A 65,224-nucleotide genomic window follows, 5' to 3' on the forward strand; every position below is an offset into this window, starting at 1 on the left:
GCCAATATTTATTTAACTAAACAGCCCCTCAAACCATGGTTAACTAAAAAGTCATTCCCTGAATCAGTACCAATTCGGCAAAGCATCCGAAAATAGTGCTAGAAAAATCGTTCTAGTTGGGAAAAATATATTTTCTTACCATAAAAATCATGGAGAAACGGAGCTCCTCTTTTCTTAATCGTTACAAACAAAAGTATTATAAAAAAGTAAGAGTAGCTCAAAATTCATTGTAGTTCGATTTTATGTTTGCTTCAATTTTGTATACATAAGTTTTCTGCTACCATTAAAGATCAAGCTTTATATGATATCGGAGGGTGAAAGTAACACTAATGAATTTTATAACCACTTTGACAGATTGGAATTATGAAAATGGTATATAAGTGGAGATCACTTTTCAATGTCACGGGAGGTAATAAGCATGAAAAAAATGAAGGGCTAATTGAGATGTGATCTTTATTTCGTACATATTATTTCATGAATTAGTTAATAAAAAAGTTTCAGTTGTGTCGAACTTCTAATATGTGCGCGTGATATGAAAGATCATCGCCTAAATTGATGCTGCCTATCAGGAAAGGATAAGTCAGATAATTAGGGGGTGTTAATTAACCATGGTTTGAGAGGCTGTTTTAGTTAAATAAATGTTGACCATTTGATCTAAGAAGGGACAGGTATCATAAAATTAAAGTTACACAGGAAGAACTTAATGGATGGTGTACAAGAGGTGAGCCGGATCCGGTACACTACTATGATGAGTGAGTGTAAAATAGAGTGGTGACCAAAAAATAAATTGTGTAAAAAAGAGATTATATGAATCTAAAATCACATAGAGTAGTTTAGTTGTCTCATGAAATTTACAACCTCTAAAAAACCGTGAAATCATACTCGAAAAGACAAAGACCGAAGAGAATTACAATGAACTACGCATGGAAAATAAATTTTATGCTATCACGTAACCAATATTTCGACAACCCAAATACCCAATAGTTATTGAATTTGTGATTTTACTAAGTGGCATGACTGAGCTAACAAAATAAAAATAATATTCAACTTGGTAACAATCATTTGTCAAAAATAATGAATTACTAAAAGTTACCAATTACACAAATTATTAATTTTACGCTTATCCTATTTCTCTTTATCTTAAGACGAATAATGTTCCTTACACTTGAAATATTTTTAAGACGCGTATTTTCCTGGCTGGAAACAATTAATTCGTGTGAATTACATGACCAACAATTGTAAAGGGCAGGATGATTCATTCATAGTAATTAAGTTACAAAATACACATCGATACATTGATAATGAGATTGATAAAAGCTCTGCCCATTAAAATCCTATACCACTTAAAAAGTGCTCTGGATAAGCTGCGAAAAGAAATCAGAAAATTATAAGGAAACAAACTGAGACCACCCACTTTTCTGGATTATATATCATTAATTTGGTAGGATTAATTAACTACCTTACAATCCTTTCTGACCTCCTGACCTCCATTTATGCTACTCATTTTGATCATGGAATTAGCAAAAGCTTTAAAGAAAGCTTCTTTTGAGCTAGCAAAGTCAGAAACCAGAGTTTTAGTCTTGGGAATACTGAGCAAAGCTTGGTCTGAAGAGAAAAGGCTCTTGTTCTGTAGAATTAACTTGTAATATGAATTATCAAACGTTGTTGAGGAAGTATCCATGGCAGTTCCAGCATTCTTAGCCCTGTTTTTAAGTGGACAAATTCCCTTTAAGGTTGATGCCAAGGATGGATGTAATGTTGGGTCAACATCGTTGGTGGCATCGAAGTTGTGTATCCTGTTACTGAAGGATGAACAATGAGAGAAACCTAAAGTATGTCCACCTGAAGATTTGGAAACACATTGTTTGTCAATTATTAGCTAAAATATAAGACAGATATATTCTGCTGCGACAAGTTAAAATACATATTGATCGATAGTGAAGTGTATATAAGTTATATTTATTATGTAATCTTGTGTAAAATGACCTGAGAGAGCAACAAGGTCTTCCAGTGATAATCCTCTTTGAGAGAAGCTTTGTTGAAGTTGAGATATGTTAAAAGTGGGAGCTGGCAATTGTCTAGTTTCACTAGCTTTTGATGTTCTTCCATCTTTTCTTCCTTTAGGCACGTCCCAGAAAGGTCCACCAGACTGCACATAATAACATTACAACGTAATTAGTTGGTGGAAAATAATGTAGAAAAAGAATTCCAAAATGAACAATAGATATAATTAAATAAAAAAATGTGTGGTTCATGGCCTTACTAACACTTATTATTAAAAAGAATTTCATGTGCTTGACCCAAGAAAAAAAAATATAGTCAGGCAACTAAATACAATGTACTATCTCTAATGACTTAAACTTTTGATGAGATAATCAGACTTTGTTTTTATGTTTTGCTTGAGCAATGTTTACTTACAATGACAACTGCATCTCTGGCAGCAAAAGCTAAGATATCAGCACAGGAGACTGTTTCTGGGCAAACGGCTTCAACAGCTTTCTTTGCATTATCAATGACATAGAATGCATGCAAAGAAACATTTGGAGGACCATCTTTTTCTGCAGTGTTCTTTCCCTTCGAGTTCAGTAGCACCGAAGCATCGCACCCCTGTGGGAAATATATATTTTAAAAAAAAAAAAAAAAATCAGAACGACTAGTAAAAAATATTATCAGGCCTCTTCTCAAAAAAGGTGAAAATGAAAATGCAAAAAGAAAATACCCTTATGAAACAGTCGTGGAAGTGCATCCTAAGAAGGGCAGCAGGGACAGTTTTGTCTTTCTTTGATGCTTCAATAACAACCTGTGTGACAATATCTTCAACAAGAGGGCATGAGTTCTCATAGTAATTTGAACTAAGTGCATTTCCATGAGAGTAAATTAAGGACAAAACTAGTAATGAGCTAAACAAGAATCTAGAGGAGAATGACATGGCTTCTAGCTAGCTGAATCCTGTAAAGAATTTAATTCCAAAGTGGTAACAATCAGATGACTTGTGCTGAAGATTAAGAAAATTAACAAGGATATATATAGGGACAGATTTGTAGAATGATTGTTGGAGTTGGAAATTGGAAATGTTAGCTCTAACAGTGAATTTGGTAACATGCATATTCCTTTTCATAATTGAGTGTTTTTGAAGCATACTAAAACATTGATTGTCCTTTCTTTTCTTCATTTTAAACATTGCCGTCAGTGCCTAATTTTTATGTTCATTAAAAAAATGGATGAGAATTTTCTTGAACTTCAGTAATCTTATAAATTATATTTCAGGAGAAAAGAACGTTAAGAAGAAAATAAAGAGTAATTCTTGGAGCTTCCTATATAAGAGCTCTTTTCTAAGGAAAAAAAAAACTATTTTCCCTTAAATAATAGACATTACTGGTAAAGTAGTTGAGATTGAAACATCAGAACCGTTTTCCATGTTATTCTGGCTTGTTATTTAAGACTGATTTTGGTTAGTTACCATAATTTGGCGAAAGGATGAGTCAGGAATATAGCATTAGTGATGTGATTGGTAGTTAGGAATGCAAGCTGGCTTTTCAGAAATAGTATTAGCAACTCTCCTATTATTTCTTAGCAGATTTAACTCATATACAGATAGATATACATTGAGAATAAATAAATTTATACTATTCGTTAATTTAAACGATTAAAACATGTTATGTACATTATTTCTTAAGTTGGAGTTACTATTAACAGTTAGCTGTTATAGGTATCTTATCTTGACGGCATTTAAAAAATTATTCACTGTTAGACTCTTTTTTGGCAAGCCTACTAGCCAAGAACTCTTGATTTTGGGTGCACGGGCTTCAAAACCTAATATTATGCCTTGGCTGTTCTAAGAAATGCCCCTGTCCTACATTAGTATTGCTTGTGCTTACTTATAGATGAGCAAGTGGTGCATTTTATACAACTCACTTATGTGTAATCTACAAATTAAAAATATTTCATGACTTTGAACTACTCTTATTATTTCCATAAATTTCAAGTTCCTACTTACTAAAGAAGTCAGTGAATAGATCTTGCATTTTGAAAGTATCCTCCCAAGCTGAATTCGTTTTGACATTTTAATATCTAAAACTACACTTGTATTGTCTAAAAATGTCGGCTATTCTTTAAATTGGGGTCTAAAAACGGCTATTTGTGCACATCAACATGTGATGGATTTTGATGGTCTCAAAGTGGGTGATTGTTAATCAGCAGCTGAGCAATAAGCTAGTAGCTAACTATGGTTAATTTTAATATAATATTAAACTAGAGTTAGAGAGTTAGTTAGTTGATAGTTAAGTAAGTCGGTTAGGTTGTTATAAGTATTAGTCAACTATGTACAGTTGTTTATTTTTTCAGAAATGCATGTAGCTCTTCTCTAATTTCCTCTTCTTCCAGATTCTTCTTCTTAGCTTTGATTTCCATATACATCGCAGCTAACATGGCTTCAGAGCCACCAGTTGAAATCTAAGCTAATTTGCGAGCAAATCTCGTCTTCTCTGTTACTTCAATTCTGCAATGGAGTGCTGAATTGAGCTAGAATAACCTTCGATTGAAGTTAGGGTTTGTTAGCTACTTACTCTGAAGCTATTTATTAGTCAACAATGGCAATTGGAGATGAATACACTACCACAACCTCAACTACTGGTAATTTCACGGCTGGAATTACTACATTTCCCACCATCGATCACAACCATCCTTTGTACCTACAACCAACAGATACACCAGGTAGTTCTTTGATTTCTCTTCAACTTACTGGATCAGACAATTATGCCTTGTGGAGTCGTGCAATGAAAATTGGCTTTCTAGGTAAAAGTAAACTAGGTTTTGTCGATGGTAGATTTCCTAAGTCTAAATTTAAGCTTGAACTTCATGATCTATGGGAGAAAGTTAATGCTATAGTTCTCTCATGGATAATGAATGTTGTGAGACCAGGGTTGTTGAGTAGTATCTTTTATGCATCTAGTGCTCATAAAGTTTGGGAGGATTTGAAAGAGAGGTTTGATAAAGTAAATGGTTCGAGAATACTGTATTTGCACATAGAAGTTCACACACTGACCCAAGGGACTATGACTGTAATTGACTACTTCTCAAGGCTTAGAGAGTTGTGGGATGAGTTTGATGCCCTCATGCTTTGTCCTGGTTGTCCTTGTCCTGAATCTAAACAGTATGCTCAACACTTTGAGTATCAAAGACTTCTTCAATTTCTCGCTGGGTTGAATGAGTCCTACTCTCAATCAAAGAGTCAGATCATGATGATGCCCCCTCTCCCTAGTATAAACAAAGTTTATTCTTTGTTAGTAGATCAGGAAAGTCAAAGAAACCTCACAAGCACAACACAAGTTGCTCGGGTTACTGAGGCTTTGAAGAGTACAGCCCTGTATAGCAGTAAGAACGTGAATAATGCTGGAAATTATAAATCCAAAAATAGCCAAGTTCAGTGTGAATATTGTCACTATAAGGGACATACAAAAAAAAAATTGTTACAAATTGATTGGATATCCTTCTGACTTCAAGGCCAAAAGAAAAGGTGTTAGTCTTGGACAATATGCCTATTATGCAGGCAATGTAGAAATTACATATGCAGAGAGATATAATATGGCTACCAATGTGACACCTACTGTCAATCAACAATCTAGAGAAAGTGGATCATCTAACTCAGGTACAACACAACAAATGAGTCAACCTGCTCTTTTCCAGTAGATGCCACATCCAGTTCTTGTTTTCACTCCTGAGCAATATCAACAAATTGTTCATCTACTTTCTAAAGGGAGTTCAGAAGGATCAAACACATTCAACAAAGTTGTTGCAGCAGGTATTCTAAATCATGTGAATGTTTTTATGTCTCAATGTGTCAATAGAAAGTGGATAGTTGACACCGGGGCTTCAAACCACATGACTTCAAGTTTAGAGATGCTACATACTCACAGACCACTTCCAAATACAGAGGCAAACAAAGTATATTTGCCTGCTGGAAATGTTGTGTCAGTGTCACACACAGGTTGCACTTCTGTATTAAGTAACCAGGAGATCTCTAATCTTCTGTACATTCCTGACTTTAAGTTCAACTTATTGTCAGTCTCAAAACTCACTAAGGAGCTAAAGTGTATGGTTGGATTCTTCCCTGACTTCTGTATTTTTCAGGACCTCTTCAGTGGTCAGGTGAAGGGGATTGGTAGAGAAGAACATGGGTTGTACATTCTGCAAGGAGGCACCTCAAAACAAGATCTATATCAGGCAACAAATAAGTGTGTTAACACAGTAAATACTATGTCAGACTCTTCATGTACTTCTGTTTCTAGCACTTTGTGGCATAGAAGTTTAGGAAATGCTCCTTTAGATATAATAAAAAGAGTAAAAACACTAAGCAAACTCACAACAACTGATTCTCATCATTGCACTGTCTGTCATGTAGCCAAATAAACCAAATTGCCATTCCAACTAAGCAGTACCACTACAAAATCAGTGTTTGAACTAGTTCACTGTGATATATGGGGACCTTATAGAGTGCCCACACATTATGGTAAGAGATATTTTGTCACCATAGTTGATGACTATACAAGGTATACTTGAATATTCTTACTACACTCTAAGTCAGATGTTATTGTAGTTCTAAGAGATTTTCTTAATCAAGCAAAAAATGTCTTCTCTACTGTTGTAAAAGTTCTAAGAACTGATAATGGAAGTGAATTTTTCAGTACTGAGTTTAAGAGTCTGCTATCTATTCTTGGTATTTTACATCAAAGCACATGTGTTTATACACCCCAATAGAATGGGGTGGCAGAAAGGAAACACAGGACCATCTTGGAAATAGCTAGATCACTCAGCTTTCAGGCTGATATACCTTTAAGATTTTGGGAAGAATGTGTTGCTACAGCAGTATACTTACTTAATTGACTGCCTTCTAAAGTTGTTGGATACAAATCACCATTTGAGATACTGTATTTTCACCCTCCTTCATTGTCTCATCTCAGAGTTTTTGGCTGTTTATGTTATGCCACCAGTCCTTAAGTGCTGGATAAGTTCTCACCCAGAGCAATACCTGTCCTCCACTCAAAAGGGGTATTTGTTGTACACTTTACATTCAAGAACATTCATAGTCAACATGAATGTTGTGTTTCAAGGGAATATTTTTCCCTTCAAGCATGCAACATCTACTGGAAGTCCTGTATTCCCTATCCTAGATTTGTTATCTCCTACTCTGAGCAACATCACTTCTCTTTCCCATGCACCACAAGCAACAGAAGTGTCCATTGACACTAGTTCAAATCAGTTTCCTGCAAACTCTTCTCATGGAGCCCCTCACTCTACAACAAACTCAGAAGAAGCTGCTTCTACAACTATTTCTGATGTTGGTCAATTGCTTGATGTCAGTCATAATACATATGTGTTTCCTCAACAAGCTGATGAGCTTCCTGCAGAACACAGAAGATCATCTAGACCAAGAAAGCCACCTCTGTGGCTGCAAGACTATGTCACTACTTCTAAAGGAAATAAATGCACTTATCCTATCTCTTCCTATGTGGACTACTCTCATGTCACTCCATCCTATAAACAAGCTCTTGCAGCCTATTCAGCTCTTTCAGAACCAACTTCCTTCAAAGAAGATGCAGCTGATCCTAAGCGGATAGCAGCAATGAAGATGGAAATTACAGCCTTAGAGGATAATGACACTTGGAGTATTGTAGATTTGCCACCTGGGAAGACTCCTATTAGTTGCATGTGGGTTTACATAATTAAGTACAAAGCATCTGGTGAAGTAGAGAGGTTTAAAGCCAGGCTAGTGGCTAAAGGTTACAGCAAGAAGGAAGGCTTGGATTATGGAGAAACTTTCTCCCATGTGGCCAAGATAGTGGCAGTTAGGCCTGTTATTGCCTTAGCAGCCTCAAGACAGTGGTTGATTTTTCAAATGGATGTCCACAATGCCTTTCTCAATGGAGATCTCACTGAAAAAGTCTATATGCAATTGCTTGAGAGGTTTGCTAGACAGGGGGAGACTCATAGGAAGGTCTGCAAACTACATAAGTCCCTTTATGGGCTTAAGAAGGCACCTAGACAGTCGAATATGAAGCTGACAAAAGCTCTACTCAACATGGGCTTTCAACAAAGTCACTATGATTACTTTTTGTTTACAAAGAAGGCTGGGGATGATATAGTTGTCATATTGGTATATGTTTATGATCTTCTGATCACTGGGAACAATCAACAACTATTATGTAGTACTAGATCAGACCTCAAGAAGAGGTTCAAAATGAAGGATCTAGGAGAACTTAAGTTCTTCTTAGGGATTGAGTTTGCAAGGTCCAAGAGAGGAATCCTTATGTGTCAAAGAAACTATGCCCTAGAGTTAATTTCTGAGTCAGGTTTGAGTGGTGCAAAACCAGCTAGAACACCACTAGAGCTGAATCAGAAGTTAACTTCAGTGGAGTATGATAACTGCTTCAAGAATGACAACACTCAGGTAGATGAATTTCTTAACAATCCTGATGTTTATCAAAGGCTCATTGGAAGATTGTTGTATCTCACTATGACAAGACCTGGTATTGCATTTGTAGTTCAGGTTCTTAGTCAGTATATGCAGTAATGACCCAACCGGTCATTTTGAATTTTAGAACCTTGTTCCCCTAAATAAAACTCTATATATGTGCTTTTATTAATTTATAACTTCCGGGGATGGTTGGTTAGGGATTTGAAAGTGTTCGGGTTGAAATCGGAATAGTTTGTTCCTTAAGTTGGCCTTAAAATGCTAAGTTTGACTTCGGTCAATATTTTTAGAAAACGACCCCGGAATAGAATTGTGATGATTCCAACAGCTTCGTATGGTGATTTTGGACTTGGGAGTGTGTTCAGAATTTTATTTGGAAGTCCGTAGTTAAATTAGGCTTGAAATGGCTAAAATAGGAATTTAAGTTTGGAAGTTTGACCGGGGAGTTGACTTTTTGATATCGGAGTCGGAACCCAGTTCTGAAAATTTTCATAGCTCCGTTATATCATTTATGACTTGTATGCAAAATTTGAGGTCAATCGAACTTTATTTGATAGGTTTTGGCATCGAATGTAGAAGTTGGAAATTTTAAGTTTCATTAAGCTTGAATTAGAGTATGATTCGTGGTTTTAGTGTTGTTTGATGTGATTTGAGGTTTCGACTAAGTTTGTATAATATTTTAGGACTTGTTGGTGTATTTGGTTGAGGTCCCGAGGGACTCGGGTGAGTTTCGGACGGCTAACGGATCAATTTTTGAATTTGGAGTTTGTTGAAATTTGGAGTCTGGTTTCCTTCTACGCGATCGCGTGAGAAGATTCGCGATCGCGTAGGCTTAATTGGGCAGCTGAAAATTTGTTCTATGCGATCGCGTGGGAAAGTTCGTGATCGCGTAGGTTGGGCGAGGTGTGCTATGCGAACGCGTGGCTAAGGTCGCGTTCGCGAAGAGGAACGGAGGGAGGAGCTGGGCCACGCGCTTAATGCTTCGCGATCGCGTGAGAAGGTTCACGATCGCGTAGGTTTGCGGAGTCAGTGCTTCGCGATCGCGTGGGATTTTTCGCGTCTGGGCAGAGAGTTTAATTTCTTAAAATGGGATTTTTACCGATTTGGAGCTCGGATTGAGGCGATTTTTGGGAGATTTTCAGAGAAAACAACGGGGTAAGTGTTCTTAACTCTATATTGGTTAAATTATCCGAATCCATCACTGTTTTTATCATTTGATTGGTGAATTAAGTTGGAAAAGTTTGAAAATCCTCTTGGATAAATTTGAGGATTTGAGGGCCGAATTGTTATCAGAATTTAGTAATTTTGGTATGGGTAGACTCGTGATTGAATGGGCGTTCATATTTCGTAATTTTTGCCGGATTCCGAGATGTGGCCCCCACGGATGATTTTTGAGTTAATTTCGGATTTTTATTGAAAAATGTAGTATTTTCTTATGAAATTGATTCCTATAATTTTTTGTGGCTGTATCGAATTATTTTGGCTAGATTTGAGCCATTTAGAGTTGGATAATCGAGGAAAAGGCCTACTAGTGGATTAAATTGGAGAAGTCGAGGTAAGTCTCTTGCCTAACCTTGTAAGGGGAAAATTACCCCATAGGTGATTTAAATTAATAATTGTTGCTAATTGTGGGGGATACGTACACACAAAGTGACGAGAGTCCGTGCGTAGCTACTATTTATGCTAAATTTCGGGTAGTTTAGGACTCAAATCATGAATTACATGTGTTAACTGTATCCTTTATTTAATTAAAGTATTTAAACTATACTGTGAATTGTTAGGAAAAATAGTAAAAGATTGAAATCTCATATACTTGAATTTTTGTATAAATTAATTAATTGTTAAAAAAAATTGCACACCATCTTGCATTAATCTCATAATATATATATCCTCATTCCGGAGGTACATAAGAAAATGTCATCTTTTCTTGTGGAGCGGGCCGAACGCCTCGGCAGTATAGATGCATCTATGGATCGCGCCGCACGTCCCTCGGCAGTGCACACGACACTCTGGATCGGGCCGTACGACCTTGCCAGAAATCGTGCCTAATAATAATAATTACACGATACCTTAATATTTTAATTGCAGCTTGTGAAGTTAAATAAATGGGAAATTGTCGTATTTGAAGGAAATTAATTATTTCTGCTGGTTAAGGAAAATTATTATAAATTCTATAAATCATATTGATTTTATTTATTATATTTGACCCTTAGTGAGTGTCAAAGTCGACCTCTCGTCACTGCCTCTTCGAGATTAGGCTTGATACTTACTGGGTACATGTTGTTTACGTACTCATGCTACACTTGATGCACTCTTTTTGTGCAGGACCTGAGTCAGGTGATCTAGTTGGACCTATCGGCGCGCATTCACGTTATCTAGAGGCTTAGTGGTGAGCTGCCTTTCTGAGTCGTTCAACAGCAACTAGTGCCTCTTCTTGAAATTTTATCTGTCTATTTTATTTCAGACAGTATTTAAAATTTTTGTGTAATCTACTAGATGCTCATAGACTTGTGACACCAGGTCTTGGCACACATACTAGTAGAATTTTTGGATTTAATTCTGTTCCTGTATTTTTTTTCGAATTTACCAGATCTTTTTATATTGTCTTAATTCTTGCAAGTTGTAAGAGTTTAATTACTCGGTTAATTTTTAAAGAGTTGAATATGTGTTTAAATCACTAGTTGGCTTGCCTAGCTGTAGTGTTGGGCGTCATCACGACCTATAGGTGAAATTGGATCGTGACATATGCATTGTCATAAAAGCTCTCACATGGAAGCAACACTAAGAGTTGTAAAGTACATAAAAGAGGCTCCTGGACTGGGAATGTTCTTGCCTGCAGAATCTGCAAATCAATTAAGTGCCTATTGTGACTCAGACTGGGGCATGTATACAAACTAGGAAATCAGTCACAGGGTATTTGGTAAAGTTTGGAAGTGCATTGATATCCTGGAAATCCAAGAAGCAGAGTACTGTATCCAGAAGTTCTGCAAAAGCTGAGTTTAGGAGCATGTCATCATGTGCAACAGAAATCACCTGGCTAGTAGGACTGTTTAGTGAACTTGGTGTCAAAGTTGAACTCCCTATAACTATGACATGTGATAGTAAAGCAACAATCCAAATTGCAGCAAATCCAATCTTCCATGAGAGGACAAAACACATTGACATAGATGGCCACTTTGTAAGAGAGAAGCTGAGTCAAGGTCTGCTAAAAACTGAGTATGTTAACACTGAAGACCAACTAGCAGATATACTTACCAAAGGTTTGGGAAAATCTCAACATGAGCATTTGCTAAACAAGCTAGGGTTGAGGAACTTGTATCAACCATCATCTTGAGGGGGAGTGTTAATCAGCAGCTGAGCAATAAGCTAGTAGCTAACTGTGGTTAATTTTGATGTAATATTAAACTAGAGTTAGAGAGTTAGTTAGTTGACAGTTAAGTAAGTCAGTTAGGTTGCTATAAGTAGTAGTCGACTCTGTACGGTTGTTCAGTTTTTCATAAATGCATGTAGCTTTTCTCTGATTTCCTCTTCTTCCAGATTCTTCTTCTTAGCTTTGATTTCCATATCCATGGCAGCTAACAGTGATCTTGAATTTTTGCCCCCACTTTTTTAATGGACAAAACTTCAAGTTTAATAAGTGTTACCCTTTTCTTGTCCCATGGGTAATACTTTTTAATTTTTGACCTTGAATTTTTAGTTATAAATATTGGACAAGCAGGGTCAAAAGTTAAAGACCACTCCAAAAAGTGTCATATTTATGCAACTTTTTGGATTTTGATTAAGTTAAGCATTTGGGTTGGGTCGTCTAAGTAATGTCATTGGACTGAATATTGGGCTCTAAATATCCCTCAGCCCGATTAACACTGTCGTCTTATCCTTCTTCTTCCTCCTGTTATACGGTCTGTGATAACATGCGGGGTTTTAGGGTTTAGCTAGAAGAAGAACAAGAACGTGCTCATGGGGTCCAAAATCAAAGATAAGTGCAAAAAGGGAAAAAGGCCAGCCGATACCTCCACCGCTGCCGGAGATGAAAGCGGCGGCGGAAATAGAACTGAGAAAAGAATCATCAATGATTCTCGATTTGCGGCGTTACATTCGGACCCCAGATTTCGCGAGCCGCCGAAGAAAAAGTCGAAAGTGACAATTGATTCTCGGTTTAACCGTATGTTCACAGATAAAAACTTCGCATCATCAAAAGCGCCTACTGATATAAGAGGCAGACCCGTTAAGTCCTCCTCCTCCTCTAGAAAAAACCCTCTAAACCATTATTACCATCTCGAGAAAGAGGGGGAAGAAGAAGAGGGTGAAAAACAGAGGAAGCAGAAAGAGAAATCAAAGGTTACAGAACCTGAAAGCGAAGAAGAAGATGCAGAAGTAAGTGAGAGTGAGAGCGGGTCGAGTGAGGAAGAAATTGAGCAACATAAATTGAAGAAAGTTGGGGCCGAATCATCAGAATCCGAAGAAGAGGAAGATGAGGAGGTGGAAAGTGATGATTCATTGGCAAGTACGGAGGATTCTTCTTCGGATTCTGATTCTGATGATGAAATGGGTGAGGTTTACTCAGAGGAGGAAGATACATTCGTGCAGGTATACATACAATGAAAAGAGAGAATTTTATGTTGGGGTATGGAATTTGGATTTTATGTTGTATTAATGATCTTTTCAAAATTTTCTTTTGGTGGAAGTAGAAAGAGGATGTGCCTGAAATTGACAAGGAAACTAAGAGGCTTGCAATTGTTAACATGGATTGGGGTAGAGTAAAGGTACCTTCTTTGTTTTCCTTTTTTTCAATATGGAAACTTGAATTTTTCCTAGAAAGGTGTCAACTATGGAACTTTTGTTTCTTATATGGTAATTATTATTGCTTTGCATAAAAACATTGTAATTGTAATTGTTTAGACTAATCCTATGATCAAAAAAATTGACCTGCAGCGTGTTGAATTGTTTGGGAGGGGGATTTGTTTGGTACAGTTTTCTTGACCATTTACTAGGTTTGTCTTAATGTGTCATGAAGAGAGTTTGGAATAACAGCTTGTGCATTTCTTGATACTGGAGAATATTGTTAAGAGATTGTGCTGAGCATTCAATTGTGAACCAAAAAAAATAGTTATGAACAGGTGCAGCCGATCAAAAAAAAAAAAGCTATGAACTGGCGCATTGCATAGAAGTATTGATTAGCTTTGAAATTCATTTGTTGGACTTCTGCAAATACGGAGTTGCAGGCAATTTTTTTTATCTTTTCTGGTTGAGCTTACAAAATAAAAGAAATATAGAAGCTAGTCAGAATATGTGGGAGACTGCCTGTGAGTTCATGCATGATGCATCTGTTTAAAATGTATGATAGTGTTAGCTGTTATTCATCCTGAGACCATAAAAGTTATATGTACCCACTGTGGTCATAATGTGGACTGCACCTTGATTTCATCATCGGAAAAATGTGGATTGCACCTCGATTTGAATGTATAAGGGGCCGTTTGGTTTGCAGCATAGATCTCTTACTAATGTGATCTATAGAACCTTTATGGTGTAAATCTCTGTATAACTAATGTATTGTTTATTTTTCAGTATTAAACTCTGCTAGTTGTTGCAGAAATAGAATGTGAAATAATAGTATATTTAGTAGCTATACCTGGATTAGAATATCTAAAGACAAAAGATCGCCTTAAAGTAGGGAATCCCCGTACAATAATTATTATCACTAGACAACAATATCCCTATATTATATTCACCGCATAATAACCCTGTATTATAATCCATGCATAACTAGCCATTAACCAAACTACCCCTTGATGATGTATTTAACTTGTATTTGTGCTATTAAGTTCTCTTCTTAGTTACCTGGTTATTCTATGTAGGCAATTGACTTGTATATGCTATTGAGCTCCTTTCTGCCAAAAGGGGGTCAAATAATATCTGTTGCTGTCTATCCATCTGAGTTTGGACTCAAGCGTATGGAAGAGGAGGCTGTCCATGGTCCAGTTGGCCTATTTGATGATGAAAATGGACAAAATGAAGACAGTGATGATGGTGATGATAATGATGAGATTGACAATGAAAAATTACGTGCTTATGAAATGAGTCGACTCAGGTGACGATATGGTTCTTTTTTTCCTGAGTCATGTATCTTTGAGCGATTCTTGCACTTTTTGCTGACCTAAAGCGAAAACTTATTGATGATCTTTTATGAAATTTTTTCTTCTCCTTTTTCCTTATGCTCCTCTGTTCTGTGATTCATAATTTCTATGTCTTCAATTTTATCTCCCACGGGTCTCTTTTTAAAGTAGCTTCTTTTGTATTATGCAGGTATTATTATGCTGTGGTGGAATGTGATTCAAGCGCTACAGCAGATTACCTTTACAAATCTTGCGACGGGGTTGAGTTCGAAAGAACATCAAACAAATTAGATTTGAGGTTTATTCCAGACTCCATGGAGTTCAAGCATCAACCACGGGACATTGCAACGGAGGTAATTTATGGCGTCACTTTGTAATCACGGTGGTATTTAGTTTTTACGACTATTACTGCCTGGAAACATAAAATCTAATCACATTTGTGTTTGAAGTGTTCCATTGGTTGTTATTGAATATTATTATACTTTTGGCATTCTGAGTTATCTGCTTGTTTACCTTTTCATCAAATGAAAAAATAAGTGATCTAATTGGACCCAAGGGTGGACCTAGTGGTCAATAAAGTGGATGGAGAACCATGAGGTCTCAGGTTCAAATCCCAACAGAGGCGCTAGGTGCTTTCATCTCACCTATCCAAGCCTTGGTGGACAGAGTTACCCGATACCTATGCTAATCAGAGGTAGCAGGTTCCCGTGGAATTAATCAAGGTGCGGGCAAGCTGGCCCGAACACCACAATTATAAAAAGAAAAAAGTGATCTAATTGTGCCTGCATGTTTGCCTTTTATTTCCGAGATCACTCTTCTGTCAAGGAAAATGATGAATATCATGTTTTTCTTCTTTGCCCTGTTTTTCTCTCTGCTCTCTATTCTTGCGTGAGGAGTCAACAACTCCATGTCCCCATGGTTAGAATAGAGAGTCTTTTTCTTCTTTCTCGGTTTCTTTTTGGGATGAGGGGAGGTGTTATTTCACTTTCTGAGAGCTACTGTTCTTTACAAAACTAATATTCTTAAGGCATATGTAATTCTTGTTGCTAAAGAAGGTATTTCTTGAGCAATTTTGTCTTCTCTTTCTGTATGATGATTTAACTGTTCTTTCTTAATATGACATTAGCATTTCTCTTTTGCATCTTTAGAGATTAAGTAAAATTTTCTTGTCTGCTTAACTTTACCTGCTAGAATACTACTCTTAAAACGGGGAAGAAACCAACATGATTGTTTAGGTGATTGATTATTATGTTCTTTTGATACTTAGGCCCCTGCAGATTATGAAGGTCTAGATTTTCACACTCGAGCTCTGCAGCACAGCAATATTGAACTTACATGGGATGAGGATGAGCCACAACGCATCAGGACCTTGAAGAGAAAATTCAATGCTGATCAGGTTAACTCTTATTTGCTGTAGTTTGTGTATGTGTCTTTTAGTTCTATATGTCTGCGAGAAACTTGAACTTTGTCAAACCAGTTTTCTTGCTGAGATGAGCAAGTTCAAGAAGATTGTCAGGCACCTCTTTGTTTGCTTTTCTTTAATTATATAGTGTGCACATGCTTGCTTTTACTTATGGGTGTTGCATGTGCTTATCTGTGTTAGTATTTTGCTATCTATGTCTGCTGATAAGGTTGTGTTGCACTTGCCAATATCAGGGATGTTCTTTTTTGGGCTTTTAAGATTTTAATGTGTTGCTTATTTAAAAAATCCTCATGTTTGTCACCTTGTTTCTTTTCCTCAAGGCGATTGATTGTTCTTTATTACTCGGCAAGTATTGATGTGGTTTCTTTTTTGGCAGCTGGCAGATATGGAGTTGAAAGAATTTTTGGCTTCTGATGAGAGTGAAAGTGATGATAGTGAGGAAGGTGATGACACAGAAGATAAATCTGCCAAAAAGAAGAAAAAACAAGATAGGTACCGTGCACTGCTCCAGTCTGGGGAGGGTTCAGATGGAAATAATGAGGACGATGATCAGGACATGGAGGTCACGTTTAACACTGGCTTGGAGGATCTAAGCAAACGTATCCTAGAAAAGAAGGATAAACAGTCGGAAACTGTATGGGAAGCTGTTCTCAGAAAGAAAAAAGAGAAAAAGAAGGCCAGGAAAGGTAAGTCCAAGGATTCATCAGACGATGAGACCAGCGATAGTGATCAAGAACCTATAGAAGAACCTGAGGACTTCTTCATAGAAGAGCCTTCCAAGGATTCCCAACATCAGAGCACCAGGAAAGGGAAGCAGAGCGTTGAAGCATCAGAAGAAGCTGAAGCAAGTAGAGCAGAGCTTGAGCTATTACTTGCAGATGACAAGGGAGGAGATGCTAACTTGAAGGGTTACAACATGAAACCTAAAAAGGCAAAGGGGAAGAAGGGTAAAGAACTTCCAAATGAGGACAAGTTACCAAGTATCGATTATGAAGATCCACGGTTTTCATCTCTCTTCAAGTCACCACTCTTCGCATTGGACCCCACAGATCCTCAGTTCAAACGGTATATCCCATCTTCTTGTTCGCACCAATTTCTATTCGTGTATCAAAAAACAAAACTGGCCTGGCATTATCCCAACTCCCAAAAAACCCTTCTTGCTTATTTCATTTGCTTACGATATCTATTTTGGTTGTTGCAGGAGTGCAGCTTATGCTCGTCAGCTGGCGCAAAAGCAACACAGGGCCGAAGAAGAAATCGTGAAGACAAAACAACAGCCGGGAATAGCTGCACCGCTGCAGCCATCCAGCACATTAGAGGCAGTAACAAGTGAAAAATTACAGTCGGATGATTTGCCTTCAAGAAAGGAGAAGCACGAGCTATCTTCCTTAGTTAAATCCATTAAGATGAAATCAAAGCAAATATCATTGCCCTCTCAAGTTAAGGTGGTAGGAAAGAATGAAAAAAGTCGAGCAAGGGCAAAGAAGATCAATGAAGAGCGAGGAAAATAAGAGAACGATAAGAATGAAAAAAGACGAGCAAGGGCAAAGAAGAAGGATGAAGAGCGAGGCAAAGAAAGACAGCGAGAAGTAAGAGGTCATATAAATCTTGCTTTAAGACTTCCCATGATAGTAGAAACAAAGTCTGTGAAGGTAAATCGTGGTTCAGTATGGGGTGAATAGTGGACGCAGTGAATCTCAATATGTAACTTATTATATTATCAGAATTGCCCCTATTTGTTACTGTAAGGTCTAAGTTTAAGGTGGTGGGGCAGAATTTTTTTGAATATAATCCGTTATTGTTTTGCGGTGTTACTTTTACACAGTTGGACGTTTTACAATTTACAATTTTTTTGTTTTACAGTGGTCAACTGTAAATTTGATATAATTCTTCTTTGCTCGTCCAAGATTGAAAATGCAATGACTTGCTCCTAAGTATTTTCTTTGACTTGCTTCAAAGGATTCTGATTACTGTGCTAAAGTCTGCTTGAAAAGCAAAGGTAGACTAAACTAACACAAGTACAATTTCATGGATCATTTTTCTCCCAATATAGCAGTGTTGAAGTCAACTTGCACACACATCATCCATTTCATCGGATACACCTGTTAATTCCTCACCAACATTTTGTCGTTTTGTCTATGGTGGGATATAAACCCTAATCTCTCATTTTTTTATTCTCTTCGTTGACTGTTAGGTCATGCACGTGTTTGCTTTAATTTCAAGGGCCATACGTAACCAAAAGAAGAAAATACCCTTTACCGGTGGGTTTCAATGAAAGAAAGATCTTTAAACCTAAAGAAACAAAGAAAGAAATGAGTTATATTTACAGTACATATTTGGTATAAACAGCAATATCAAACATGCTGTACTTAGTCGCTTCAATTCTATGCGATCATTTAACAGAGCTCAATATTATACAAAGGGCAATAAAAAGCCTCATGAAGAAATAATGATCAAATAATAGCTAAAAAGGGAAAACAGAGCCATCATAAGTTGGCAAATGAAATGTGCTGGTGCTTGGTTTGCTGCAGGTTTAGATGATTGAACAGATGGAAACGAAGTAGCGGGTTCATTTCCACTTCCATTTCCCTTGGTGGCCTCTGGCACCACACTGGAGGGCGAAGGCGCTTCAGTAGAATTACGCTTGTTCACTGGCAGAGTTGTCGATTTGTCGTTGGATCCTCTAGAATCATAACCTGCCAAGAAAGGTTTATAGTTAAATTATATGAGCAGGTGTGCACACTAAAGAGGTCATACTCAGGAATGCGAACTCACAATCCGATGGTTTCCAACCCAAAACCATCTTCTCCCGATCGAAAACCACGCGATAGCCTGTCATAAAATTTTCTGCAAAAACATCCGTGTATTAGTTTTCTGTCATGAATTCCAAATAGAGAGACAAAATCCAAGTAAATCAACAAATAGCTCAGACTTTTGACAATGGAACCAGTTTTACTAGTTGGTTTTTACTAATTTACTTTGTCACATTCACATTTCCAATTATACATAAGCTAGAAATATGTAAAAAACTCGATAGGAACCAAAACTTCTAAAAGTTGGTAATTGTGAGATCATTAGCTGGCATGGTGCAAGTTATATTGCAGAATTCCATGGATAGAAACAAAATCTTACGAGCAAGCAACTGATAGATACTTACGTCCAATGATGTTGACATCCCCACTTTTCACAACAGCTAAGCAATATGCGCCAGAACGATCCTGATGATCATCACTGGATATTAGGATATTCTAAAAGAGAACTTTTGTAATATAAAAGGAGCAGAAACCATCTTACCTGGAGCGAGAGCATTATTATCGGATCAAAAAGAAATAATTGGTTGCCGCCTTTCATTGTCAAATTTACATCAGGAACTTCGAAGGTAGTTTGATTTGCACTGCGTATGTAGCATGTTAATCCTGAGAGTTCAAAGGACGTCAAGAAAGTAATAAATGATGAAGATTATAAAAGATGGTTCACCTTAGCCCGTAGCAGTATTCAAAAGGAATTTCGCCATCAGGTTGAATACGTGGCTGTTTTGCTTGAGAATCAAACTGAAAAAAGAAAAAAAATATCTTCAGTTTTACAATACAAAGTTACAAACTCCAACTTAAAATCATACAGTCAGCTTGTCGCTCACGTTCTCTGTAATGACTTTGTAAGCTGGGTCATTCAAGTATGTGAATGAAGTGCCAGAGTCAAAAATGGCTGTGAAATCAACATCAGTGATCTTGTTTCCCACTGTTATTCCTGTCAAGCTGATGTTATAAGTTGGGCTGCAATTCAGGAAAGGGTAAGAGTTAATAAATATTCAGTCGCATTCTCCTAAATCAAGCCAGAAACAGAAGCAACCGATAAACCCAGAATATCAAAGTGACTTGCTTACTGTAGTTGATCAAGATTGAGTGGTGTTTCTCCTTGGGCTGGACTCCCTTTATCTCCAAAGACTATTCTTCCAATACCATCAGGCCCAAAGCACATGGAGAAAGAATTTGCAGCAAGACCTTTACTTGCTAACATGCTCGGAACAGATATATTTTCCAAGCCAAGTCCGAATAGACCATTAGGAGCTGCGCCACTTAAAAATGCACCAGTTTGTCTTATCCCACACCTGAAATTGAACAAGTAGAATATAAAAAATCATGGCGGATAAAGAAATGCATCAGAAGATCCAAAGATAATCTCTTCCAAAGATAAAGAGAAAAAACTAAAGCATACCCACCCCAGAGCAATTGGAGCCTCAACACTTTTTTGTTGAGCATTATCTGTCTCTAAGTGCAAGATGTCTTCCACCAGTACCCCTGATGATGAGGTGTTATTGGAGAGATATGCAACTCCATAAGCACATGCATTTTGTGAAGATAAGCATCGTCTCCTTTGTCCACACAGAGTGCTGTTGCAAGGAACAATCTGACCCGTTGACGACGTATTAGGGCTGTAAATATTGAGATTTATTCGCTGTTTCAAAAGCAAACAAAAGATTACAAGTGTCAAATAATACATGCAGAAACATTAAAAGGAAAAGGCAAAAGAGCAAAGAAAATTTTGTTCTTCAAGGTGAACTCCTGTGGAGTTTTTAATCAAACAGTATTGTATATTCGGTCCTCGTGATCATTCCATGTATTCAGTTAGAGTTCGTGACTTAGTACTACCAGTCTTGGGAGATTGTACATTCATATTTGTTCCGCTGTTAGTTTTGGTTACTTATTTAATTAAAAAAAAAATGGCTCCAAAAATGTAATTGAAATCGGCTTACCTAGTTTTAGAGACTAGGTGCCATCACGACGCCTGTGGTGGGATTTTTGGGTCGTGACAAGTTGAAGTACTTGAGCTAGTAAGAATCTCAAAATTCTTCAAGGACAAACAAGCCACGGAACAATATGGATCAGAAATTTCATTTCAGAGTCAGTATATTACATGCATCAGACTCACTTTGCAAATATTGATTATGTTTAAATCTTCTTTTTTGCGCTAGTTATGTATCTTCCTTAACAGAAAAACAATTTCCTCAATACATTCTCTACCCCATATCTTGTTAACTAAGAGAATATATTATTGTCATAATGACCGAAAAAGACAGTTGAAGAGAAATCCACTGTGTTTCAGATTCAGCCATTGTGTTATCAGCAGGTTCCTTTCTGAAAAAGGTTATCAGAAAGTCTCATAATTACAAAAGGAAGAGAAGTATGCACAACTTCCTTGTAGCAGAAGGCAATATACAGACGAGGATGACGATCAAAAAAAAGAAAAACTCTTTAAACATTTGAAAGTAGAAAGAAAAAGGTACTAGAATGAAGCAAACATACTCGTCCAGAGCGTGTCTCGAGGGCACGCACACAATTGCTGCAATCACAGGGTAGCCAAAACAAGTCACTGCCAGTGTCAAGTGCCACTAGAAATGATAGTCCAGGAGTGCCCACTGTCACATTTGCATAATGCAAACTGCAAATTGCCAAAGAATATTTAGTCACACACCTTAAGAAGAAAAAATCACAACTACAGATACTACAGATTTTGCAACTCTATCTTTATAACACATAAATTACAACATGCTACTGCCAGAAACTTCAGAACAATTCCTTGTCTGGAGAGGAGTTAAGTGGCGGCAGAGGAGAGGAAAATCAGAAAAAAGAACGGAATTTATTTCCGGAGCTTGGAATTCGAAATAGAAGAAAAGTAAAATCAAATTAAGAGTCAGTATTTTATGTAGTAGTTAAATCGACAAAATTCCAGTCCAATCAAACACACAAACAGAATTATAGAACAGAACAGGCCTAAATCATTCTTTTTCTTCTTCATATTTTCTCCACTTGAATCTCGTTAAAAATGGCACATGGAACTTATTTAAGTTAGGTAACCTATTTTTCCTGAACTGCCATCCAACTAAACAGACAAAAACAAACGTAAAGCTCAGTCAACTCTAACATCACACTAAACAGACAAAAGGAAAAGACAGTAAACAAGAATTTCCAAAGACGTACTAGTTCACAATCAGGAATAATAACACAGATACAAAACACACATACAAAAAAAGAAGAAGAATTAACCCAAATAGCCGCCCACCCAACCACTTAAAAGGTATAATTTTTGTATTATATATGTATAATTATGTATAATTAGTATATAATCTATGTATATGACTAGAAAAAGTAAACAATAAAGATATAGACAAGTGCAAAAAGCAATCAGAAAAAAGCATAGAGGGAAGCTTACAATCCCAAAGAACTGAGGCGGAAAGTTTCATTCCCTCCTGAAAAAGAGAGGGGAGTGGGATTAGCTGTATCAGCTTCAGCAAGGCGGCGACCCTTGATAAAGCGATCACGCTGAGTCCAAGCTGAATAATACTCAACACTGCCCTTCTCAGGCAATCCATGAAGGTCCAAAATACCCTTCACCGGATCCGAATACCGGTGATGGATATCAAACCCGAATGTCCCAAAACCATCGCTGCTCTGCAACTGCAATCCCAGAATCGCCAAGAAAATAATAGGGGCAAGGAAAAAATTAATACTTGTATAAGAATTAGCCATTTTTGTATTAGGAGAAACAGAAAAGACTGGTTCTTTATATGTGTATATATACAGGGACAAAGAAAAAGACAAAAGGGAAAATTAAAGAGAAAAAGCGAGAAGATAAAGGGAAAGGAAAAAAAAATTGGGTTGACGAGTTCGAACCTGTTGAAGATTTGCGTTGCTTCCATTTGTAGTGTTTTATTTGGGGTAAAATGGTGTGGGGGGAGAAAGTCGTCGTCGTCGTCTACTGTGTGAAAGACGAAAGCGTGGGGAGTTTGGTCACCTATGACTTGTTAGGGTGGCGGTTTAGTGGGCTCCACTTCCTTCTTATAGTGGGGTCCATGTTCTTTTTTATGGCAACTGATTACTACACTAATAGGAATGTCTATAGACTATAGTACGAATTAAAGCTGCGGATTTTCTGCTTAATATTGCTGTAATATACTCTAGATTCCCTTTTACTTGTTAATTATTCTAAAAATAAATTTTTATTTTTATTTATTATTTTTAATATATTAAGGTAAAAATAATTTTTTTTTTCTGTTATACTTACAATATTAATTATTTATTTCAAAATTATTAAAAATAAATATTAATTATTATAAATATTATAATAAATTATGTACTTTATTTATTATTAATTAAAGGACTGTGAAAAATAAAAAGGACAATTAAAAATAATATGATTTCTTCATGTTTTTTGCCCTTTTGTAAAAGCATTTGCATGTTTTGTAATGATTTTTCACTCTACTTTCCCCTTTGGGAAACTGGACTTTTACTTTTCCAAAGTAATTTGTCATGATGTTGTTTTCAGAAAGTCCTCTTTTTTTCAATTCTTTTATTCAGAATGTGCCGGTAAAAAATAGCTTTCCATTTAATAACTAAACTACAACTATGATATTAAGCAGGCGTTTTGACATAAAAATATAATTTTTGAAAAAAAATAGTGTTTGGAGTTAAGTTAAAAAATGATATTTGAAATTTGAAATTATGTTTGAACATACATTTCACTTGAAAAAATATTGTAGTTTTGTGAGTGGGTAAAATATATATATATATTTTGAAAAACTTATTTTCGAAAAATTTCCAAAAACTTGTAAAATTACGTGGACAAACATATATTTTTTTTAAAAAAAATAATTTTTTTTTAGTTTTTATGGACAAATGAGGCTTAAATGATTTGGGTTTAATTGGATTCACATAATATGGTGTAATCTTTTGATTGAAATATCTGTACTTTTATTATATTTCATTTATCTCTTTGGTTACAAGTCTCATAAAGAATTTCCAATTAATGTCCAATTCGGATTAACTAAATCTGGTATAAAGAGTTAGTAGAGCCTTTTGGAGATTGGTTAAATTCAGGTTACATGGACATGTGTCTTATAAATGGCGATTAAAGATGATCCTGCCGCATGTAATGAGAAGATTAATAATACACAAAATCATGTGACTTTAAAAGATAATATAACATTCCAAAGAAAATTAACTAAGGAAAAAACAAGATACAATCACACACTAATCCCAATACTATTATTTATACCCCCAAGTACCTTTATTCGTAAATAAAACAATAACGTTAGTCGTAGACGTGGCGGAAGTTCAAGGGCGAAACCATTATTAATTGATTAAAGTAGAGAAAGTGATTTTTGGAAGATAAAATGAGGTATCCTAATCTCAGATAAATGATAGTTAACCTAACAAATTAATTATTCATTTTTGACCTATGGAGAGTTGTTATATATGACGTGGGTTGGTTTGGTGCAAACCGTTTACATTCGTCCATATCATATTCCGATTCGTTAATTCTCAGCACTCAAAAGGAGGGGAAAAAGAAACTCAAATCTTTCTTCTGAGAATTTTTTTCTGAAAATTGTTAAATTACTTTATTACAAGTAGTTCCATATATAATCTAGAAAATATTTTCTCTAGAAGCCGTATTTCGGAAAATTGAGTCCTTAAAAATGTATAGTATTAAAGTTGACCTTGAAATTCAAATATCTATCTTTTTAAGCTATCTTTCTCCCGTGAGACCGCCACATTAATTGTATAGGGGAGACGAGTTATATATCCTAAGACATTGCAATCAGTTGGAAGCTTCCTATGGTGGAAATTGTTTCCAGCTCTTTTTAATTCTTTGACTATACTTTGATTGGACTTGCAAGTTACATCCATTAAATAAAAACCACCCAAGAAAAATGTTATGAAGAGATTACAATTTCTCGTCCCAATTAATTTTTAATTTTTGAAAACTTATGGCCCAAAATAAAATTTTAGATATTCAAAAATTTAAAGTTAAATTATTATAAAATATAGTACAAAAATGACGTGTAGTCAAATTAACATTTTTAATCATTTCCTCCTTTTGTACTACCAATATGCTAGTAGTAGCAATTTTTTTCTTGGCAAAATATTCGAAGTCAAGGGTTAAAGATCGCGTGTTGTCTGCGTTTTTAGTACGGTACATTTATGATTATCATTAACTTTCTCATCAAAATTGGTCATATAGGTTTACCCTCTAAAGCCGCCAATCATGCTACATTGAATGAAACCCCACCTCCTAAAGTATCTTGATAAAGCAATTAGCTGAAACTGAAAGTAAGCAACTACTTTCAGAATGGCACGTAACAAACATGGCTTCTTGTTTTGACGGGTAACAAAATGAATTTAATACCTTATAAAACAGCAAAGGATTTAAGTTATATATATATAAACTGAAAGTGTGATGACTTTTTTATAGCATTAGTGTAATTTAATATGTTAAAACATGTTAATTGGAGTAGCATTTATTTTAGGTTATCAATTAATACTATTAAATAAAGTTATATGTAATTATTTTTTAAGTGATCTAATTGTGTAAATAATTTTACACTATAAGTGCATAAACTTAAAACTCCTTACAAGTGCGTGTATAAAGTTAGTGTAGTTTAAGTGATTTGATCGTGTAAATATTCGCATTTCCTTTTGATATATTCGTTTTGAAACTGCCATTCATTTTCTTAAAAAAAAACTTATAAACATATCATATTTACAGAATGTTACATCGGGATGACCACTCTTATTAGCACTTAGTATATGTACGCTATAGTTTTTCTTTTCCTTTTTTCCCCTTCCTCTTATTCTTAAATGTTAAGTTAGGTCAATCTGAACATTATATTATATTATATTTTTACTGCTGTTCCATAATGGTATAAAGTTTCAAAAAGTTTGAACTGGGAGCGCAAAGTCAATGGTATAGTAGGTAGGAGTATTCTCGCATCATGGATTTGATGCGTACAATCAAAGAGCAGAAGGGTCGGAAATTTATTTTTAAGCAGAAAACTTAACCAAAAAATAGATGTACTTCCTCCAACAATTGACCAAATGTAGAATGAACCTTGCTGGCAGCATGAAAAACGACACAAAAAAAAAGGTTGCAAGTACAACAATGGTCGGAGAGTCGCATAGTCCTGATTTCATTTTTGTACTCATTTTCTTACTTTTGGAACCCAAATTTGAAATTTATGGTTTCTAGATTCTAGTACTTTCAAATTTCTTAAGTCTTAATTTCTCATTTATACGTATTAAATTAATTTTCTTAAGACAATTACAAAATTTGAACTAAAATTACGTCCAAACCCGTACTTTGGTCTCTAACAATCTTTTTGCCTACCGCGTAAACTCAGATTACTGTACTGTGTCAGACTGCAATAAAGAAAGTCCATTCTTTTTACCATCAACGCAAAAAACTTCATCCACAGTCAATAAACAATGTTTATTTAAACCGTGTTGACTAAACTGTTCTAAGATTCAAAGTCAATGCAGAAATACTACCGCTACACTATAGGAGTTCCCGCATTTACTAATCAATGACAAGTTGTCATTAAGATCCAGTTGCTAACAACTATTTATTGTATATTTTAGCCTTAGAATAATGGAATTATCAGAAAATTTGAAAAGCAATACTCCTATAAAAGAAGACCACTAGTAAAAGTAACATCTTTACCTAATGCACAGGGAATCAAGTCATGCTTTCATGTTTCAGTAGCAATTAAACTGGCCATAACATGAACTTCTGGGATAATTAGAATTTCTGAACTGGACGGTCCAGAAGCTAATTCCTAGCTGTAAAGAGCTAAAATAGCAAATATAAGTTGTTTATTCTCTCTCTCTCTCTCTCACACACACACACAGACACACAGAGACACACACACACATATGAATCAAAAAGAGCAAGTGCTGCACTAAACAATGTTGCCTTCTTGAATAGAAAGATCAGCATTCACGTTCTAACCTATTATGGCAGAGTAAACCTAATCCAAAACTTCATGGTAGTGTAATATGACATCCGCCACCCTGCCAGTTCCTACTTTCACCCCTCAAAAGAAAATGCCACAATCACATTACATAAAATGTAGGGTCGATTCAGCTGCCTCTAGACACTGAGATGCCAATTCAGTGTAATATGACATCCGCCACCCTCCCAGTTCCCACCTTCACCCCTCAAAAGAAAATGCCACAATCACAATACATAAAATGTACGGTCGATTCAGCTGCCTCTAGACTGCCAATTCAAAATGTCATCCATATCCATTTTCCAATGGAGCTATACCTAGGACATTAGGTGGAAAGTCGAGGGGTTGAGGGGCAAAAGGAGAAGAGGAGAAGTACTAATTGGATATCATTCCAGCTGCGACAGTGGAACATGGTGGCTCCATACAATCTCACTGCTCTATTGCAATCATAATGTACATTAGCTACCATATTGCCATGTCTTAACCACAAGCATAAGGTTTGGCTCGGAAGAAATATAACTTTTCTGTATGTATTTACATTAAATGGGTTAGCCTCGAAATCAAATATGAACAGGCAAAGAAAAAACTTCCGACCATATTGGAGCTTTACAAGGTTGTTATCCGCACTATGTGCTAAAGTGCTAAGAAACATACCTAAATTCTGAGAACTTCAACCACATCTAGCTGCCAAAAGGTCAGTAACAATGAGCATATAGTAGCTATTATAAAAGTAGCATTGTTAGAGATGCTAGGTAGCAGTTTATCAGGTTCAAATAAAATGTTTGATAAACTGATGATGCAAAAGAACTTTGAGGAGTATTTGTAGTCCTTTCATCTGATTTTTCTGCATCATCATTTCCAGGCCCAACAGCAACAGCAGGTGGCACACGAGTAGTATTAACGGCTTCTGAAGGGAAATGGTCTATTTTTTCAATCTCATAACCTGCATGAACGCCATAAATCCAAACCAGAAGTAAAAAAAACCTACGCTATTTGTCTTAGTTAAGTTATTGGAGAAAAGAACACTGTAAACAACACTCACAATCAAACTTCTTCCAACCGAGAATGGCCTTTTCTCGATCAAACACAAAGCGGTATCCAGTCATGAAGTTTTCTGGAAAAAGATCAGTACGAGCAATAACAGTCACACACCGCAATGTGTAAATGACTAGATCCATTTTTGAGCAGCCCACTTTAAGTATCTTATCAATGATAGACAACCAAAACTTTAGAGTACTGAGATTAAATCTAGCGGTTTTATTGCCTGAGAGTTTATTACTTTGCTAGGAATCTGAAGCATCAATTTCACCAGGTGTTGAGACTCTTTAGTCTACAAAAAGGTGATTATTCTATTCCATTATCAGAAGCCTAACATAAAGAGAAAACCACTCAATTTCAGGGAATTAAAGCCAAAACAGCTGTTATCTCTAACACCACTATTTTGCTGACAACTCTTTTTGAAGTAAAGCGTTTTGGAAAAACTAAATCATGAAGTCCTCCAGTTGAACAGAAGCTACAAAATTGCTGAATGAATAATATTACAATGTACAGAATTAGAGTCTCACATTGGTTAAGGATATGCATTGTTGTCTTCTTATATGGTCTTAGGCAATTCTCACCTCATGAATTAGCTTTTCGAGTTGAGTTAGCTTTCCTTTTATTTCATGTAGCACTAGAGACAGACTTTCTTATCACGTGTTTGAAACTTCATTTCCCTTCAATCCAATGAAAACAGAAAATTTAAAAGCATTGTTGCACTTAGGAAGCTTACGTCCAATTATATTTAGATCTTGACTCTTCACAACGGCCAGGCAATACACGAGTTGACCCTGCATAGGAGACAGTAGTTAGTACGTTTACAGGAAAAAAGGCAATAACTGTAATTAAAAAGAAATTATTGTGCAAGCCAGTTGAAAGATTATACCTGCATGGATATAACAATAATTGGATCATAGACAACAAGTTGGCCTCCCCCTTCTATAGTTAGGCTTAAACTAGGAATCAAGCTTGTATTTGCATCAGGACTGTCCAATAATCATAAAATGATAAAAGGGAATAAATAAACAAATAAATATTAAAAAGAAAACGTTGATAGAAATATATACATAATAAATATTACCTCATATCATAACAATATTCAAAAGGGATCCTAGGATCAGGTGGGCGCCGCTTGTCTAATACTTGAGAATGGAACTGTTGAGGAAGAAGACATTTGAATCTTAAACATTGTCTAACAATGTCTACAAATAAGCACCATTTGAAAAGGATACTTACACTCTCTGTAAGCTTTGTATAGGATAGGTCAGCAAGATATGTAAAGGAGGTTCCGGTATCAAAAAGTGCTGTAAAACCTGAATCAATGTGAGTTGTTCCGACGCGTATTTGATCTACAGAAATGTTATACGTTGGGCTGCAAAAGGTTTGCCACAAGAGCATGATTAAGTGATCTAAAAGATTTGGATGGAGCTGACCAGAAAAATTAAAGGTGGTGTTTAATGGCGTGATTACCACTTACTGTAATGGGTTTATATTAAAAGGGGTCTCTTCCTGGTCAAAGCTACCCTTGTCTCCAAAACTAATTCGTCCTGCCCCATCATGACCAAAGCACATGGAGAAGGAATCTGACATAAAACCTTCTCGAGACAGAATACTAGGGACTGATATCTTCTCAAGCCCAAGACCAAATAAACCGTTTGGAGCTGCAACATCTAGAAAAGAACCAGTCTGCACCTGTCCACAACTGCACACTTGAAATTGGCATTTATAAGAGAAAGAATTTGAGGACTTTGGCAGAAGCAGAAGCACTTCTCAGTTACCAAGTTAACCAAAATGTACCTTCCATACAACACATATAGTTAAAAATACACTGCTGGAGATCAACCCAATGGCAATCAACTTCAGGATACTTACCCAAAGATCACACGCGCCTGGACAAATGTTTCCTCATTGTCTTCTGTTCTCAAGTGTAGAATATCATCCACTAAAATTCCTGAAGTTGAAGTTTCCGAGGAGACATAGGACACTGAATAAGAGCAGTGGCTATATACACCAAGGCAATTATTGCGCTCTGTACACAAGCTATTACTGCAGGTGACCTGCTTGCTAGTTGAAGAACCGTTCAGGCTGTATATGCTAAGCTCAAAATCCTGGAGCAAGAACATAATTTACTTTAGAAGGAGTGAAAAGGAAACAATGAGAACCAAAAAAGGGATTGATCTCATTTCTCTAAGAACCCTTCTAATTTATCTGGCAAAGCAAAGTTAACAGTGTAGCTAACCCTGCTATCTTTAGAGATTAGAGCAAGATAATTCCATCGAATCATGGGCTATAGGAGGAACCACCAGAATCACCATACACGATTGATGAGTAAGGCTGTGAGGGAATAAAACAAATAACAGTAAAATGGTAACCCCAACTGGAAAACTAGGCCATAAAAGTCACTTCACAGATCAATTGTTCATCAGTGCCCGAAAGATGCTATAGGGTAGAACTAATTAGTTGTCTGTTCAAGTTGACAATAATGTGCAAGTTAATTAGAGACGGGAACCTGTGATCTTCGGCTACTTCACAAAATAATGGCATCCAAAAATGTACAGCCCACAACTATTATGCCCTTGTAAGTGGTGATTTTCTAGTTTACTGTACATGTCTCATTAGAACATCTAATTACACTCACAAGTTATAGTGTGCTGCATTGTTAGAGGCACAAAAAGTTGTAGATACTAATGCAAGTTTACAAACGGATGATAATTGTTTTCACTATTCACACGAAATCACAGTTTACCATTCTGTCACAAGAAAGCTCTTATGAAATTTATTAGCTCCTCACCTTTCCATCATATGCATCTTGTGCCTAAATAGCACACAATTCATGGATGCAACAAATGGTCTAGCTGTCAAAGGCACTTTTTAGTCAATCCTTTATGTTATAAAATGCTGATTGCTAAGTACCATTCTAGGAATTTCGCATAAAGCTCAGTTTGTTCAGAGCTTTACACCACAATGTCTCACTCAATCCTTTCATATGTAGATATAATTAAAGACACCCAAAAAAGAGAAGGGGGGAAAGTAAAACATACAGAGCTGTAAAGTGTAGGATCATCAGTAGAAGCACATTTGCCGCATTCACAAGGCACCCAAAACAAATCACTCCCAGTATCAAGCGCCACAAGAAACTTCATCCCCGGTGTCCCCAATGTCACCGTAGTGTAATGCAGGCTACAAAAACAAGAATTTCAAAAATTAAACACAAAAATACTCCCAAGAAATAGCAACCAAAAGAAAACAGAAAAAGGGGATTTGTTTGGACTTACAATCCAAGAGAGCTGATCCGGAAAGTGGAATTGCCATCAGAGAAAGTAAGTGGTCCGTCAAATTTGAAAAGCCTCCTACCATGTAACAACTTATCGTGGTTGGCCAACTGAGTATAGTACTGAAGACTTCCTTTGACCGGCCAATTATGAAGTGGACCACCTATTTTCTGCAGTGACCACTTCTTGACAGTTTCAGAGAAACGGTGGTGCATTTCAAATGTGAAAACACGGCCACTGCATTGTCGAATTGAGAGCAATGTTAGAAAGAAAATAATGAAAGAAGACATTTTTCTTTATCTCTAAGAAGTGCTTAGGAACTCAGATCTTGAACTGTAATGGCACTGAAATTAGTTATTGGGTAGACAGCTTGAGAGTTAGGTTTTCAGAGGGAGAGTCAAGAAAAGGAAAAAAGAGAGAAAAGGATTAGATTGGAAGTAGAGAGTAAAGTTTGACAGTTGTGTGGAAGTTCAAGAAACTCCATTATACTGAGTCGAGTTGGATCTTCATGGGTTGTTTCCTGGTTCATTGTCACATTTTCCAAAATTAGTAATTTTGCCAAGTTGAGAAAATTTCCAAGAGATGATTGCCTTTTTTTTTATTTTATGGATTTGGCATTTTATCATTTATAGTTATCACTATGATGGACCCATATTATCATTTTTTTAATTGGAAAATGAGAGTATGTAGTCTCTCTAAAAACAATAGCCGAAAAAATATATATATTCTTTATATTATATACAAAAATTATACAAAATTTATATATTTTTTCGGCTAACGAATGTAAATAGTTTCTGCACGGGCAATATCACGCCCCAAACCTGAAGAACGTGACCGGCATCCGGTACCATACTCGGCCCGAGCGTACCACTCTGTAACTGTGAACTCTAGAGGGGTAAACCTCAACCTAGGCCGATGAGGCCATATTCTGAATCATCTGAAAATATCGTCTCTCTCATCTGAGGGTAAACATACCCAAAAACTCATATATATATATATATATATATATATATATATATATATATATATATATATATATATATATATAAATGTGCAGGCTGACGAGGCCGCCATGAACATCTACTGATATACAAACTATACAGGACTTGTCTACAAAACCTCTAGAGATAGTTGAACTGTATCATGGTCGGGACATGGCCTCGACCTACCCATCAAACCTGTATATATAAAACGGACTCCAAGGTCTAGACCTGGTAACTCCGGGAAAGCGGAGCTTACCAACCAAGCTGATATTTGGCTCTGTCTACTCGGAAGGTCTATCCAGCTGTATATCAGGACCTGCAGGCATGAAATGCAGCGTCCCCAGCAAAGGGACGTTAGTACAAATACTGTACTGAGTATGTAAGGCAATAAAATAACTGAAAGCTGAAACTGAACTGATGATATAATAACTGAATGTAACTGGGAGTCAAAAATAATTTGAAGATATGCTTACCTGCTGATACTGACTCAACTCTCTCCATATAGTATGTAAAATAGATGTCCGGTCCTATAAGGGTCGGTATGTGTAACTGCCCTGCAGTAGTAGGCTCGCTCATAGGCGCTCGGCCATACTAGGCTCTGTATCTCGGCCATTCTGGGCTCGCTGATAGGCGCTCGGCCACAGTAGGCTCGGTATATAACTTACCATCTGATTAGAGGTTGCCCAATAGGGGCCTGCCCACCGATTATAGCTCGATGGTGGCAAAAATACTATAATATATATATATATATATAAACACTCTCTGCTCTCTTGGCTGAAAGAAGACAATACTAAACTGAATATGAAGTCCCGATAAGGGAGAATACTGTAACTTCTGAGACTAGGATATGTGAATAAATTTAGGAATATGAACTTCTCTTTATGCCTCGTTATCAAACTCATGTAGTTATGGGATCATGCCAAAATAAAGAAAGGTTTAGCCTTAACATACCTTATCACAATCTTTCCAATCACCAACTTGAACTCGCCTCTTCTCACCTTAATCTACAACAACGATAATAATACTATCATTAAGTTACGAAAGGTACAACTAACGCATAACGAACGACATGCTTATTTTGTATTAAAACGGACAACATCTCCCCTATAATCCTTACTTTCTCCAAATTCAAGATAATACCAACAACACCAAAAACAACAATAACAACATATATACATCATTTTCCAACCTTATGCACATCACACAATACTACAAAACAGCCCAACACACCCCAATCTCTTCATACACAAAATGACCACTGTAGTAGTGTCAACAACCCGAAAATATTACGATGAACGACCAACCCAACATCCTGTATTTATGTGGTGTTTATTCACACCCTTCCTCCTCCAAAACTTCACAAAACAGTAGTAAAACATGCAGCCCAACAACACCACAAAATAGTCTGCTACAAGTGAATAACTCGAACTCACGGCTTCCGATCACCGTCCCGTGAGTTCTTACAAATATAGAACTACTTACTATGCATCTATAACAGAAAAAAATGGATGAAAAAGAGCAGTAAACTTACCTTATTTGTTGGATAACTCGGCTCTTATCTTGGTTCTTCAAACTCTAGGCTTTACCTCCAATTAGAACTTGAAAGGGAGAGAAAATCAATTGGGGTTTGGGAAAAAAAATTTTGGGAGGAGTTTTATAGAGATTAAGTCTGGTTAATTTACCATATTATCATCCTAATATATAAAGGGGATAGGCCTTTAAAAAGACCTCTTTGAACGACCCGAACTTGCCCATTTTTGGAGATCCGAACAGGCCCATTTTTGGATTCTCGTTTAAGCAAGTAGGTGACAATCTGCGCAGTCTCGGAAAAATGCCCATATCTCTCTACTACGATATCGTATTTACAAAAAATTTAATGCATTGGAAAATAGACTCATAGATATTTAATTTTATGGGTGGAACACCCCATAACTCTATGTATATTGGGAGAAAATGGCAGTTACATTTGACCCAAAGTTTCAGTAAAACTTATGAACGTAACTTGTGATGACTTTCATCGACTTTTGTTCCACCACTCGCTTGACTTCATAACATAACACACGACTATCATACGACTAACATAAATCATAACATAACCTCCTTATCATGTTAAACACCCTGGTCTCACTCCAAAAGTACATGTTATAACATTCCCAATTTGTCGACTTTCGACAAAACATTATTTATTTTCAATTCCTTTAGCTTTTGAACCTTCCAACCATCTTTGTACTTGTCGTTCATGATCTTCAATATTTGTAACCTCCGAGGTAACATGATTAACTTACTTTGTAAACTTTTCAAATATTATTTCATTTCTGAGCTTACATCAATTGACTTACGACGTATTCGTACGTACGAAAATATGGGTTGTAACAAGCTAAAAGTGAAAAAAGACCCTTTTTATTTCCCATATGATGTTGGGGGCTTTTGCATCTATACCCGGTTTTGGGGTCACAATTGAACATATACCTACTTTGCAAAAAAGTTTGCAAGCGTACCTATTTTACGATCAACTTCAGACTTATCGGGTCCGAAGTTAAAAAAAATAGTCCGAGGTGAAGAAATTGCACTTCAAATGCACTTAAGGCCAAATAGGTCTAAAGTGCAACCAATGGTTTCATACACTTAAGTCTAATAAGTCTAAAGTGAAAAACTGTACTTTAGATGCACTTAAAGCCAATAAGTATGAAATGAAAAACTGCACTTCAAATGCACTTAAGGCCAAAAAGTTTTAAGTACAACAAACTTTTTCATTCCCTTAAGCCAATAAGTCTGAAGTGAAAATTTGCACTTCAGATGCACTTAAGGCCAAATAGGTCTGAAGTGTAACCAATAGTTTCATGCACTTAAGGCCAATAAGTATGAAGTGAAAAATTGCACTTCAGATGCACTTAAGGCCAAAAGGTTTGAAGTGCAACAAACGTTTTGCTACACTTGAGGCCAATAAGTTTGAAGTGAAAAATTGCACTTCATATGCACCTAAGGCCAAAAGGTCTGAAGTGCAACCAACGTTTTGGTACACTTAAGGCCAATAAGTTTGAAGTGAAAAATTACGCTTCAAATGCACTTAAGGCCAAAAGGTCTGAAGCACAACAAACGTTTTGCTACACTTAAGGCCAATAAGTCTGAAGTGAAAAATTGCACTTCAGATGCACTTAAGGTCAAAAGGGATGAAGTGCAACCAACGTTTTTATGCACTTAAGACCAAATAGGCCTGAAGTGCAAATTGCCCAGAAATAGAAATTTGTTCTTTGAATTATAACAATCCAATATACGATTTAATACCTAAATCTACTCCAAATGAGCTCAAATTTAAAATATTTATTTTCAAATATCACCAGGAACAAATCTCAATCATCAATTTGTCAAAACAACAATAAATCTAATGAACTCATTTTGCAATTAAGAAAAAGAAGAAGAAGAAACCCTAAGCAATAGTAAAAAATAAAGCGGCATAACAGCTCACCATTGTAAAATATCATAAACTACATTAAAATATGTTCACAACCACCATATAAAATCATTGTCACCCGAATAAGAAGAAGAAGAAGAAGAAGAAGAAGAAGGAGAAGAAGAAGAAGATGAAGGAAGAGGAGAAAGATGCCTGAAGTTGTTTAAAAAATGAGTACAAATTAAATCTTTTTTAAAAAGTGGGTATAGTTTAAATTGGGGGGGGGGATCTAATAGGGCACCCCGTGCAATTTTTACTCGATGTTGGTACCTATATTTAGGCATGATAAAATTCGGACTCGTGCTGGTAAGTCCTGCGTTAGGGGTAAAATGACCCATAACAAAGGCGATTTCATACCCACGATTCGAATCTGAGACCTCTAATTAAGGATGAATGAATACTTACCACTGCATCAGAGATATTATTGGTATATTATCATTTATCACTACTCACTTGGATGTCAAATGGGCAAATTGAGTCCAGTTCTCGTATGTTAGATACTTAAATTGTGTTGAGCACAATTCAACCACCAAAATTTTGTACGGGTCAAGATGAGTATAAGTTGGGAAAAAATGAATTGAATAATGGGGCATAGTTTAATTTTTCCAATTTATATTAAAAGGATTAGACAGTTTACACTTCTATGGAACAAAATTGATGTTGAACAAGTACACGAGATCAATTTTAAAGTAATCATACAAGGATGGATCAATAAATGAGTCATAATATAATATGTTCAAAGATTAATGAATTAATCAATGGATTATATCTAATTATCTAAACCCCTCCAATTTAAGTTTAAATTTGAGCAACATGGTGAATTACACTTCAATAGGCCAGAATTGACACTCTAATTCCCAAGAAAGTGTTCTATAGTATTTACGTAAATTTGCTATCTTTTTTGTGTATTAAAATATGTTCGTAATCTTTGTAAGGGTCAAAATCTATCTTTAGAATATTTAAACCAAGATAATACTAAGGGAAGAGTTCCCAAATCGTCGTTTGTCGAGATGACCCAAGAAGTAGCAAAGTTTGTGATCAAAGAGTCAACAAGAGTCGTAGTCAACCAGGGTCGTAGTCGAGGTGTCAACAAGGGATGAGATCGAGGTCAAGTATGTTTGACAAAGCTGTAACGGCTAGTTTTCAAGATAGGATATTAAAGAGAATATTCTAATGGATATTCTCTGTACTTGTACTATTAGGGTTTCTTAGGAACATATCCCATATAAATAGAAAAAGAGACAATGATAGGGACATGTGATATTCATTTGTAATGAGCACACTTTGAATAAAAAATTCATCTCTCTCTCTTGCTAAGATACAAACATTACCTTTTGACTGAGATTCTTGTCTATACTTTTCCATCAGATCTGAGAAGAACTCGAATATTCAAGGATTTGTCTAGCATTCATCATTGTGAGGAGCAACACCCACATGTTCCATTTTTTATTGGGTGAATCATTCATCCTATTTACTTAAATGTCATTTATTGTTGTTCATTATTATTGAATGCTACATTATTGCTCCTGATTTTTAGAACATTTATTACATATAATCGCCATTGTCCGACTAGACCCACATGACATTTACTTTTTTTAACAACCTTATCTAAGGATATTATCGTTAGCTAAGATTAACCCTTGTTCATATAGATTTAGTTATTTGAACCAATATCTATATTTTTTGGTCAAATAATTTGGCATCGTATGTAGGGACTTCTTAGTTGAACTTTTAGTTTCCTCTAGATCTACAACTAGCACAGGTCACTAACATCCAAAAAAAAAAACCAAGGCCTCCTTTCTTTGTGTATACAAAACTCTACATGGCAGGTAACCGAGAAGAAAGGACGAGGATAACAAGTGACCTCCCAACCAACCTCATGAATGTCATCAAAGAAAGCTGCAAAACGGCAGGTGAGGACATGACACCTAGCGCGTCCCCTAGACGAGATGGGCCACTGCCCCCACACTGCAGCATAACAAAACCTCGTGGTAAAGGAGCCTCCACGTCTGCAGAGAAAGGGATACCCCAGTTGTGAAAAAACTCCTCGATGTGTGGCTAACTGACATGCTAACAAGTGTCCTCAACAAACCCGCTCCAGGCACGACTGCAGAAACCGCAAGGACTTGCACGATATAGCAAACAGATGAGCAGTGGAACCAACCTCTCCCTCCAATAACAGGACTCACAATGTCATTGATAGTGCATGTGACAACGCCATAGCCACCATTCTTAAAAGGATGGAAGAAATGGAAAATAAAAACAAAGCGCTTCGAGACCAAATGAAAGAACACCAAGAATGGGTTGATAAGATACCGGGCGCTCCTAAGTTTCTGCCTAAGAGGGACGCCGACTGATTTTTCGAGCAGCCGTACAATGATGATGCAGCCCCGCATGCCATACCAAAGACCTTCAAAATGCCACCCTACCTCAGGATATACGACGACACGACCGATCCTGAAGATCACGTGACTCATTATATCACCGCCGTGATAGACAACAACCTCGCCAAAGAACAAGTGTCCTCCATTTTGCTGAAAAGATTTGGTGAAACTCTCACGGGAAGAGCATTGACGTGGTATTCACAGCTACCAGCTCTCTCCATAGAAACCTTCGAAGAAATGACCGATAAATTTGTAACCGCCCATGCCGGAGCCAAGGAGGTCGAGGCGAGAGTAAACGACATATTTTCCACCAGGCAGTCCTTGGGAGAGGGGATAAGGTACTTCCTCGCCCGGTTCAACCTAGTAAGGATGACTCTACCAAACGTATCCGAAGGGATGACGGTTGTAACCTTTCAGAACAGGCTGAGTAGAGATGGTTCGAAAGTAACTAGAAAACTGTTGAGTCGGCTGATGAAGTATCCCCCAACCACTTGGGACGAAATTCACAATGCTTATTGTGCCGAGGTCCATGCATATGAGGAAGACCTCAACGGGCCAACTCACCGACTAACCTCAGTACAAGTTGAATCTAGAAAAGATCGAAGAGACAATGCCATAAGAGATCATCCAATTCTGTGACCTAACAAGGAATGATGCTAACCGTATATTAGGACGGCCGCTGCACCTTCCCCCCACCACGAAGAAGGCCCATCCAGACCAAGGACGGGAACTCATCGGAACAAAAGAGTTATGCCTCCCTTATTATGTACTCACAATTTTTGTGTGTCACATACAGAGATAATCTACGCCCTGGAGAAGCTCGGACCGAAAGTGAAATGGCCACCGAAGATGAGATAAGACCCGAACACCATAAATTCCGACACTCTCTGTGAGTTCCACCAGGAACGAGGGCACAAATCTGAAGATTGCATCAGTCACGATCCAAAATCCTCTATAGGCCGTGATGGTGCCTAACGTCGCCGTCAGGCAAGTCAACGATGAATTTTTAACTTAATTACTCATTTAAATATTTTTAAAATCATAAATCCCATTAAATAAATAAAGTAAAAATTTGGTACTCGGTCAAACCCGTGATCCTCTTTACCAATTTCTGTATAAAGTATAAATTACAAGATAAAATGTTAATAATTACGTGACAACAATAATGGACATCCACTAGGAACCCTAAAACCCGGTGTCACAAGTGCATGAGAATTTACTAAGTAGTACAATAATAATGCAACATTTGTCTGGAATGTAAATAAGACAAGACAAAGTAAATAGTTCGACGAAGACTCTGTGGGATGCAATATGTAGCCTGGAATGTAGCTTACCATAAAGTCTCCTCAGCAGTTACCCCTATGCGCCCAGGTGACCATTAAATGAACTTGTCAGATCATGCACATTTAGTGCAGAAGTGCAGTATGAGTACATAAATCAACGCGTACCCAGTAAATATCTAGCATAACCCCGGAGAAGTAATGACAAGGGGTCGACATCGACACTTACTAGAGGTCCAATAAAGCAATATGATAAATCGCAAGCAGATATGAAGCACCACATAATAATGGGATAAAACGGTAACTAACATATTCTTTCAAAATTATTTTAACGATATAAACTTCTCAATCTCGTATCCTATCCCAACAGCTCGAAAAATATCAAGTGCCAATATCAAAGGAATTAAGAATACCATATAAAATGCCAGGCATCAGTGAAAGTATAATCTCGTGAATACTCGGACTTCTAGCAATATAACGCACGATTATGCCAAGGTCGTACGACCCGATACAGAATAATATGTACATTGCCGAGGGTCGAGCGACATGAACCATAGATGCATCTATTACACTGCCGAGGCATTCGACCCACTCTACAATAAATGAAGGAAATCATCGAATTATGAGACACGTGCTTACAATACAGTACATGAGCACAAAGTGAATATAACCTTTACCGTTTCTAAAATAACTTGCCAACAATTACCAAATGCCTCCTGCCCTGTTTCCTCTATTTTCCTTATCGCGATCACAGTTGGGCCTCCGCGTTCGTGAAGCACTGTCAGGCCAACCTATGCGATTGCAGACCTATCTTTGCGTTCGTGTAGGGCAATCAGCTGCCCCCTCCAATTTCCTTCTTCGCGATCGTGGGACAATCTTCACGATCGTGAAACATACCAGCAACAGTAAATCATCCAAACTTGGTCCGAAACCATCCCGAAATACACCCTAGGCCCCCGGAACCCCGTCCATTCCTACAAACAAGTCCCAATACCTTATCCAAACTTATTCAAATGCTCGAAATGCCACGAATAATATCAAAATCACGAATCGACGATCAAAATCCTTCTTTCAAATTTCAAACATTCAAACCTCGATGAGCGCATCCGATTCATACTTAAACATTCCGGAATGACGCCAAACTTTACGCAAAAGTCACAAATCATGATACAAACCTATTGTAGCACCCCAAAAAATTTTGAAATACTTAAGCGCTATTAAAAAAGTTGATGTGTGCTAATTATATTATTTTGTGTGCAGACGAGGACTATTAATATGATAGATATTAATTAGATATGATAATAAGTGTATGAGGTATATTATAAGTGAAGTAGGGTCTAAGGAGAGCCATAAGTCTAAGTCAAGTTAGAAATTACATGATAGACTCAAGTTCCAAATGAGTACACACAAACCTAAATTTCGACGAGCATATCTATGTATATATAAAGATTTATGTAATGGACAACTTATTAAATGAAAGATCTTTGATTCTTGTTTCTAACACTTCAAATTGTTTGTCATTTGGACACTCCTAAAAGACGTTATGATCAAATCACCAAAGGCTAGCAGTGAAGTACTGCCATAATGTCTGGATCCGTGTCTGGGCTTTGAAGAGGAGTGAACTAGGGATGCGAAGCATCCAGGGCCGCATCCTAAACTCAAAAATCTGGTCCTATAAATACAAAATCGGGAGAAGAGAGTATTTTAAGTATTGGGGTTAGGGTTCTTGAGGTGAAGAGGCGATTTTAAGCTCAAATCAAGTCCAATCAACTAAGATAAGTTGTTAATGATATTTTGGGTTGGTTTTTACTCAATTTACATGAGTTCTACTATCATTCTTACATCCAAATACTAAATTTCATCATCAACCTCAAGAAAACAAAAAACACTAAATTTATGATTTGTCAAGATTGATCTACTAGAGGTAATTCCAATGCTTCAAACTCGTTTATTATGAGTAGTTAGAAGTATCTGAAGCATTTGTTACAAGTTTTAATGGTTGAAAGATTCGATTATAAAACTCTAGTTCATGGTATGAATAGTACTTTTGAGAAAATAAGAGAGAAGATGAATAGTAATCTTGGTGATGAAATTGATGAATACAATGAACCTATTGAATTATTTGTTAGCAAAGATTGGAAGTGATCAACTAAGTAATCACCCGAATTGTATATTTTGCAAGTGTTGATTATGGAAGATGATGGATAGTAATTTGGTGATATTGGACAACTGATGTAGTATCATTAATGACTTCGAATGGGTATTAAAATATAAGAATGAAGTTGAATGGTCTAGCATGTAAATCTATTTGACGATTTGAGTTGTTGGAGGCTTGTAGCCAACTCATAATCCATATATGGATATTGATCAATATCTTAGGTCATATTTTGATATAATTAGGATATCTAATTGTAGATATCGACTTGTTGGTGATGTTTGAGCATTTTAATCAATATTGGAATGATGGAAGAGGATTGAAAGCTTGTGAATGTCAATAAAGCGAAAGCGAGGTAAGTTGATTAAAACTTACGCTTCTTGATGGACTTTCTCTAAAAGCATGTTTTGAGTTAATACTTAAGTTGTTTGCAAATGTGCTTTCATGCTTGTGGGGACAAACAAGTACAAATGTCTCCATGTACTAAAATATTATGTTGCATATGTAGTGTCATGCTATTTTATAAAATTTTATTTTAAATCTTGTTGGCAAAATGACATTCAAGGTAAATGTTATAAGTTTTCATCAAAACTTACGTATTGACAAGAGTATATATATTTGAGTGCTAAAGATAAGTTTTCATGGAAAGTATTTCTTTTGGAAATTGATGAGCAGAATAGCACTTGTGGTATCTTTTAAAGATTGATGTTAAATTGCTAAAGGCTTTAACATGTAAAAGGTTGTTTATTTAAAATTTGTTCAAATGGTTTAGATTTGTTTTATTAACGTTATGATTTGATAAAAATAGATCCTTTGAGGCCACTACGCTATGAATCTATTTTTGAAGTAGCAAATATTTTTGGAGTTACTTGTGTTCACCGAGATTGACTTCGGATATATTGTGTTTGTCGTCATGAAACTACACGTGCCGATGTAGGTGTAGATGACCACTTTTTGATATAGACTATGGCAAAGTGATCTCCCTCGGGAGGGTACTATTTTGTGCTATTATTAGCATGGCTGAGTCGATTCGTACGACACTACGATGGGATGACCTGAGCAAGTGGGGTATATGATACTTGCCACTACGTACATAACCTAGTTGACCTTCTTGTGTCGGTGATGGTATAGTACTCCCGTGAAAGGTAAGGATGATTTTTTTATGTTTAGGCTTAAGGAGCCGAAAGTGATTTCAATGACTTAAAGCAAATGGAATGATTTTGTATGATTTTATCCAAAATCTTGGGTTGATATAAATGTTTTAAAAGTATGGGTTATGTTTTACTTGTCTTTTATTTATAATGACAAGGATCATGAATTGATAAAATTTCTTATCGTTTTATATCAAATATTTATGCATTATTTTTATAAAGTTTGTCCCAAGAACTTAAGTTAGAGAGAGTCTATGACACTTATTGAGTACTGTTGTGGTGTACTCAGCCCTCAGGGGACCCCTCCAGGGTCTCGCTTACTTTACATATTTCAGGATGAGGTGTGATACGTGGCATGGGGTCAGGGCTAGGATGACTCTCTTCGTGAGGTATATGGTGAGGCACCACTCCTATTTCGCGATAACTATCATGTTGTTTACTTAATTTATGCTAGTCGGGTATTAGCCCAAGTGTTTAATTCTATTCTTCGGTATAGAGGCTCCATAGATAGTTGTGAAAGGTTGTAGTAACGGGGTTGTACACGACATACATGAAAATATATTTATTTTACTTAGTCTCATTGTTATTATCGTGAAAGGCATCATGTGTGAATTCGAATTAAAAAATATTTTATCATTTAACTTGAAAATGTATATGATTTTCAAGGAGCTTTCGCAGTTTTAAATTGGTTTTCATGCAAAAGATTTGGGTACATCATATGGTTTGGTTCGCTCGGGTCGGGTAGTGTGCCAGGTGCCAATCATGTGATTTTGGGTCGTGACACATAATCCAAGGCTTGGTACTCCAAACGAACATCGATAACATTAAAATTCACTTCAAATCAAACTTAAGAAATCCTTAACCTTTCAAAATGCCAACCTACCTTTCAAAATGCCAACATTCCATAATTAGTGCCGAAATACTCCCGGGCAACCCGATACCCGACCCGAACATGCGTCCAAGTCCAAAATCATCATACGAACCTATTGTAACCTTCAAATCCCAATTCCGAAGTTGTTTACTCAAACTTCAAATTGGTCAACTCTCCCAACTTAAAGCTTCCGAATTTATAATTTTCCTTCTGAAACAACTCTAAACTTCCCAAAATTCAATTCCAACCACACGTACAAGTCATAAAACATTAAGTGTAGCTACTCACGACCTCAAACCACCAAACCACACACTAGAGCTCAAAACGACCGGTCGGGTCGTTACATTTTCCCTCACTTAAACATACGTTCGTCCTCGAACGTGCCAAGAACTGTTCCAGAGTTGTCCAGAATCACTATTTAACACCTCTTGCACCTACCTGTGCCACCACAACCCATGTGAGCACATTAGCTCGAGCCACACTGAACATCCTTCCCTTTTTCTTAGCCAACAAGCCTTAGAACCAGGTTCCAACATCCCAAATTCTCCACGAGACCCGATTCTAACATACGAACACCGCATTAATCACCGCATCATAATTCGTATGCCTATAATAACATCCTCCAACCACAATAGCTGCAATTCCACGAATCTGATGCCTGCAATACAACTCATAACATATGTAAGCCCTGTTCCAACTCTCGTAATACTGCCACGACAAAAGAGATGTGTAGAAATTCATAACCACCTGCCAAATCAATAAATCATGGGATTTCTTCACTTGACAAGAACTATTACCTCATTTTGAACTGAATAACGATATTTTCTCTTTAATATACCCTACATACATCTGATCGCACCGATCTCAGGTCCAATAACCTTGTCTCATCCAATACAAGCTGCTCAGGCAATAAGCCACCTCAAGCAATAAGCCACGTCTAAAGTCTCATACAACGCCATCAAAGAGCCAACAAGCTACAACTCGAATATGACCCACAGGGAAGAATGAACTATGGCAAAGAACCATCCAGCCCGCGTAATGAATAAAATGACCAAACCGATGTTATGGCTCTATCTCAGAGATGAGAAACAAGGCACATAAAATAAGTATAAGGAACCGTATTTAGCACCTCACTGTTGCGACGTGCAACCCGATCCAACTATGACACTGTTGCAGCGTGCAACCCCGATCCAAACATGACACTGTTGCGACATGCAACCCGATTCGAATATGACATCGTTGCGGCATACAACCCGATCCACACAACATACCTACGCCACCTGATCCACATAACAATCGATAAGGAACCTATCAAGCCGTAATGCGTACACTTAAGAAATGCCCGAATATTGACCACAAGCACGCCAAGTGAAGAATACAACCATGGGGAGACGAATAGCTCCATACGCTACAAAACCCAAGCGTGACTAAGGTGCAACAAATGACCTGCATCTCGAGACACCACTAGCTACATGGGATCACACCATATGTGTGAATAATTAAGTCGTCTCATAACCCACATGGCACAATAGAGTATTGCATGGAATAGCTGATGACGGGAATAACACTCAACACTAGAAGACTCCTCCATAGCAGTACTGTGCTGAATGAACATCTTTGATCTGATGTAAATCTATTAGCAGACCCCAAGCCGATTCCGCTTATCCAATACTAAGCTAATAACCTTCCAATGATCCACAATAACCCTATTCATGATATATACGAGCAACCGTTGAATCCGAACAAACTCACACAGTCCACAACCAAATAAATAGAGCATCTTTCAGGCATAAATTCCCATATTAGCGATAGTACCAGAATCTCCATACTTTGTTTCAATCTTTAATAATCAAGTGACTAACATTCCACACTTATACAATTTTTCCCGTGGGATACACTCCCATGACCTTCCGCACCAGGTAGCAAGTCTGCACTTCCACATCACCAACTGTACTAATTCTGTAAAGCAAATCAAGAATCTGCAATTCGATACATAATGCCTCTTCCACAAAATACCATTCTCAGGTGACACTAGGATAATGCCAGCTCACTCTGAACATCTGAATTCTTCCCTATTCATCCGAACTCGTGACATTCTTATCAACACCGAGCCGTAACCTTGATCCTTAAATTCCAATTCCCATTCCGCTCACTTCACCTATCATGCCGCTATGCGAGAGTACAAGAATTCATCATAACCCCTGAACTACTAGTAGAATGAACACTTCATTGGCTAGGAACCTTTCACTTAACTTATTTCAAAAGAACCATTGCAACACGTAACTGAATTCCCATAACTGCATAAAATACAAACCCCAAATCGTGGTCTAAACCACCATAACTCTTCCGGGATCCATTTACACATAATAAGGCTATTTGAATCAAATGCCTCCCAAATCAATCAAATTATGATAGCTGTCAAGCCTGCGGATACAACCACAAACCACATGCATAACTTAACATGCCGAAGGAACTGATCATTGCCACAATCATGTTGATTCAAACCATTACTAACCGACCTAACTTCTTCCAATTTACTCTTGAGTTGCCTTAGAAATAATAATAGCTTCATTCAAAAATATAACGAAACTCAACAACACTCATCCCGAGTGACCCAATTCATGAGACCACATCATCTTAATATCCATGAACCATCTCATACCCTCCTCACGTGCATAATAGCATCTCCAATTGGTATACCCATTCTGAAAGACTTTCCGTGAATCCGAAATTGTTTCTCTTATTTTTCCAATACTGCCCCGCATACCCAATGATAATATAGAAAATTCCCCAAGTATTATTCACACTTTGCTACAAAATCCCAGTCTTCAGCCACATAATGAACCCAAAAGTGCTTAAACACTGCACTTACATCCTTGAACCCACTAGAACAACTGTTGAGAGTCACCCACTCTGACCTGGTCCCAAATGTAATCAAACTCCAACGCTCTGTTAGCACATGAACACTCCCAAAGAAGCAACTGGATGAATTTCTTTCCATGTACAACACATCCACAAGAAGCATAAACTTTGAGTCTTTTCAAAACCTGCACTTGAATCGATAAGGCAAAATATAACACACATTCATCAAGTTCTTTGCTCGAATTACCCCGAATGTTTTCTTTCCTTAATCATAAATAATCCACCAAGGCATCAATAACCATAAATCGCACAGACACACAACCACGCGACCCAATCGTAGATGGTGGGCTCCCCCACTTAGCTTTAAGCTACAATAACATAACTGTAGAACCCACAATGATTCTTCCTTCTCAATTACCATGATCTCGTACAGTTAACCCGCCCAATTTTCTCGTAATCTCTTGTTAAACTTTTCATGAACATTTCGAATTATCAGCCACCATCGCATATTCGACCTCCTATCGGGTAGTAAGTAGAACTCTTTGTAGAAACTTCATCAAAATCACGCAACCGCTAACCTGCTCACAGGAGATAGCCCACTTGTGGAATCTCGTACCGACATCTTCCAACGATGTTGCACTGGGTACAACTATCACGAAATCAGTAAACCCTCTTGAGCCCATGCTAGTCCACTAGCTGTAAAAGTCTGTTCATTCCCCATTGACATCAAGTTGCGATTCCCAGCTCGTATGGAGCAAAATGGCTGAAACTACGCTGCGATTCCCCGCTCGTAGTCAACCAAGTCACAAGGACTTTCCAAATCAAGGAACAAAGATTGCAAAATTACCAGACCGAAATCTGCAAGCTACTGTCTGAGTTTGACTAATGTCAGCTCGACCAAATCCCACGAGCACAGAATGCCGAGGCAGATAGCCTCGCTAAACTAGCTGCAGCCACCAAAAACATCACAATCGGAGACAAAAACGGGTCCATCTCCTCAACTCATCACTAGACCAAGTCGAGGCAAGAACCATAAACTTAACTTGGGACTGGTGCAATTTTATTGTCGCATACTTGCAGGACGGCACACTCCCTGTCGACAAAAAAAGGTCAAGAAACTAAGAATGCAAGCGGCTAGGTACAATATCCTCCATTGCGATCTATACAAGAGGACCTACGGCGTCCTTCTAGCGAAATGTTTGGGCCCGAACCAAACTCAGTGCATCCTTGAAGAAGTCCATGAAGGCTATTTCAGAGCTCACCCCGGCAATCGGGCACTGGTCAGATGCCTCATACGGGTAGGATATTACTGGCCCACCATGAAAAAGGATGTCGCAGACTTCGTAAGAAGATGCGAGCACTGCCAAAAGTACGCCCCATTGATTCACCAAGCAGGAGAATATCTCCACCCAATCATGTCCCCTTGTTCATTCATCACATGGGGAATGGACATCATGGGCCCTTACCAGCAGGGCGAGGTAATGTACGATTTCTTTTGGTTTTAACTGATTATTTCTATAAGTGGGTGGAAGTAGGAGCATTCACCCAAATACGAGAACATGAAGTAATCACCTTTATATAGAGAAACATCATCTGCCGATTCGGCCTTCCCAAAGAAATCAGTTGTGATAACGGACCCCAGCTCATATGAAAGAAAATCGTTGAATTCTTCTAGAAATGGCATATCAAGAGGATACTCTCGACTTTGTATCACCCTGCTGGTAACGGACAAGCAGAGTCCTTCAATAAGTCAATACCAAACATCATGAAAAAGAAGCTCGAAGACGCAAAGGGATTGTGGCCGGAAATACTACCAGAAGTATTGTGGGCCTACCGAACAACTTTGAAAACAAGCACATAAGAGACACACTACTCTTTAGTCTATGGGACCAAGGCAGTAATACCAGTCGAGGTCGGAGAACCCAACCTAAGGTGCTCCCATGAGAGCGGCACGAGTAACAACGAGAGCAGAAGGTATGAACTCGACGAAGTTGACGAACTAAGAGACATGGCCTACATAAGAATGGTTGCCCAAAAACAACAAGCAGAACGCTATTACAACAAAAAGGCAAAGGTCACGCCGCTCAATGTCGAGGACTACGTACTGAAAACTAAAACTAAAGCGAGCATAGATCCCAGGGATGACAAGCTGGGAACAAATTAGGATGGTCCATATAAAATCACAGCCGAAGCAAACAAAGGTTCCAATTAGAGATAATGGAAGGAAAACTACTACCAAACAATTAGAATATCAGCCACCTCAAATACTTCAACTTCTGAGAGAAAAAGCGACCCTCATGCCGTACTTTTTTTCCCCTCACTTGAGTTTTGTTCCATTTGGGTTTTCTCAAGGAGGTTTTAACGAGGCAACGAAGGGAACGGTTCGAATCGAAGTACGCGAACATAGGTCCATAGTTACTATTTTATTGCTCGATCTCTCAATATTCACTAGATCGACCAATGAAGGGATTAGATAGACCGGGTCTGGAATGCCAGCCAATACCCAATAAATCTGTAAATTTCTCGTACTATGTAACCAAAACAACAATGTCAAGGAAATAAACTTTTCGCTTATCAACACATCTTTCTCGCATTTAGGTTATGTTAGACCCTGCTCGAACAAATACCTACCGGACCTTGGCCACAATTTAATGAAAAGTTTTGTTCAACTCTGCTCGAACAAACACCTACCACCCTCGACTGTGATTTAATTAAAGGTTATGTTCGACCCTGCTCGAACAAATACCTACCTGCCCTCGGCCGCAATTTAATGAAAGGTTTAGTTTGACCCTGCTCGAACAAACACTTACCGGTCCAACAATTAATTTCAAAAATAATATTCTTAAGGGAAACTACCAACTATGTCCATTTTTAAGTAGCTTATTATAAAAATTGGCCAATTCATAATATATTACTAATTTTAACCAAATATTACTAATATTAGCCAATTAGCTATTTGTAGCCAAAAATGATAAATTTTTGTTTTCTTTTGAGTGTGTGTTATTAGAATAGATTGGGTATATCTTAGGAAGCTTGAATCTCAGTTTTGGGATGATTTGGTGGAGTTTTGAGGTGTTTTGAATTGAAAATTTGAAGTAGAAGATGAATATATATAAAAAAATAGTACGTGTATCACACAATGTATCATTTGTGTATCACATATGTATCATGGTTCTATTAAATGTGTATCACATTTATACCTGTGTGCGAGATACATGCGTGATACATGTTTGATACATGTGTCGCAGAAGAATTTTTAGAACTCGATTTTAACTACGAATTTTGATACTAAATCAATCCAAATCACCTCCAATCTTCCTCAAATTTTGTATATTGACTCATCTATATGTTTTCAATGAATTTCAATCACACCCATTGAAAAATATATTTTTTTGCTTAGATTTTTGGAATCTTGTATATATATATATATATATATATATATATATATATATATATATTTTGTTTTGTATTTCATCATCTTATTTTCTATCTTATCCATTAAATTTCCTTTCCGTCTTGCATCTAATGTTGTTGATCACACTTAAAAATATGGAAGGAGATCTTTGCGTGTGATTCTTGGAGAGAACGAACCTTATTTATTTGGGTTTTTAATTTTTATATGTGCTTGGCTAATTTTGGTAAGTCTATAATTAATGGGTAGAGGTTAGTAAGTTGTGAATTATTTGGGACATTTATGTAAGATTCCTTATTCTTAATTGTATTACTCCAATTATTTTGTAAAGATCTGTCACGACCCAAACTAACCTCTGTTGTAATGGCGCCTATCGTGGAACTAGGCAAGCCGACTTATATCCAAAACAACCGATATTTTCATTTCAAAGATAATTTCAATGTTATTTAACACAAAACCTTCGTAAGGGAGTTCCAATCAAAATAAAAGTGCGGAAGGAAAAGCCCGACATCGGGGTGTCACTTGTCATGAGCATCTACTACAATCTGTCTAACAATATCAAGGCTAACTTAGCTCGAAAAATAGCTAAATACAACTAGAGGAAGATAAGAGGGAGAAGATCAGGGCTACGATCGCCAGGCAACTACCTTGATATCCCTAGGAAAATTTGCAATCAGAACAATCAACAACCGCTACCGTGTCCAGCTACACCTGGATCTGCACACAAGGTGCAGGGAGTAACGTGAGTACGCCAACTCAGTAAGTAACAATAATAAATAAAGACTGAGCAGTAGTGACGAGCAATAAAGCATATAACGTTCATATAAGGAAATTCCAGTAAAATACCATATGCTTTCAAAATCAGGATTTGAATCAAAACATCTCGTTTAAACCCAGTTCCAGAAAAAAAATCATTTAAAGATATTTTTCAACAGTTTTCAAAAAGAGAAAAAATGTAAAGGTGAGCAAAAATGATGAAATCAAAAACATCCCCTCGGGAAAAACATTACTCATATACAGCCCCTCGGGCAAACCTCACAGTCACTCGTGCCACTCGGGCATACCTCACAATCACTCTTGCCACTCGGACATACCTCACAATAACTCATGCCTCTCAGTCACTTAACACTAGACACTCACACTCAGTAGGTACCTGCGCTCACTGGGAGTGTGTACAGACTCTGGAGGGGCTCCTTCAGCCCAAACGCTATATCAAGCCAAATCATGGAATAAATTACTCAGGCCCTCGGCCGATATCAAATATGTTGCGGCATGCAGCCCGATCCCATAAATATGCAACATGCTGCGGCGTACATCCCGATCCCATAAATATCCTCACAAATCAGTCCCTCGGCCTCACTCAGTCATAAACCTCTCAAGCCACTCGGGCATTTTAGTAAAAACAGGGCATTCAGCCGAAAACAACATTTATATACATTAAAATAGAGTCATAAAACTGAGTTATGTAGTAAAGAAGTATAACAATGACTGAGTATAGATTTTCAATTGAAAACAATGAGAGGATAGTAAGAAAAGGCCCCTAAGGGCCCAAACAACACTGGCACAAGGCCCAAACATGGCATTCTGCCCAATTTACAGAAACTCTTTCTAAAACATATAAGTATCATATAGTTTCAACAAATTATGCAACTTTATAGTTGCTATGGGACGGACCAAGTCACAATCCCTAACAGTGCACGCCCACACGCTCGTCACCTAGCATGTGCGTCACAAAATGAATAGTAGAATGATACAAAATCCGGGGTTTCGTACCCTCAAGACTAGATTTACAATTGTTACTTACCTCAAACCGATCAAATCTCTACCCCGCAATGCTCTTGTCTTTGGACTCGGCCTCAAATGCTCCAAATCTATTTACTATCAGTACAATACCATCAATATACGCTAATGGAATGAATTCCACAAGAAAAACTATCAAATTAGACCAAAACCCAAAATTGGCTCAAACCCGGCCCCCGGTCCCATGTCTGGAAATCCGACAAAATTTACAAAACTATAAAGCTCATTCACTCACGAGTCTAACCACACAAAATTCATCAAAATCCGACTTCGTTCGGTCCTTCAAATTCTTAAATTAAACTCTTAAAAATTCCAAGCCCTAACCCCTCATTTTCACTAATTACAATGATTAAACAACGAAAAATCACCATGTATACAAGTATTAGGGCTCACGCAACTTACCTCACTGATAGCCCTTGAATCACCTTTCGAAAATCACTCTAAAAGCTCCAAAAACCGACTTGAAAATGGTGGAAATGAACCAAAATTCGCGAAGTGCTATCTATACATTCTGCCTAGATTTTCGCACCTGCGCCCTATTCCACACGCCTCGGGACCGCACCTACGGTAAAAAATCCTCACACCTGCGAGAATCAATTAAACTCTCAGCCTCCGAACCTGCGCCTAGGTCTCGCACATGCGGGATCACAGGTGCGTCCAAATCCTTCCCGCCTGCGCTCCAGCCTTGGCCTCCCATTTTCCGTATCTGCGCTTCAAATTTCCGCGCCTGCGGTAGCGCACCTGCACATTTCTTTCCGCTTCTGCGAAGCCTTCCCATCGCCCTCTTTTCTGCATCTGGGGACTCCCCTTGCGCACCAGCGACCTCACACCTGCGACTCCTCCTTCCGCAGGTGCAGAAATAGCAGTAGCAGCAGCTTCAACTGCATTTTCCAACTTCGACAAATCCGTTAACCACCAGGAATCACCCCGAGGCCCTCGGGACCTCAACCAAAAATATCAAAAAGTCATATATCAACATACAAACTTAGTCTAATCTTCGAATCACTCAAAACAATATCAAACCACCAAATTACCCTCAGATTCAAGCCTAAGAACTTTTAAATTTCCAAATTCGGCAACCGATGCCGAAACCAACAAAACCACGTCCGAATGACCTCAAATATTTCACACACGTCACAAATGACGCTACGAATCCATTCCAACTTCCGAAATTCCATTCCGACCCCGATATCAAATTTTCCACTGCCGACCAAAAATCGCCAAATTTCCAATTTCGCCAATTCAAGCCTAATTCTACCACAGACCTCCAAATCACATTCCGGATGCACTCCTAAGTCCAAATTCACTTAACGGAGCTAATGGAACCATCAAAATTCAAACCCGAGATCGTTTGCACATAGGTCAACATCAGGTTGACTTTTTCCAACTTAAGGTTCTAAATAAGAGACTAAGTGTCTCATTCCACTCCGAAACCACTCTGGGACCGAACCAACTAACCCGGTATATCATAATATAGCTTAAGAGAATAAAGGAAACATAAATGGGGGAAACGGGGCTATAACTCCCGAAATGACCGGCCGGGTCGTTACATCCTCCCCCACTTAAACATACGTTCGTCCTCGAACGTGCCGAGAGTTGTTCCAAAAGCCAAGAAATGGCTGTGTAACTTTCCCATGAACATACTCGGGGGTGATCCCACGTCACCCTATCCCATACAGGTCTAATAGCACAACATAACTGAAATTTCTCAATTCAACCTAGCCCACAAGCCTTCGAATCAAATTTTCGACATCCTAAATTTCTTATAAGATCAGAAGTTCGCATCTACATACCGTATAAGTCTGAACGAGCTGTATTAAAAGCCATAACCATAACTCAAATACTCAAATTCAAATACCGCATAGTTCGAATGCTCGAAGCAATGATTTCAAATCACAGTATCGACTCAAATCAACCCAGTGCTGGTAATAAACCTCATATCAGACAAATCCTCATTCTAAAACCTTCGTACACTGCCGATGATGAAAGAAACATACCGAATTCATAACCATTCATTAGACCAATAGGCCATGGAGCTCCCGTTCCTTCTACAAGAACTATAGCCAATTTCAAAGCCGACTTCCGATATTATCCTCCCAATTATACCACAATCAAATCTGATAGCATCCATTCTAGGCCCAATGACCTCGTCTCATCCAATACGACCACTCTAGTGACATGACACACCAATACAATCTAAAGCCACAACCCGTGCAATCTGTGCACCAGATAGCAACATTCCAAATGTACCGAATCGCAACAATGACCCAAACAGGAGAACCGTTCCGCAAGCTCGACGAGTACCACCCCAACGCAATACTAAGAACCCATCACACTCCGTCAAACCATAACATATGAATCTTACACAAGGGATCATATTTCCACATAACTCTACTACAATACGCGACCCTATCCAAATACTGGTCCATATGAAACACCTCAAGCCACACTGCTAAAATCAATAACCATGCACAATTCGACATCAAGTACCCAAAGTGCATTACCATAACCACAGAGAAGCAAACGACACCATGCCACATAAAACCCGAAAGAACATAACCAATACGTCATCAACCAAGCAATATCCAATACTATTCTCGCTCAAATTCCGCTATAAGGCCACAATAGAACCGCACCATATGTGCATATAACCAACGAATCACAACTCCTCATAGCATAGAAGAGTAACTCACAGATTATTTTAGAACACGAATAAGCTTCACATCAACCAAATGGAACATACTTCAACAATAGAAGTATGAAGCCAATCAATCCGGCTTGGTGTAGAATACACATCCTAATTGGGCCTACCAATAGCCCCCAAATCAACTATGGTCGGCCATCAATAGATAAACAACCTCCGAAAGTCCACAATGACGGAATCATAATAACTTCTATCATCTGGCTAGCTCCGGCCACAACTTCACAGTCAACAACCATGAAATAATTTGCTCCTGAGAACTCCCAATCTCCAATTCCATAGAACTCATGAATCATCATATTTGATTCCACCTCCACCGCCCGAATGTCTAATACCTCTCTTAAACACAATCATCCCACGAGAAATACTTAAAAAAATAAAAATTCTTCCGTGCCACCTGGCAAAAATTTGAATATCAACAGTTGATCAACCAGGAGAGTGCCGCAATACCAGCGAAGTACCCATAAATCAAACACACTGCCCCTTCTGAAATGTACACTTTCATCAAGTTATACCAGATAGTAATATCATTTACCTAGTCATCGAAAACCGTTCACGCTGCCTAAGAATTTATGCCCTTCCCTTCAAAACTGAACTGTGACCTTGTACATGTAAATCCTATTCCCGCACAACACACCACATCTATTATGCCATCATGTGACAAGCATAAGAGTTCCATTATCAATTCTGAGTCACTAGCAAATTGCATACCTTATTAGTCAGAAACCTCTTTCTTGCTTCTTTCTAGGAGGAAATCATAACACACAACACGTTCCTTGCATCGGTAGAAAATATCCGGTTCAAACCATGGTAGAACCCTTCATGAACACTTTGAAATCCATTTGTACATAACCAAGCTATCTGAACTGAATTCCTTAACTCCACCAAGCCACACATGTTTCCAAATTCGAGAGCATTGCCACGAAACACCTGTAGATACTAGCCACATCATAAGTACCCAAAGAACCGATCATACCCATTACTGTGCTAACCCAACCTACTACCAAGCTGTCATATTTCTCCAAGTTCTTTCTAAATTGCCTTTAAATTGCTACTTTTTCCTTGTTAGAATACTACTATCCTTAACTAAAACTTACCCCATGAACTCTAGCATAGAATCACGCTGCCCTAAGGCTTATAAGCCGCCGAATTCCCTTTTTATGTATCCCAAAGCTTCCACAACCAAAAATGCTTACTCCGAAGAGACTTTATGTGAACCTAAAACTGTTTCCTTCACCTTCTTGATACTGAAATGCATAATTCACAAAGATATAAGATGCCACGAGTCTCAACACCATTCAATGCAACTCCCAGTTTTCTAGCCATATTTATAAATCTTGAATCCATTGGAACCATTCTCGAGAGTCATCCACTCTACTTAAATCTCAAATTAACCGACCAAACGGACCGAAACGACATGTGCCCCGTTAGCACACCAACACCCAAGGGAATAAAGTGTAACCCATACTCCTACACAACCAAGCAAATTCCCACTCCATTCTCTGTGAATAACCACTCAATTATTTTATGGTCCTCCTATAACCATAGAGTGTAATAAAACTTGTGTCCAGAAATTCTTTTACCCGAGTCATCCTCGATCTTGACCTCTGCAAGTCATAATTGATTCACCGGTATACCCCGAACCAAAACTAATACGACCCATAACCGTGCAATAAACTCGTCGATAGCAGACTCTCCCACTTAGCCTTAAGTTGCAATTATATAAAATTAGAACCCCTAAGGATTTCGCCTTCTCAATTACCAAGATCTCGCACCGTTAACCTGCCAGACTTCTCGAAGTCTTTTATTAAGCCTTTCATGAACATTCTGAATCTCCAGCCAAAATCACACACGCGACTTCCTACCGGGTAACAAGTAATATTCCTCGCAAAAGCTTCATCAACATCACACCACCGCTAGCTGCACACAGGAGATAACCCACATGTGGAGTTCCTTACCGACCTCTTCCAATGACACTTCACTGAGTGCAACGACCACTAAATCCATAAATTCTCCTGAGTTCATGCTCGCCCACCATTTGTATAAGTCTGCACTTTCCCTATTGACATCAACTGTATGTCAACAATACCTTTCGAACTCAAGTCATATTTCACCTGACACGATAATCAGATCTTCACGCCTCTATTCATTTCAAGCACACTCCTTTATGCCATAATTAATTTCCCTTTGTACACTAACCATCACTCCAAATAGATTCTGCAGGCCGATTCACATACTAACACGATTCCAAACCATTCTACACTTTCTCAAGGTGCACGACTACCCTACTAGTGAATTCATATGCTAATCTGCCACTCTTACTTCGGTTAAACCATCTCCTTTAAGAAACTTCTCAACCTCTACTTCTCTTACTTGACCTGCTAGTATTTCAACCACCGCGAAACACTTCCCGTCATGTCTTCCCTCATACTTTGCTACCCAACTGCTGCATCAAATCGAAATGTATCTCTGTCACACCTGAACCAATAAAATGTTACCGACTCTAAGTCTCTTCGAAGATCATCTTTCTCGAGCCATCAACATCAAAAATACCCATTCAAACCACAATTACTACACAATAACTTACTCTTCTTGAGTCCAAACTCATTGACAAGACATGAGAATTTAATTTACCCTAAAATTTAACAACGTGAAAGATCCTTCAAAACATTCACACTCGAGACCGTACGTCACATCAAAACAAAAAATCAAGCGCCCAATGGCCTTCCTTTACATTTGAAGGAAACACTTCTCGTCACATTCAAATCGTCTTAACACATCCCGCAGTTACATCATACTCATCACAAAGATATACCACCGCTCATTGTGCCACGAATTCCACTCATAGGGGCATTATCGGACATATGAGTCCAAATGTATAGGTTACAACTGAAGCTACCGAGCCAAAACTACGATTTACACCTGGACTCAAGTCCTCCAGACTAGCCCATCACCAAAAAAACATAATACATACCTCGAACCTCGTTCATAGAATCACAAGCCGGCGATGCATAACTGATACCGAGCGCTCATGTGTGCATACGAATGCATGGAAGGAATTCAAAGAGTTATGTTTCAAGCTGAATCAATTTCGCACGATAAAATACAAGAAAATGAAATTTTCCTAAGGGTTCTGTAACCTCTCGAAGATAGGTACAGACGTCTCCGTACCGATCCGCAAGACTCTACTAAACCCGCTCATGACTCATGAGACCTATGTAACCTAGGCTCTGATACCAATCTGTCACGACCCAAACTAACCCCTGTCGTGATGGCTCCTATCGTGGAACTAGGCAAGCCGACTTATTTTCAAAACAACCGATATTTTCATTTCAAAGATAATTTCAATGTTATTTAACACAAAAACCTTCGTAAGGAAGTTCCAATCAAAATAAAAGTGCGAAAGAAAAAGCCCGACATCGGGGTGTCACTAGTCATGAGCATCTACTACAATATTTCTAACAATATCAAGGTTAACTCAGCCTGAAAAATAGCTAAATATAACTAGAGAAAGAGAAGAGGGAGAAGAGTAGGGCTGCGATCGCCAGGAAACTACCTTGCTATCCCCGAGAAAATCTGCAATCATAACAATCAACAACCGCTACCGTGTCCAGCTACACCTGGATCTGCACACAAGGTGCAGGGAGTAACGTGAGTACGCCAACTCAGTAAGTAACAATAATAAATAAAGTCTGAGTAGTAGTTACGAGAAATAAAGCATATAACGTTCATATAAGGAAATCACAGTAAAATACCACATGCTTTCAAAATCAGGATTTGAATCAAAACATCTCGTTTAAACCTAGTTCCAGAAAAAAATTATTTAAAGATATTTTTCAACAGTTTTCAAATAGAGGAAAAATGCAAAGGTGAGCAAAAATGATGAAATCATAAACAGCCCCTCGGGCAAAACATCACTCATATACAGCCCCTCGGGAAAACCTCACAGTCACTCGTGCCACTCGGGCATACATCACAATCACTCTTGGCACTCGGGCATACCTCACAATCACTCATGCCTCCCAGTCACTCAGTACTAGGAACTCGGTACTCGCACACAGTAGGTACCTGCGCTCACTGGGGGTGTGTACAAATTTCGGAGGGGCTCCTTTAGCCCAAGCGCTATATCAAGCCAAATCATGGCATAAATCACTCAAGCCCTCGGCCGTTATCAAACATGCTGCGGCGTGCAACCCGATCCCATAAATATGCAACATGCTGCAGTGTGCATCCCGATCCTATTAATATCCTCACAAATCAGGCCCTCGGCCTCACTCAGTCATAAACCTCTCAAGCCACTCGGGCATTTCAGTAAAAACAGGGCATTCGGCCCAAAACAATATTTATATGCATCAAAATAGAGTCATAAAACTGAGTTATGCAGTAAACAAGTATAACCATGACTGAGTATAGATTTTCAATCGAAAACAATAAGAGGATAGTAAGAAAAGTCCCCTAAGGGTCCAAACAACACCGGCACAAGGCCCAAACATGGCATTCAATCCAATTTACAGAAACTCTTTCTAAAACATATAAGTATCATATAGTTTCAACAAAGTATGCAACTTTACAGTTGCTATGGGATGGACTAAGTCGCAATCCCCAATAGTGCACTCTCACACGCCCGTCACCTAGCATGTGCGTCACAAAACAAATAGTATAATGATACAAAATCCGGGGTTTCGTACCCTCAGGACTAGATTTACAATCGTTACTTACCTCAAATCGGTCAAATTTCTACCCCGCAATGCTCTTGTCTCTGGACTCGGCCTCCAAATGCTCCAAATCTATTTACAATTAGTACAATACCATCAATATACGCTAATGGAATGAATTCCACAAGAGAAGCTATCAAATTAGACCAAAATCCGAAATTGACTCAAACCTGCCCCCGGGCCCACGCCTCAAAATCCGATAAAATTTACAAAACTAGAAAGCTCATTCACTCATGAGTCTAACCATACCAAATTCATCAAAATCCGACATCGTTTGGTCCTTCAAATCCTTAAATTACACTCTTAAAAATTCCAAGCCCTAACCCCTCATTTTTACTAATTACAATGATTAAACAACGGAAAATCATCCTGTATACCAGTTTTAGGGCTCACACAACTTACTTCACTGATAGCCCTTGAATCACCTTTCAAATATTACTCCAAAAGGTCCAAAAACCCACTTGAAAATGGTGAAATGAACTAAAATTCGCGAAGTGTTATCTATACATTCTGCCCAGATTTTCGCACCTGCGGCCTATTCCACGCGCCTGCGGGACCGCACCTGCGGTAAAAAATCCCCGCACCTGCGAGAATCAATTAAACTCTCAGCCTCCGCACCTGCGGGCTCGCAGGTGCATCCAAATCCTTCGCGCCTGCTCTCCAGCCTTGGCCTCCCATTTTCCGCATAAACGCTTCAAATTCTCGCGCCTGCGGTAGCGCACCTGCGCATTTCCTTCCACTTCTGCGAAGCCTTCCCATCGCTCTCTTTTCCTCATCTGCGGACTCCCCTTGCGCACCAGCGACCTCGCACCTGCGACTCCTCCTTCCGCAGGTGCGAAAATAGCAGTAGCAGCAGCTTCAGTTGCATTTTTCAACTTCGACAAATCCGTTAATCACCCGGAATCACTCCGAGGCCCTCGGGACCTCAACCAAAAATACCAACAAGTCATATATACAAACTTAGTCGAACCTTCGAATCACTCAAAATAACATCAAACCACCAAATTACCCTCGGATTCGAGCCTAAGAACTTCTAAATTTTCAAATTCGGCAACCGATGCCGAAACCAATAAAACCATGTCCGAATGATCTCAAATTTTGCACACACGTCACAAATGACGCTACAAACCCATTCCAACTTCCGAAATTCCATTCCGACCCCGATATCAAATTTTTCACTGCCGACCAAAAATCGCCAAATTTTCAATTTCGCCAATTCAAGCCTAATTCTACCACATACTTCCAAATCACATTTCGGACGCACTTCTAAGTCCAAAATCACCTAATGGAGCTAACAGAACCATCATAATTCAAAGCCGAGATCATTTACACATAGGTCAACATCCGGTTGACTTTTTCCAACTTAAGGTTCTAAATAAGAGACTAAGTGTCTCATTCCACTCCGAAACTACTCCGGGCCCGAACCAACTAATCCGGTATATCATAATATAGCTTAAGAGCATAAAGGAAGCAGAAATGGGGGAAACAGGGCTATAACTTCCGAAACGACCGGCCGGGTCGTTACAATATCATTCATGTTAATTTAAATAATATCTTTAAAGATAGAAATTTCATATATATCTTTATTCAATAAAAAATATTGTGATTCGGAGTTAACTATCTGATGTTAAACTTATTTTGTTGGAATTAAACATCAAGGAAAAAGAAGTAAAATGGTACTAATATTTCATCAACTTGCTTTTTCTTTGTGTTTGTGTGTTGTTTTTTCTTCGTATTCTAATTTAAAATTTAAAATATATCTTTTTTTAGTAAAATAATAAGTAGGCTTATTGGTAGCACAATAATTCATAGGCAACACATTTTGGTAATTTTCGGGCATGTTAAATTTAAGAAAAAAAGTTCCTAATTTATTTAAACCTCGTTAACTTATGAATAATCAAAGAGTTTGTATTTTTATTAGTCGATAATTCACTTGTTAATAGTATTAAATAAGATGAGATATCTTCTTCTAACATAAAAAAAATATGTGTTACATTAGAGGTGGACCTCGATATATAGAAACAAATATTTGTAAAGGAGTATCAACTCTACTATTTCTTTTAATAGACTTTTCTCATTAAGTTCTTGAATTAAAGATAATTGATTGAGCAATTGCACCTTAAAATATTTACTTAGCATTCAAAATAATCACAAAAAATTCAAATGGTGAAATTAATGCAGCTTGAATAGTAATACCGTGAGTTCTAATTTGAGTATGTGTTATTTCTTAGTCAGATTACTCTTTTCTACACACACACACACACACACATAAATTTACTATTAGTATTTTAAATTAAGTCGGAACAAGATTTTTTCTAAATGAGAATATATATATAATATTTTATTATTAATATTTTAAATTAAGTCGGAACAAGATTTTTTCTAAATGAGAATAGCTTAATTGATAATTAATAAAAGTAACATAATATTTTGGTTTAAAATGGCGTCGTAATATTAAGGATTAGCCTTTTGTAAAATAATTTATATTTTGTTTGGTTATAGTAGTTAATATTCTGCTTATTCTTATCTTTAATATCAAATAGAATATTAAAACGGAAAATGTTACTCGCTTTTAAACTATAAAGCAAGAGAAAAAAATATTTACAAAAATTAAATATTACATAATTAGTACAATATTTAATTAGTGTATTCATTTAAGGGAAAATTTATTTTTCAAATCTGATGTAATTGTTTCTTTTGAGTTGAGAGTCTATCAGAAACAATCTCTTTACTTTTGCGAGGTAAGCGTAAGGTTTATGTATACATTATCATCTCCATATCACATACTATAAAAATATATTGGGTATATTATTATTGTTGATTTAAGGAGAAATTGGATGTGAGATGATAAATTTAAGTGGAGTTCACATAGTCAATAATCTAAACATGTCCATAGGAACGTAAATTGTAAAATTACGGTGTGAAATGATATTCACCCTCATGATGTTATCAATTAGTAAATATGCAATACCATAGTTCGTTATTTGAGTTATTCATAATTTTCATACTATATTAGATGAAAAGAACTTTAATCATTAATTTGTTAAAGAATTCTGAGAGTCAATTGTGCTAATTAGTGAATTCGACGTATGATGTGCATAGGAACTGTTGGGCGATCCACGAGCGTTGAGAGTTAGGCGTGTTTAGGGCGTATAATCTGGCGCTTGGAGGCGTAAGCCTCACAGAACTAAGCCCCACATATGAGTCTCAAGGTGCTTTGATAGTGCCCCGCCCCAGGACGAGTCCCAAAAAGTCTTTTAAAATACTGATAAACATTAGTACATATTACGATATATTTTTCCTCAACCTATTTGCTCACCAAATTTGACATAATCTGCCCATTTGATACCCTAAGATACAAGCTTATTTTGCTACTAGCAAGGGATACAGTACTTAGTAGGGGTGTCAATGGTACGGTTCAGCCGATAATTTTTAAAAAATTATACCATACCAAGTTTTCGGTTATTTTAATGTACATAACTAAATTTAGACTTTTCAAAACCGTCCCAATCATTCGGTTTCCATTCGGTATCGGTACAGTTCGATAATTTTTCGGTATTTTATTTAAACTTCATCTAAGTATCATACCATTATTAAAATGTCTAATTCCTTATACAAAATAATAAAAAACTTTATGTGATACACTAAATATATAATTCTTGTACCACGTAGACTGCTATGGTTTTAGATTGGTACTGGCCATGAGAATTGATGCAAATTTTACTGTACTCTTTTAGTCTTTTACGTGACTTACAATCAACTACTATAGAAAGAACATTAGAATTTATCCATAGAAACTACACATCATGTAAGCTAGAGTATATATGAAAAATGGTATTCTACAAAATATCGCAAATGCCATATAAACCAGGAAACTCAAAGTAAAGCTTATCTACTTGCAGCGATTTGCTGTAAAATGTTCTCTGGAAATTTGCTAAAAGTTTTGCATAGTCATAGTAAAACTACCATTTAGAAAAGTATCAGCTAATTTCCAACAAAACTAAATACTAAGAAATGATCTAGCAAGCATCAAGGCAATAAGGACGACAGCACAGAAAGATGTGAATTGTGAAAATATCATCTTCCTTCTATATCTGTGGAAACAAGACAACTAAGTTGTCATTATTTCATGATAAAATGCATATTTTATGAAAAACTAACTATATAGTAATTTTACCAGCGAGAGTTTTGAACCTTATTCGTCAATACTAGTAGAGATGGCTGCTGCAGAATTTAGACAATCTGCAAAGTATAAGATAAATAAAATTGACTAAATAACCATTGTAATATTCACATGAACAATGAAAAATTAAATTAATAAAAGATTTTATTACCTTCTTCAATCTCCTCAATCTTCTCGATATTATCCAGTGATTCACGTAAATCAATAGGAGTAGACCGCAATCAATTTTGTGCACAAATAAGAGCTTCCACTGTTTTAGGAGTTAGAGAACTCCTAAATGAATCAATTACACGACCACCGGTGCTTAAAGCTTGTTCACTAGATACGGTAGACACTGGAATGGCTAGAATATCTTTGGCCAACTTTGAGAGAATAAGGTATTTAGTTATATTTGCTTTCCACCAAGCTAAGAGATCAAATTCAGTTTTCTTTTCTATCAGCTCGTCACTCAAGTATTTGGTTAATTATCTCTGATGTGTTCTCTGTTTTCTTTAGCAATTTTATGCGCTTAGAGAATTGAGAATCAAGGAAATCTAAACTTTTATCACATTCATTAATATCCATCCATAAACTTCTTTAGAAGTTAAATCTTCAATTTTTTCTTGTTCACCACTGTATAGTCTCTTGTAATCATGATACAACTCATCTAAAGATTCCGATATACTAGCAGTCCTTGATCTTGTTAAGACATTATCATGGCCATACATTTCACCAAAGCAAAACTCAATATAATTTAACTTGTAACGCGGATCTAGAATAATAGCAACAAACAACAAGTAATTGGTCTTACTGTTAAAAGACCAATACTTATCAAATTTCTCCATCATTCTTAATACCATGCTTCACATGTCATCATCCTCATGAACAGAAAGAGACACAATTGTAGAATGAATAGCAACTAATTCACGAAAAAACGTATTAGAAGTAGTATACAAAGAGCTTGAAAACTTTAATGTCACACTATAAAATAACTTTAAAAACTTTGCAAAGCATCTTGCAGCTTGAAAATCATCATGCTTAGGAGGGCCAATGGTTTTCTGATCTCTTTTTTTCTTATTCACAAACTTCTTCCTCCCATTGTTCGCTTCTTCACAAGAATTATCAACATCATTAATTTTAGAAGATCCAGTAGTTTTTTAATCTTTTTCTTTGTTATTTCTTGTATCTTTCTTTTCACATGTCGCTCCATTATAACCTCCTTCAAAGTAGTTTCTATAATTTGGACCGTCTAATTCCATCCTTACAAAAGCTTTCTCAAATTTCTCAACATGTTCCAACATCTTATATGTGAAATTCCATCTAGTATCAACGTCAAGACAAACAAGATGGTTATATGAGATCTTTTCTTTCTCAACACATTTCTTGAACAAACTATATTTAGCAGGAGAAGATCGCATATATCTAATTGCATTTCGAATCCTAATAATGGCCTTATCTTGCTCTGCTAGGCCTTCTTTTACAATTAAATTGACAATGTGGGCAGCACATCTAACATGCATGTATTTATTCTCTAAGATTGAATCTTTCCACTTCACACACTTCATCAAGTAATCAAGACAAGTATCATTTGAACTTGCATTATCTACTGTCATTGTAAATACATTTTCAATTCCCCAATTAATTAAACATTCCTCAATAGAACCACCAACAATCCTTTCTGCATGACTCTCAATGAGCTGAAAGTTTAAAATTCTTTTTTAGTACAACCAATCATTGTCAATCTAATGTGCTGTAAGACACATATAATTAAGATTCTGAATTGACGTCCAAGTGTCCGTGGTAAGGCACAAACGATGATTTTTAATTAGTTTTTTCAACTTGACTTTCTCTTTAACGTAAAGCTCCAAACAATCTCTTACCACTGTATTTCTCGAAGGGATTATGAATCTAGGTTCAAGTGCTCTAGTGTATCTTTCAAAACCTTCCCCTTCTACAATCTTAATAGGTGATTCATCAATTATAATCATGGCAGCCAATGCATTTCTAACTTCTTCTACATTAATTGGTCTTACTTTACCAGTTTCTTTACCATCACCCTTTTCAGCTTTAATGGTAAAATCAACTATAGATTTTTGTTTTGTATCGCTTTTGTATGGATATAATTTACACCGACCGAACCGATCAAACCGAATATAACAAAGTAGTATATTTGAAAAGCTATAGATTTTTACTATAGC

At 37.3% G+C, this 65,224-nt stretch overlaps 4 protein-coding genes across 6 annotated transcripts; 1 reads left to right on the forward strand and 3 right to left on the reverse strand.

Annotated features, from left to right (window-relative positions):
- Positions 1–1,236: 1,236 nt before the first annotated feature.
- LOC104099772 (peroxidase 64-like) lies at positions 1,237–2,997 on the reverse strand. Its single transcript, XM_009606874.4, has 4 exons — positions 2,720–2,997; positions 2,419–2,607; positions 1,987–2,149; positions 1,237–1,842 (listed from the first exon to the last, which is right to left on the reverse strand). The coding sequence occupies exons 1-4, from the start codon at positions 2,927–2,929 to the stop codon at positions 1,448–1,450; spliced, it is 957 nt and encodes a 318-aa protein (XP_009605169.1). The 5' UTR covers positions 2,930–2,997; the 3' UTR covers positions 1,237–1,447.
- Positions 2,998–12,358: 9,361 nt separating this feature from the next.
- LOC104099771 (pre-rRNA-processing protein ESF1) lies at positions 12,359–17,943 on the forward strand. Its single transcript, XM_009606872.4, has 7 exons — positions 12,359–13,057; positions 13,159–13,233; positions 14,326–14,558; positions 14,774–14,936; positions 15,851–15,979; positions 16,383–17,071; positions 17,208–17,943. The coding sequence occupies exons 1-7, from the start codon at positions 12,428–12,430 to the stop codon at positions 17,515–17,517; spliced, it is 2,229 nt and encodes a 742-aa protein (XP_009605167.1). The 5' UTR covers positions 12,359–12,427; the 3' UTR covers positions 17,518–17,943.
- Positions 17,944–18,272: 329 nt separating this feature from the next.
- LOC104099770 (aspartyl protease family protein 1) lies at positions 18,273–22,695 on the reverse strand. Its single transcript, XM_009606871.4, has 10 exons — positions 22,217–22,695; positions 21,310–21,445; positions 20,226–20,461; positions 19,890–20,114; positions 19,644–19,779; positions 19,484–19,557; positions 19,301–19,400; positions 19,164–19,224; positions 18,782–18,853; positions 18,273–18,702 (listed from the first exon to the last, which is right to left on the reverse strand). Exons 1-10 carry the CDS (start codon positions 22,531–22,533, stop codon positions 18,443–18,445), a joined length of 1,617 nt encoding a protein of 538 aa, XP_009605166.1. The 5' UTR covers positions 22,534–22,695; the 3' UTR covers positions 18,273–18,442.
- Positions 22,696–27,287: 4,592 nt separating this feature from the next.
- On the reverse strand, positions 27,288–31,663 carry LOC104099769 (aspartyl protease family protein 1). Of its 3 annotated transcripts, XM_009606870.4 has the most exons (10): positions 31,103–31,661; positions 30,869–31,007; positions 29,700–29,935; positions 29,305–29,529; positions 29,064–29,199; positions 28,909–28,982; positions 28,714–28,813; positions 28,561–28,618; positions 27,832–27,903; positions 27,288–27,732 (listed from the first exon to the last, which is right to left on the reverse strand). In XM_009606870.4, the coding sequence occupies exons 1-10, from the start codon at positions 31,387–31,389 to the stop codon at positions 27,512–27,514; spliced, it is 1,548 nt and encodes a 515-aa protein (XP_009605165.1). In that variant the 5' UTR covers positions 31,390–31,661; the 3' UTR covers positions 27,288–27,511. The 3 variants fall into 3 exon arrangements, with proteins under 3 accessions (XP_009605165.1, XP_070051376.1, XP_009605164.1); XM_070195275.1 differs by lacking the exon at positions 27,832–27,903 and having other exon boundaries at positions 31,103–31,663; XM_009606869.4 differs by having other exon boundaries at positions 28,909–29,199; positions 31,103–31,663.
- Between the last annotated feature and the right edge of the window lie 33,561 nt (positions 31,664–65,224).

The sequence above is a fragment of the Nicotiana tomentosiformis genome, chromosome 2 (assembly GCF_000390325.3).
Source record: "Nicotiana tomentosiformis chromosome 2, ASM39032v3, whole genome shotgun sequence".
In the NCBI taxonomy this organism is placed as follows: Eukaryota; Viridiplantae; Streptophyta; class Magnoliopsida; order Solanales; family Solanaceae; genus Nicotiana; species Nicotiana tomentosiformis.

Bases quoted from the DNA above. Each gene is read 5' to 3' on its own strand.
- LOC104099769 (XM_009606869.4), bottom strand. From the start codon at position 31,389: ATGTCTTCTTTCATTATTTTCTTTCTAACATTGCTCTCAATTCGACAA. The intron at 31,008-31,102 runs GTAAGTCCAAAC...TTGTTTTTGTAG, and splicing joins CGGATCAGCTCTCTTGGATT to CCTGCATTACACTACGGTGA. The intron at 29,530-29,699 runs GTAAGTATCCTG...TCAAGTGTGCAG, and splicing joins CAGGCGCGTGTGATCTTTGG to TTGTGGACAGGTGCAGACTG.
- LOC104099770 (XM_009606871.4), bottom strand. From the start codon at position 22,533: ATGGCTAATTCTTATACAAGTATTAATTTTTTCCTTGCCCCTATTATT. The intron at 20,462-21,309 runs GTATGTTTGCTT...CTTTTGAAACAG, and splicing joins TCGAGACACGCTCTGGACGA to CGAATAAATCTCAATATTTA. The intron at 19,558-19,643 runs GTGAGCGACAAG...TTCTTTTTTCAG, and splicing joins ACAAAGTCATTACAGAGAAC to TTTGATTCTCAAGCAAAACA.
- LOC104099772 (XM_009606874.4), bottom strand. From the start codon at position 2,929: ATGTCATTCTCCTCTAGATTCTTGTTTAGCTCATTACTAGTTTTGTCC. The intron at 2,608-2,719 runs GTATTTTCTTTT...TATTTCCCACAG, and splicing joins TCCACGACTGTTTCATAAGG to GGGTGCGATGCTTCGGTGCT. The intron at 1,843-1,986 runs GTCATTTTACAC...CCAAATCTTCAG, and splicing joins AGACCTTGTTGCTCTCTCAG to GTGGACATACTTTAGGTTTC.
- LOC104099771 (XM_009606872.4), top strand. From the start codon at position 12,428: ATGGGGTCCAAAATCAAAGATAAGTGCAAAAAGGGAAAAAGGCCAGCC. The intron at 13,058-13,158 runs GTATACATACAA...TGGTGGAAGTAG, and splicing joins AGGAAGATACATTCGTGCAG to AAAGAGGATGTGCCTGAAAT. The intron at 17,072-17,207 runs GTATATCCCATC...TGGTTGTTGCAG, and splicing joins ACAGATCCTCAGTTCAAACG to GAGTGCAGCTTATGCTCGTC.